Source organism: Camelus ferus, chromosome 6 (assembly GCF_009834535.1).
Source record: "Camelus ferus isolate YT-003-E chromosome 6, BCGSAC_Cfer_1.0, whole genome shotgun sequence".
In the NCBI taxonomy this organism is placed as follows: domain Eukaryota; kingdom Metazoa; phylum Chordata; class Mammalia; order Artiodactyla; family Camelidae; genus Camelus; species Camelus ferus.
The window spans coordinates 80,113,682-80,185,770 of record NC_045701.1 but is presented as its reverse complement, the minus strand read 5'-3'; the positions used below and the strand labels follow the sequence as shown (position 1 = coordinate 80,185,770).

At 45.0% G+C, this 72,089-nt stretch overlaps 1 long non-coding RNA gene across 1 annotated transcript; it reads right to left on the bottom strand.

Annotated features, from left to right (window-relative positions):
* Positions 1–40,413: 40,413 nt before the first annotated feature.
* On the bottom strand, positions 40,414–65,993 carry LOC116664490. Its single transcript, XR_004321020.1, has 3 exons — positions 65,983–65,993; positions 64,324–64,329; positions 40,414–40,645 (listed from the first exon to the last, which is right to left on the bottom strand). It is a non-coding gene; the product is annotated as an uncharacterized LOC116664490 (long non-coding RNA).
* Between the last annotated feature and the right edge of the window lie 6,096 nt (positions 65,994–72,089).

The following is a 72,089-nucleotide window of genomic DNA, read 5'->3' as shown; positions in this document are numbered from 1 at the left end:
GTCTCACAGCAAGGAGCTCCCAGGTCCTGGCATCCTTTCCTCAAGGGAGGAATATGAAGGCAACAGGATTCTTTGCCTCTTTGTTTCCAAAGCCAGGCCCACAGGAGGATTTCATTTAACAGGAAGCACAGGAGCATAGGGACAGGAAAGAGGCTTCCCCCAGTCCAAAGTGATTTCCTTAGAGGAGGAGCTGAGTAGAGAGAAACGTGGGGGCCCACATGGAGGGGATGGGACAGCCTGCTGAGTTTCACCTGAGTCGTCCCCCCCATCCCTTCCTCTGGCCACCGAGCAGGAAGGGCGTAGTACAGGGCCCCAGGATCCCAGCCCAAACCATCCATCAGAGTAGAATTTCCCAGATTCATGGCAGGATGGATCTTGAGGCTGAAATGATGCTGACTTAGAGAAAATTAAGGGTTTCACTATTTTTTGTGCACTCAACTTTTTTTTCTCTCTATCCTAAATGAATCTTCTTGGTTTGAAACATGTCGTTTCTTAAACTGAAACAGAAGATCAATTTTCTTGGTTTGTAAAAGGTTTCTGTTCTAGAAACACTCTATGTGTGCAGTGCCTTGGACCTGGAGGACGGGACAATCTCTTTTTGAGGATGGGATTAGGGAGAGTCCTGTAACTGTTAGAGAGGGGCACCCTCAGCTGAGTTCTATTTTCTGTTCCCTTCCTGCCTTGGCAAGTGGGAGGGTGGGGTGGAGTAGAGTTTGACCCCTCTCTCAGGGAAAGAGGAGAGGGGACCAGGACAGAACTAGGGGTCCCCTGTAGGGAGAGCAGCATCCTATAAGTGAAAACAGGGGAGGCGGAAGTGGAGAGGAGGTGCCTGTGAAGGGTGTCTGGGCGGTGGGACCAGGGGCTCTGCTTCCAGCTGGGGTGTGGGTTGTTCATGGGGCGGGGCAAAGAGCCACATTCCAGAGTGTCACCATCGGGGTGGGCAGATGTGGGAGCATACACTTGGGTTAACAAACTTTGATGTAATGATTGCTTTCACCAAATCACGTTCTCACTGTTATGTAAGCACATAAGAAATGCATAATCAAAACCAATGCTTTCTCTATTTGCCTGTATACTGCTACTTCAAAGCAAAATGTCTAAGAGCATAGAAAACTGAATTCTCAACACCAGTCACCTTACCTACGGAACTTAGCTCAATTGCCTCAAAGCTGCTTTGCTAGCACGAACCTGCTACAATCTGTCCCTCGCCGTAAAAAGCAGAGACGTGCTTTGCTCGCTTTGCTTAGTTCGAGGTCATAGACTCAGGGCTGCTTGTACTTCTGGGAAACCATAGCTCGTCCCCTGCCCCGACCGGCAGGGCATGCTTTGCTCATCAGGGGTCGGCGGACAGTGTGGGCCGCTCCTGCTCACAGAGGACTGTGACTTAGCCCTTAACTGGGGACAGCGGGGCTGCTTCACGTGCTTAGATGACTTCTGATCATTGTATGGAGACTCTCTGGTGGCCTGGTTTTCATTATCCATTATTCGGAGCACTGTAACCTTGCTCATGATTGTTTGAGGCTTGAAATAACCGTTTATACTATCAATATTATAGCCTTCTCTCTAAATATAAATCAAGATGATAATGTTTCTGTTATAGATGAAATGAAACTACTGACCTGCGTCCCTGCACATACGCCATGCCCCTTATTCTTTCCTATGATGCATTTCACTTTGACGCTTTGTTTGACTATTCTCAATAAATACAAGAGCTTTGGAGGAGCTCGGAGAATCCGTCTCCAGCTCCCTTTCACTCTCTTGACCTGATAAAGTCCTGAGTCACTTCGTTCTTCCGTGGTGGGACTTTTGCTGGACAAAACCCACGACGAACAAAACCCACAGGTGGGGGCTGACCAAACGTCCTGGGCAATGGAGATCTTTGGAGATTCGAGGCCAGACACTGAAAATGCTTGACTTCATCTCAGGCCGGCAGAGGGGTGGTTCAGCATTAACATAGATACCAAACCCCAGCCACGTGCCAGGTTCTGCCCCTCTACACACACAGCTTCCGTCTTTTGAAGGGGAAGCCAACAGTTTTGTTGATGGTTATAGAAAAGGGAGACACACCTACGGAAACATCGTGGGACTTTACTAAGCAGGTCTTGTGCTCTGTGCCCCGACGGGGGGCTGGTTTAGTGCAGAGAATCTGCAGCCAAATGCAGCAAGGAAGTGCACAATGTAAAGTCGTAGTCAAATGAAAGCAATGCTCCGTGCTCACTGGAGCCGGGCCCTCCCCCATTCCTGTGTCTTTAAGCCCCGGCTTCTGGGCCTTTTTCTGATATGAGACCCAGAAGATGTCCCAAGGGCGATTAGAACAAAGCAAGAAGTAGCCCCTTCGAAAGAATAAAAGGAAAAAAAATCAAGAGGATAGAATTTTCTGGCTAGAATACCCCAGGGCCACTGTACCAGAAGACTAGAACTATCCAGTGGAAACAATAAGCTGGTGTTTGGCCACAGTGAACGGTCTTTTCCTTCAGGAGCACATTTCCCCTTTCCAGCTTGTCTTTTCCCTTTTGTTTATGTTCCAGCCCTAAGAGAAACTGAAGAACCTTTAGACTTACTGGCTCATCAAGCCCGTTGAGAAGTTCAAGCCTGACAGTCTCCCTTGTGTGTAACAACAACAACAACAACAAAACGTAATTCCTGTTCGCCGCAGGGCGGACTCGCCCAAGGTCACAGCCAACACCTGGTGGGTGACAAGCGGGCATATAAAATCAAGGCATGCTTAGCTCCAGATCCCACATTCCTCTCCTCAGCTCTTCCCTGACGTGAAACTTCTACGTGGAAACCACACCAGAGCGGAGAGAACCTCACCCCGCCTCTCCCCCTGCCCCGCAGGCAGATGGCACCGCTTTTTCATCGGTGGCACCTCATCTCTTCCCACAGCCACTTGGATGGGTTTCCTAAGGCAAGGCTAACCAGCTCCAGGGACTTAGGGGACCAGTCCTCCCCCTCGGCTGGAAGATGAGCAACAAGCCGCTAGGGACGCCAGTTGTAGCTGAGGCCCCCTCCCCAGCCCGCCCCTCCCCGCTCCTGCTCATTTCCCCGCAGCTCAGCTAAAGCCCTGAGTTAGTAAGGCTCCTTGAGCAAGAGTGACAGGTGGGACAGAGCCCTGCCCACCCCCCGGACCTCCCCATCTCAGGGGAGGAAGACGAGTGAGAGCTCAGGCTGGGGGCTGTCTGTAACACTCCCGGGGAGGTCAGAAAACGTGGCAGGCTGTCCAGGATGGGCACAAGCACGTAATGACGTGAGGGAAAAGGCCAGCTGGTGTCTTCACCTTCCTCTTTTTCCGTCTCCCTCTCTTGTTCCCCAAGTCCTACCCTTTTAGAAGCAGCTAAGGGCCAAGGTGTGGTGGAGAAATCGTCACAGGGGCATTTGGAACACTTCCCAAAGGCCACAACCACCCTACCCTGGCCCCTGGGTGGTTTCTCTTCACCCGACAGACCAACTGACCCGCCATGGCCCCTGGAGAGAGAAAATGGACGTGACTGGCCCCCCTCCAGCCAGCCCCCCGCCATGCCTGGTTCTCCTTCCTTGTATATTCTGCTGGAGCCGTGTGGTCAGTCCCCAGCACATGGGTGACCTTCAGCAAGGAGTTCGTCCTGTTCTTGGGGAAGGTTTGGCTGCAGCTGACACGGTTGTATCTATCTATCCACTTCCTCGTTTCATGAGGACTCTTTCCAGCTATGGGATCCTATTCAAAAAGACCTCGTGGCATTGAGGGGTCATTTCTCATTGGAAGACTCCTCTCCCCTTTGGCCTTAGGTGGCCAGAAAGGTTGGTGCAGGGAAGCTTAGGGAGTCGGGGACAGGAATAGTGCTTGTAGGCTTCGGATATGATTTGGAGTTCAGTCTCTCTCTGCTCTGTGGACGGTTCCAGTATTTTTTAGGAAAAGTTCCACCCCCTGAGCAGGGTCGGGTCTAGGGGGTGGGAGGTCATGCTAGTGCAGCAATGGGGCAGATGTGGGATGGGGCTGCAGCCTCCGGCAAGGCTGTGACAAGCAGCAGCATTGCATCCCATTGCTCTGCCCTGTGCAGAATCTGCCTCCCACCCCCGGGCCTCCAGGCCATGCAGAGTAATCAGAGGGCCCACATCCGGGGTTCTCGTGGGCCAGGAAAACCTTCCCTGCCGGTCACCGGATAATTAGGAGAAGAGGTGGTTCTCCTTGTCTTGGCTCCACTGTCATTGCCACCTCTCCCTCCGCTGCTGTCGGGCTGTTGGCAGGTTTCCCCTCCCCCGTCCCAGTCCACCAGGCGGACTCCTGCTCCCTCCCCACTGTTCAGGGAACCTTCCTCTGAGTCTTTGCTCTTTACTCCCAAACTTTCCCTCAGGAGTCATCTGAGTCCAGTGGTTCTGAATGTAACAAAACTCTGGGAAGCCACCCATTCCCCTGGGGGCTAGAAAAGTAGCAACAGCCACAAAACAACATTCCTCTGGCCCTGCTCCCCCACCCCCAGCTGCCCTGGGGACGCCAGCCCCTCAGGTTCCTCTCAAATTGTCTGGAGGCTCCGAGAGTGACTCTCTCACGCAGTACTCATCCTTTTCCTCTTCAGCTGAGGGATCTGGGCTTCTGCCAACGTTCAAGCAGACAGGCAGGCCGTGGAAGATGCCAGAAGGTCCTGGGGCTGGCACTTAACTGTGTCCAAGCAAACGAAGGCCCAGGAGCTGCTTGTGCCCACACTGCAAGTGTGATGGGCATCGAGGCTGCTGCTGCCTGCCCCGCCCAGAGCCACCAGGGAGCTGTGGCGTTTTGGTAACTCTCTCTGTAACTCTGATCTCAACTTTCCTTTTCATAGGTTGGACCTTGCAAGAACCCAGGGGAGGAGAAGGCCCAGCCTTCCCCGCAGCAGGGCCAGGTCCAGGACTCTGTGGGCCTCTGGAGCCTCCCCCCAGGACCCCTACTTGGGTATGAAGAAGGGAAGGGATGAGACAATAGATGGGAGTCTCAGCCCCAATCAAAAATTAGCTGCAGTTTCCCCAAATTGTGCTCAAAGATGCAGACCTGCCAATACAGGGACTGGGAGTGCTGAGGTCGCTTATTCTGACCGTCTGCACAGAGCCTGTGTCCACTCAGTAGTGATCCTGACAGACGGCCCTCCAGCTGCCCTTTGCCCACTTCCAGCAGGAGTGGGGAGGGGTCTCGACGGGAATACAGCATTCCTGAGGTGGCGCCCACACTTGCCTGCGGGGCTTTCCTTGGTTCCCTCGAAATAGAAGGCACTGTCTCTGGGCACGCGCTTTGAGTCCCTGGGAGCAGCTTTCAGGAAGGTCTCTGCCTCCCGCTGCCCGGGGCTGACCCAGGCCATCTCTGGGAGTTGGTACTTTCTGGTTGTGTCACTGATGCCAGGCTTCCCGCCTTGTCGGCCGCTTAGGATCCGGGAGCTGGCATGCCATTAAAGTGACAAAGGGGAATAAAAGAGAAACAAGGGCGAGTGTGAGGGCAAAATGGCATAAGATAGGAACCTACCAAGAGGACGGAGTGGGGGAGCAACAAACAGCGTGGTTTCAAACTGTTTTCATGCTTCTAAAGCACATCTGGGTTTCTAGGGTAGGGAGAGAATGATCATTCACTAATCCATCCCTTCACCCAACAAACATTTATAGAATGCCTACTGTGTACCGGGGGTGGGGTTCCAAGGTGGAGATCCAGTGATGGAGGTGAGACATTGTTTCTGTCCAAAGGACCTCACTGTCCAGTAGGGGTGAAGCCCACGAAGCCAATAAATGTACAGAATGTGCACAGTGCAGTGAAAGAACCATGCCCAGAAGAAGGGGTCCCATGACCTGGCACATGGCAGGCTCCAGGAAGAGGCCTGAGTGAGCAGCGGAAGGCCTAGGGCTGGGGGCAGGTGAGTGCTCCAGGCAGAGCAGAACCATGAGCAAAAGCACAGAGATGTGCAGGTCCGGGTGGGTTCAGAGACGGATGAGCCACAGTGTGCTGTTAGAATGGAAAGACCAAGTCGGGGTGTGGGGGGGAAGCCAGGCCCCTGGCCGCCTCACATACCACGTCGAGGAATGTGCACTTTATCCTCCAGGCCACGTGAGGAAGAGCCAAGCCTAAGAAAAGGGTCCAGTTAAAACTCAGTCTAGGAACACAAACCCCGAACCACAGCAAGGAGTGGTACTGAGGATTTATAGAGGGCTTCCAGTCCTCTGAAATTAGGTAAAGCGAGGGTTCGCACGTAGTACCATCTGGTTAAAGGGACTTCTTCCTCCAGCTAGGAAATAGCATCGCTGAGACCTGAAACCAGTTATTCAGAAATTTGATTCAGTGTCTTCATGCTCAGAAACTAATTCAACAAAAATGTCTGGGTTTTTTAGCTGTGGACTTGAGACAGGGGCTGCTTGGCATTTGTTTTTGTTTCATCTATATCTGTGTTTATGCCCTTCCTTCCTTCCTTCCTTCCCTTCTTCCCCCCTCCTTCTCTCTCTCCACCCTCCTTCCTTCTTTCCTTCTATACGGACTGACCGCCATTCATAAATGCAGGCAAAAACGCACCTGAGTAATTCCTCCCCCCAACGGCTGCGTGCTAAGGCGCAGAGTAGTTTCCCTAACTCACTCGTCCTTAGGAAAGGTCTGCCAGGCCGCGCTTCTTCACTAGTCAGCTCAGAAGGGAACAGAACGATGAGGGAATGTGCCTGCAGTCGGGAGCTAGCCCTCCACTTGATCAGGTCACGGAGGGCCCCAGGGCGGAGAAAATATGGAGCAGAGCTCTGTGGTGTAGACCATCCGTCAAACGGGTCATCAGGAGGTAGTTTCTGAACCTTGGCTCTCCTCCCAACGCAGTGTCTGCTGCCATCAATGGGCAGAATGGTCTTCCCTGGAGAAAACAGTAGTTTGGTCAGCAGCCTGGGGGGCCTCCCCACCGTGGGCCAGTGGGGTCACTTCCCAAGATCAAGCCTTGGCTTCCGCTTCCTTCTCTCCTGCAACGTGCAGCTTATCCTCCTCTGTTTTTGCCAGGCCCAAGCACAGGGGCATCAGAGGAATCTGCCTGAAATAGGGGATCCTAAAAGTCAGAGTCTCATCCTGTCAGAGCTGGAAAGGGCCTTATAAATGGACTTCACACTCATCCAACCTTGTTTTTGGGGAACATCTGTCTGCCTGCTTGCCAGGCTCTGGCCCTGCCCCTCAGGGGAGCAAGTATTAGGGGGCATCGTCTCTGTTCCCATCCTCAGGCTTTCCCTTCTTGTCTTGGCCACTAGGGATGTTTCAGACCTCTTCTTCACTGAGCTAGGCCCACTGAATTTTTCAGAAATTCCACCCAGTTTTCTGGGTCTCTAGCTTTCTGCTTGAGACTGGCCATGCTTCTCATTTTAAGTTCTTGTTTCACTTGTGACTGTATGAAGGCTTTCCAGTTGTTTTACCCTTTCATCTTCCTTCTCTCCACAACCCTCCCCCCCCCAACCACTGCTGCCTCCCGTCCATTCTTCCACATTCATTGGCTCCCTACTCTGTGCCAAACTCAGGCTGGGACACTGAGATAAATTAAGTGGCTTACAATCAAATGGGAGATGAACAAGGAAATGAATAGTGGCTGTGGAAGAAGGGTCATGTGCTCACTTGGAATGTGAGCGTGATCAAAGTCTGAAGACCCCTGAAGACCCTCCCCCAAGACTCGAGGGTGGCCGTGGCACCTTGCCTTCGCCAAGATTCCATTCAGTTAAACTGTCCTGTGGGACGCTCCTCTCCACAATTGCAGCCCTTCAGAGACACAGCACAGTCCTCTCTCTGTGCCTGTCGGATGACACCTTGAATCTCAAGGTTAAGATCTAATTTCTCCAACTCTTATCATTTTTTCCCCCTCTACATATGGTTTTTATGGGGTCAGTTTCATTCTTCAGTATGAGTTTCATGATAACTTGGGGCCACCAAGAAGATGAAGACTTTCCAGGGGAACAGGTAGCCTGTTCTCTAACACAAGCTCAAGGGGAAAGCTCCTTTGAGGAGCTGGCACAAATGTGGATGGATTTTCTAGGCAACCTGTGACTGAAAAGCCCCTGGAAGCCTACAAGGATCATTGTTCTTGCGCTATGTATCACCAAAATCTTGAGTCTAGTTGGATGTGTCTATTGGATCAAAACATTAGAACATCAACACTGTGTCCTTTGAGTTTTGAACTGCTCTGGCACTGCAGAGTTGTTTATGGAACAGCTAATTGAAGCTAAGTTTAGAAAGCAAACTTAAGTAATTGGATTAACACCGGGATTTTGATACTCTCGGTCAAGGTCATTTTCCCTTTCTCACTATAATGTTTAAAGAAAGTACCTGGCTTCTTAGGTTTTAATTCCTCTGGGGGAAGATAACCTTGCAAGAGAAGTGGTTTTCAATGATCACTCCCTCAGAGACAAGGCCCTCAGCCCACCCTCCTGTGTGCACACATGCACACCACACACGCCCACCAACCACCCAATGTAGTCCTTGCTGGTCTTCTCAGTCTATTTCCAAAGCTAAGCAAACAAGGGAGGAATTGTGGTCTTGGCTGATAGGAAATCACAGTCAGCAAATACAAGGATTTCTTACTCCATCTTCTCCTGCCGCCCTTCAATGAGAGCCCCGTCAAATTACAGAAATGGTTAATTTTTTATTATTATTTTAAAAAATCAGTGATGAGGGTGAAAGGCAATGACCAAGATTAATCCTCAGGAAAATACATCCAAGCTCCCCAGGAGTAGCTATTGTGAGTGTTGAATGCCCAGGGTGCCAAGACCTAAAGCCAAGTGGAGTGTACAAAATTCCCTCATCACCGTAAGGTATTAGAGAGAAAAGGTGCAGTCAGAGGAGGAAAGACAGTCAAAAGTCACAGGAGGAGGGCACAGAGAATCTCTGTTCCCTCTGCTTTTCCACTCAAAATTCAATAGAAGAAGAAAAGACCACGAGTGAGATTTAACACATACATTAAAAAAAAATCAGTGGGAAGGGAAATACTATTTGAGCTTAATGACTATTGGACTTTTTTTGGAGAAAGGAAGACTGGGTGATGGGAAGGCATAGACAAATATTCTATGCAGCTTTTGAGTTCATTGCATTTTGTGACGTCCTTTTTTTTCTATTTCTAGTCATATTCAGAAGCTTGTCAGACTTCTCAGTTTTCTTCCTCTCCGGGATCCTTCTCTTGTTTCTCTCATGCTTTATGGGTAATGACTTAAGAGACACTTATCTCATAAGATTATTATGAGTATAAACGGACCCCAAGGCTTAGTACTTGTTGGCATCTACAAATGGCACTCAGTAAATACCAAGTTTTCTTCCTCAGAGGAGCAACTGTTATTTCCAAAGCCAAGCCTTCTACTCGTGCCCTCAATAATCCCTTTCTTTCCTGAGTTTGTGGAGACCTTCCTCCTCTCTCTCGCATCTCCAGCCTTTCTAGCTTTGTGAGACCCTTCCTATATGAAGGCACCCTGATTTAGTGGATCTCTCTTTGTACTTGTAAATTGTAGGAAAGGGAGAATTAGTCAGGAAATGAGAGGTTCCTGGGTCTTTTTAAAAAATTTTTTTTAGAAACCTTGGACCAGGAGATAGTCAGAAAAAGGCTTGGTTACTCTGGGGTCCACTTGTCCACCCATGAGATAAGGCCATGAGAGTCGGTAAGAGCCCTGGCTTAAGCATGGGGGGTGAAAAGACTAGAGCCTTGGGGCATGCCAAAGGAAGAAGAGAAACCCACAGCAGTTAGTAAAGCAGGGGTCAGGGTGGAGAAACAGAAGAGTTGGGACCACAGAACCGGAACCAGAGCCAAGACAGGGCAAGGGCGGAAGGAGGAGCAGAGCAGTCACATAGATAAGGTCTGAAAGGAGCCCACTGAGCCTCGTTTTGTTATTCAGGAGGTGCCTAAAACCGTTGGCAGAATATTTTTGGGGGTGGGGCAGCGGGGAGCTCGGTTGCAGTGAGCTAAAGGGGGCAGTGAAGGCAGGAATGGTAGTCGATTCACTTGACGAACTTGGCAGGGAAGATGGAGCAGTTGCAAGAGAAGAGGGAGGATCAACGGAGACCTTCGCTCCCTCCACAAGCACAGTCCACTTACAGCTGTGCTAAGGGAACCTGACGTGAAAGGTTGAGAAGACAGGGGAGCAAGGAAGCACTGGGGAGGGGCTTGGGCCAGGAAGAGGGGAGAAGGGGTTGCATGCAGGGCACCGGTGGTGGGATTGCCTTGGACATAAGAATAGATAACGTTCTCTGAAGGAGATGGAGTGAGGATGGTTGTATGTTTGGCTCCACCCATAGGTAGAGGGGAGCTTGCCCGATTCTTTGGAGGGCTTTATCTTCCTCAGTGAAGCAAGGGGCAAGCTGATCTGCCAAGGGCAGGAAGTTGGGGGACATGATGGGGATTTGGCAAGAGTGGTAAAGGTTTGGAATAGCTGTGGTGGGATATGGGAGTGGGACACTGAGACGCCATGCAGACTCTGCGGGGTGACTTGCTCATGCAGTGCTCAGCAGCACGGGGGTAGAAGCATGGGAGGGGGAGAATGTTTGGACCGTTCCAAGGTTGGATATAGGGCAGGTGGGGCTGGAAGAGAAGAGGCTCGGACATTGGGGATGTCTGGAGGGGCACGGAAAGGATTCACCGAATCCCACTGTGAGTTCTTTCAGAACAGGAAGAGAAGCCATGAAGAGGGGATTGGCTGGGAGGGAAGGAGGGGGAATACAGGATCAATAAGGCTGAAGGGCTAGTATAAGGCCACTTCCCCAAGAAACCTTTTGATAGTGGAGGCAAGGGCATCTCACACCCTTTAATTCTCCCTAGCATTTAGGGATTCTGAGTATGTATCCCTTTATTTGTCTTTCTTTTCTTCCTTTTAGGACACTGGGCAGCTTTTTAAAAAGGTCATCCTGACAATTACAGGAAGTTATAGGCCTTACATACCTGATTATACTTCCCTCTACCTCAATTCTTAGCTTCCTGCCCAGCTGGGCAGGTCCGAGGTCTTTCTTTAGGCGCTGGTAATCTAGGACACAAGAATTTCCTTCGCGTGAAAGCAAAGCCTTTCACATTGGGGCCAGAGGTCGGCTCCTCACCTGCCGTGGGGACCGGTTCTTTGGTCCTTGGTTCGGTCCCCCATCCTGTCCCAAGGGGCTGTGGTTCTAGCTGGAGCCTCTTTCTGCACGCCTTTCGGGAACCTGCTGTTCACTGCAGCAGACACTGCGCAGGCAGTCTCTGTTCTTGTGAAAATTGCCCCCGTTGGCCTTTTGCTCTTTCCCTAAAGCCTGCAAATAGGCAAAGCAAGGGACGTGTAAATGAGTTCCGAATCTGGGCCAGGCAGAATCCATACATCTGGACTGTATGGAGCTTCCGTGATTCTTCCATAAATGAGTCTCCCTTCCTGGTCTGGTATAGTATTCCTTAAACTGGAAGTTGGACTTGGACAAGTCATTGTGGGCCTCAGAGTCCTCTGTGGGTCGGTGGGTCTGGGTACCCTCTCCCTCTGCACTCGATGTGTGGTGGCATGGAGTACACCTGCACACTCTTCTCCACTTTATGGGAATCATGGGGGAATGGACGTCTCTGATAGACTCACAGGAAGAGCAGGTGCAAATGCTTCATTAAGGAGGGAAGTACACGTAACCTTCCCAGGTGTACTTAATTCACGTGTGTCCTGTAATCACAAAACATTGGAAATTAGGAATGAAGGAGCCTCATCACTGTAACCTATTCAACTAACCTGCCTTGCAGTTCATTTGTTTGTCCAACTGCATTTCTGGTGTTGAATGCAGAAAGAAGTTAGTGGCTCCCGAACGCCTTCAGCAGGCATGAGTCACCCACAGAGGTGACTGCAGTGTGATCTCCTTTTCTTCTCGTCCTGAAAACGCTTCCATTTTGGATTCCAGGACAAAATCAGTAGCTCTGTTTCAGATTTGTACTGGTTCTATTTCTGGAGTTGTTTTGGTGCCATTTTTTTTTTTTTATTCAATAAAGAATGTACTATGACACTTGTTAAAGCCCTTTTAACTTGTGCAGGGACCTTGGGCACGTCCACCACTCTGTCATTTCTGTCTCTTTTGTGCACTCCTGCTCCCTTTTCCTGCCACATTTTGCCAAATGTTCAGGGCACAAAGATACTGGACTTCCTTCATAGTATTTCCTGGTCAGACATGAACTCTTTACCTGACAGATTAAACTTTGCTTATTTTGGGTTACCACTGGGCGAGGTTGGTTTTTATGAATTATCTCAACCAATGGGAACCAGAAGATGCAAAGTCTGGAATGATCAAGGTCCCTGCTGCTCAAAGTGTGGACTGTGGACCAGTCATATCATGAGCATCATGTGAGAGCTCATTAGAAATCCCAGACCCTACGCACCAGCCTGGACCTGAGGCTCTGTGTTTTACCGAGATCTCCAGGTGACACACACACACAGTAAAGTTTGAAAAGCACTGGCTGAGATGGCTGGTTAAGAGAAGCTGATTGGCTCAATTTATTGTTTTTATCCCTCACCTTATCTGATTTAGGGTTAGAGCGTCCCAGAGGCTGCTTGGCTTTTGTTTTTGTTTTTGTTTTTTAATTCAGAGAGGGAGAGAAGTGCAGACCACTGGGAGGCTGTTGATGGACTAAGGGCTATTGGAGGTACCTGTCAGAGGTACTGGCATTCTGGGAACTTGTCCCCTCTGCTTGGCATCCCGGTCTGTCAAGCTGCTGCCAATCTCTTGTGAACTTAGGTGGCACTGCATTATGGAAAAAGAAAACTGTGTAGATGGAAAGCGTGTATAATAGCTCTGGTTTTCGTCCTAAGACTTGCAGATGCAAATGGAGCCCGATAATGGTAATTACCAATGGGTTTTCAGGATAAGTACTAAGGAAGAAGCAGAGACGTACTGGCAGATTCATTTTGGACAGTAGTGTAAGGAAGCCATTAAAAGAAATAATATTAGTGTGTTTTGTGGCATTCTGGCTGCAGGCTGGACATTATCTGTGGTCTCCTACTGAGGGCCTGGGTAGCAATGCCCAGCATGGAAATGGAGCCGCCTTTCACCAAGAAACCCTTCTCTTGCGTTGCGTAGTAGTGTGGTGAGATGCATTAATTGCAACTGCCTATGATTCGGAAGGTGAGGAAACAGACGACTCATCGTTTAAACGAAACCCATGCCACTTTGGCAGCCATGAACTTAGATCGCCCTTGTAGGTGACCATGTGTTTTGGGGGCCTGTGAGAGCACACAAAAACCTTGGGTTAAATGTTTTGAATTATTTATCATTTGCCTTTTTTGAAAAAAAAAAAACAACAAAAAACATGTTCATTTCATGGGCACCCATCACTCTCCCTCCCACCCGAGCTAGGTGGGTTTCATCACTTGTGGAAATGCTTGGATTCTCACTCTTTCAGGGAGACACCCTAAAAAAAAAGCCTGCGTTGGCAAGGAGTGGCGGACGGGTAACAGGTGTATTTAAATCAACCAGGGACTCCTTTTGATCTTTGCTATTGGCAAACTGCTTAGAATGAGAAAGGAAAACAGCTCAAGAACATCCTCTAATCAAAACTATGGTCCTTGGGCCTTGTCTCATCCCAGATTCCTACGCAACTCAAAACAACACAGCTCCCTGGGGGTCCGAGATTTGCAGATGCTGACTGGTATATATAAAACAGATAAACGAGTTTATACGGTATAGTACAGGGAAATGTATTCAATATCTTGTAGTAGCTTATGCTGAAAAAGAATATGAAAATGGATGTGTGTATATTCATGTATGGCTGAAGCATTGTGCTGTACCCCAGAAATAGACACAACATTGTAAACTGACTATACCTCAATAAAATAACACAGTCCCTTATTAGTTAAAAAATACTTGCTAAATATTAAACTTGAGTGGTATTAGGGGGAAGAAAAACAACACAAAATCCTGCAGTCACCTCTGTGCAAAATTATTTAATATTTTGGCTTATAGTTTCTCTCCCTCCTGGATTTACATATAAATATATATATATTAAAATGCATACAGCATTTATATTGCTTTTACAAAAATGTTACCAGACTGTCCGTTTGCATTTAGCAATGCAGTACATTTTCTCACATTAATAAATACTCTTTCCTATATGATTTTTTTAATGGTTGCACCCTATGTAGTTTAGGCCTGCTAAGAAATGGGCATAACTATAGCTATGGGTCTAATTAAAAAGAACAAAAATCCCCCTTCATTCCAGGAGCATTGATGTTCACTAAATAAATTCCATTTCCAGTGGGAAAGTATATGAATGAATGGCAATTTGGCTTCTTGTTTTTGGACGTTGTTATGACGACACACACTTGACTCAATGTTTGTCATTTTTGAAAATGATTTGAAGGTCCAGATGTTTTCCTGTTCCAAGATTCTCAGATGTCTCAACCTCCTGCTCTCCCTCGGCCTTTAGAAGCACCTGGTGAAGGCACACACACGAAGCCAAGTATGTGAGGTGATGTGAGTAGGGAGAGAAGCTAACCAAGGGAAAAAGAATGAGTTCTTTCTTACCTCAGTTTGTAAGAAAGAGTAGCCCTCTCTTGTTGTCTGCATTCGCTTTGGAAACGGGTCGATAGGAGATGCTGAAAGATTGGGATGGTGTGGATGTTAAGATATGCCACAGACTCTTCCAGGAGCACAGTTGCTATCATGAATCTTCCCCCGGGGGAGTGACTGCTCCCTTCTCATTGGAGAAACTTCAAAGCCCTTGGCCCCACCCTACTTGTCTACGTTTACTTCTTGGTCCTTGCTGACATTAATCTTGCATCCAGAAGGGTCCATTCACATCCGGGCACAAGCTCCTCCAACTCTGCCAAAATCCTTGGCAGGCTTCCTCCTCCAGCAGGAGCCTCCTCGTTTTTTCTTCCCCTTGTAAATCCTGTCCATCCTCACTCAAGACTCGGCCCCACTGGGAAGCCTCGCAGCCCTCCAGACTTCCCAGCTCACGAAACTTCCTGACACCGACGGGTGTCTCTCCCCTTCGTATTTCTCACACGCTTTAGTCACTTGGCTCTGTGTCTGTGTGCACATGCCTGGTTATATGTCTATGTGTATGGACATATCCCTGCTTAAAGCAATAACCCTTTCCCAGGTACAAGTCAGATCTCCCGTTAAGCTAACAGAAAAGCGTTAGGATCTCTTTCTTTTGCTTTCACTTTAGAGAAGCCTCACAAGCCACTTTGATGTCATAAAGATGGGAATAGATTGTAGACCTTTGGAGTCAGCCGTGACTGCTCACGGAATGAATTAGGATCTCTGTGTTTTCTTTCTTGTGTCCTCAAAATGGCTTGATTTTCCCCTGAACTGTAATTTCCAATCACAATGAAGGTGCACTAACAGGATGCACGTGGGGAGGTGGAGAGGGCGCAACACATAAAACACAGAAATAAAGTGAGCTGATGTAGGGAGAGTCCAGGTGATTCAGAAACATGGGGCTGAAAGCGAAGGTCTCTCCTGGAGACTCCCTCCCTCCTCCCTCTCTCTCCTTGGCTTGCCTTCTGTGCTCTAAGACTACTTTGTGACTACTTGGCGAAATGCATAATTTTACGCATTTCTGAAATTGCAGTCAGTGCCTTTAGGGACAATTTGTGTAAGGGGAAATTAGCCCGTGGGAATTTCATAACCCAGGGAACACCTGTAGAGCTAAACTGTCAGACCCTAATCCATGGGGCCAGGCTGTTGATTTCCTGTTGTTCCCAATAGTGCCTGGGGCTAAGTCCTTGTGCACAGAAGCCGCCCAATGCCGTGACCTGAAGCATCTGGAACAATAGGATATGAGGGTCTCCGTTTCCAGTAAGCTGCTGCTGGAATCAGAGTAATAATTATATATATCTGTATGTCCTGCCAGACGCAAACTTACACAAGGAGTTTTTGTCTTCTTTGGGGAAGGTGGGTACAGGGGAGACTCACTGGAGACCCTTGCCATAGAGACTCCATTGTAGGAGCAGGAACATAGGGCCAAGCCCCCTGGGCAACTCTGTTGAGCTGAGTATTGGTGGTGGGGCTGGCTGGGGGTCGAGTGGGGGCAACAGCCCTGACAAGGTGGATGGGTTGTCAAGTATGGCTGGATTGCTAGGGCCTCCTTAACTCTGAAAAGGGGGAAAATAGAATTAATGTTGAAAGGACAGAAAACTCACTATAGCTAGTAAAGGAAGGGAGAAACCAGAGGCCCACACAAGAAACCCAGGGGCCCTTTGCATTTAGGGGAGTGGGAAATTCTTTCCCATCTTCCAGGTGCTGACAGCCTGACATCCTCTTCCCCTTGTCGGTATCAATAATCCACTTACAAGTGAAATCAGGGCGGGGTGCAAGGAAATTGACATCTGCCTGTGAGATGCTCCTTACCCCCTCTACCAAGGCCGCTCCCGACAGCCTTCCCCTCTAGCAGAGGACTTGCATTTCTCTCTTTCCAGCTTCCCTCATCACAACCACCCATTCCTTAGCAGATGGCACTTTCTAATAAGAACTAGCTCTGTGAATTTGAAATCACTCTAGCTCCACTTTCCCCTGCAAATGCACATGGATAATAGACTTTGGAAATAAAATGGAGCTTCCTATGTCTCTGGTTCACCCTCCTGATCTCAGTTATGTTCAGTGACTCCTTGGAGGTTGCACCTTGTGACCTCTGCACACCCCAGAGGCCAGGCCAGGCCATGCCTCTCCTCCCACTAAAAGAACATTCTTCACAGCAGGTTTCTTCGGGTTCATATTGAACCGAAGTACAGGTAGATGGGTACCACGTTGACCTGGACAATATGGTCATCACCTGAATTATTCAGATGTTAGTTTAACCAGGTTATTTGGAATACTCCAGGCAAAGCTTTGGACGGAGGGCACATCATAATACCCAGCCTCACATCCTCTCTAGCAATTCTTCCAGATTAATAAGAGTCAACAAAAGAGACCCCACCCCCAGTCCCCCCACCCTTGCTTTCTGAAGGTCACAGTGTCGGAGTTAACAGCACGGAGCACCTCTGGGCATCTGCTTACCAGCGTTCCTTTGGTGAAGTTCCAGCCTCACGGATGGAGCAGTGGTGCCCAGACTTCCCTCAGCTCACTCTTCGCACGGCTGCTAAAGCGGCAAGTGGAGGTGCGGACCCCTCCCTTCCTCTACGGGGCTCCATCACCTACGGGGTCGTCTCTGCTTCTGCCTGGGGACCCCAGTCTCCTGCTGCTCCCCTTGGCTACCTGGTGTCAGCTCTACAAATGTTCTTTCTACGCTTTCCAAACGTGCACTGCTGTTTCACCTGCTGGGACCTCGCACTTGCTTTCCTTTTGCCTGAAATGACGTGCACAACCTTCTGGCCCCTAGGAAACTCCTTTTCCCCTTTTGTGGGTGCAACTCAGACGCTTCTTCATCTGGGAAAACTTTCCCAACCTTATTTCTGTCGCCATCCTTATTGGCTTACGTGCTTGTTTTCCCTAAGAGCCTAGAACCAGGCTGTAGGACAGGAACCTGGTGTGATTCACCTTTATGCCCCCTACTGCCTCCACAATCATGGCCCAAGAAAAAAAAAAGGTGCTCAATAAATACTTGTTGAATTGACAAGCTCCCTGCACAGAGGATTTTCCTTCAGCTGGGTTACTGATAGCGGTCTGCCTCAGAAAAACCGAGTCCGAGGTTTGTCATTGTATGATTGGTTAGTTCCAAGAACAAGTTCACTCTCCCAGTTTTCATGACCTCTTCAATTTTCCAGGGCCTCTCAGAGATCTAGACTTGTATTCTTACTCTGCCCACCTGAAGGTCTACTGTCAGATGACTAACGAAAGGGCTTGGTGTGCTGGCTAACTTGCTCTCCTTCCGGGAGGAGGTAACGAGTCAGCTCAGCTGACGTGGACAAAGTGTCTTGGTGGTTTGAAGCCAGGGAGCTCTGATGACGTTAAAAGCTCATTGGAAACCCGAGCGGTCCAGCAAGTGTTGCTAATGGAGGGCAAGCTTCCATCTGCTGGAAGATAATAAGCTCGTTTGTTGACTGTCAGGCATTTGAAGGTGTAAAGACCTCTCCTTACGTTTGTATCCAAGGATGCAGTTGAATGTGGCATTTTGGAGAATAAAAAAAGGCAGAGCTGATTCCCCACCACTGTCTCCCCCAAGTTAGGAAAGGACCCTCGTGTCAGAGGATAAAGGGGTGCAGTAGTCTGGTCGGCTGAGAAGAGGGAGGGAGGTGGAGGGAAAGGCAGTCATCTTCACGGAGGAGGATCGACTCTTCACTCGACGCTCAGCTCCGTACTTGACACATATAATATCACTTGATTCTTCTAAGAATTTTTCAGGAAGAATGATTATTTCCATTTCACAGATGCAGAAACTGATGCTTAGAGAAAATAGATGGACTTGCCTGAGGTAAACACAGCTAGTGAGTGGCAGAGCCCCAGTCTAACTGACACCAGAATGTTGGGGTGCTCTTGCACACTGCTATGCTGCTTCTGTGTCCCAACTAGGGGAGTAAGAGGGCAGGCCAGGCTGCGGGCGGAGGGAAGCGAACAGGCATTTTCCAGAACCGGATTTTAAGTAGGGCTAAATGGGGCTTTCCAGTTTTTCCTGACACTATCATGTTTTCTACCTTGGCTCCTGTGGGTCTGTTCTGCCTAGATGGATCAGAATATTTAGAAATGGCAGCCTTAGAGGACTAGTTCAGGACATATCTGTAGTTGGCTGGTCAACTCTATGTAACAAGACTTTGGAAATAAAAGTTGTATATACTTCCCGTTAAAAAGTAATAAAAGTTGTCTTGAACTGGGGATTCTTGGCATCAGCCAGGCTGGGGTCATAAGGCAGCCTGACTTTTCAAACATTTAGGGGACAGAGCTTTAGGATGACAAAGATGGATGACTGTTTGGTTAATGCGCCCCTAACAAACTCTGGAAGAAAGTTGGCATTAGACATTTTATGACCAGTCTTCTGCTGTGTTCTCACCACTTTAAGCCTTGAGGGAAGATGTGATGTGATGTGATGTCCATGTCAGTGAAAGCCCTTGTAGCCGAAGTGCACTGACTGGGACAGCTGTGACAGTGCACGGGGTGGGGCTGGGGTCTCTGCTCTGGGGCGAGTTATCAGGAGGGCGCAATGAGGGAAGAAAGGGAAGAAGACGGGGTACTCTCTCAGTGACCCTGAGAGTCAAGCACAGACTCTCGATGGGGCTGCTCCAGAGAAGTATGAATGTCTGGACAAAAAAGGCACAAGGACAGATGCTAGTGATGGCAAGAGAGAGCAGCTCAGCATTAAGAAGATGGAATAAACAGAGCTGGCTTCTGGCTAAGCTTGAAGGGAATGACTCCAAGGAGGCTGACGAGGGGACAGGAGGATGCCTGGGACGACCCGGGGAAAGACAGCAGTGAGAAAGCTGTGAGTCATCCTCCATTCTTCTGCAACACACGCCCCCTGTCTTCCCGCTTTCCCAGGTTGGGGCTCTCTCCTTTAGTGACCGAATCTCCGGATTGGAGTTCCCATTCTGAGAGATCCAGTGTTCTCCCAAGTACACCCAAGGATTTTCTGTGAGCCTTGAATTTCTTTGGTTCTTTCCTTTCTCCATTCTGCTGATCCTACCGAACTTTCCCTTTCACTCTTCCTGGCCTCTTATAACTCTTCTTTTTTTTTGCCCACGTGACCCTGGGATGAAGCAGAGCTACTTCTCTGATTGAGGTTTTAGCACTGCTTGTCACAGGAAACAAAATTCACTGGCTGTCCCAGTCTGGGCGGCTTTTCTGCAGGCCACTCCCTCCCTTGGTGCCCCCCATTGCTGCAAACTACACTACTTCCCCATTTCCTGCCACCCCGCCGTGGCATCTGCAGACAGCTCCAACATTCTGGCTGCTTTATTAAACAAAGCAATTTAGTTCTCTTTGGCTTAATCTGCACACATCTAGCCCAGCTCAGTGGCCTCACTCCTCATATCCCAAGAGGCCCATCAAGTTGATGTCTCAACGGGAAAATCATCTCCAGGGAGATGGACCGTGCCCCTTCCCTACAAGGAAGAAGTTGCCACTCCTGACATTTTTTAAATAGAAACTTTCCCTTCCTCCGGTGCTGAGGGAAGGTGTGTAGGGACTGGAGGCATGTGCAGACCCCGCTCCCAACTCTGCCAATAGTGCAGGGGCTGTGAATTGCTTGCGTTGGATTTTTTTTTTTTTTTTTTTTACTGGATTTACTTCCTATATTTGTCTGGGGAGAGGCGAGTGGCTTGGCGGTGGGGTGCTACTTATTGAATAGAAAACTTGGGAAATTTCTTGAAATTGGTGATTCAAAGCTTCACTCCAACATGATCTCGGGTGAGTCCTGGACAAATAGAAAAACGGACTTTGAAGCACAGCCGCCTCCCCTTTATAGTCAGAAGCCCCTCTCCTGGAGGCACCCCTCATCCTTCAGGCCTCAGATTACAACCCCGACTGCCTCTTCTCCGCCTCCTGCGTCCCTCGCTACACTCTATCGTTAGGATAAAGTGTCTTCTCATGGAGATCGTGTGCCCTGTGGGGACAGGGCCCCAGTGACAATCTCTTCCTAAGGAAACAGAGGCTAGAATGAAGGGCTGCTTCAGAGTTTTGGCTTTGCTTTTCCTCTGTGTGTCCTGGTCTGCCTCGGCGTCTCTAGCCAGACTTTGTCTGGAATAGCCTTGCTTTTTTCTCACTATTTCATAACTTACTACTCGATGCCAGGTCCTCCCACCCTGCCCAGGGTGAACAGGCTGCTTAATTTGCTGCCCAAAGAGAATTCAGTTTAGTTCATAGTAAGAGGTCCAGTTCTTAGAGCCAATGGTAACTTCTGCTGGAAACTGCCATGTATTGGCCAGGAAGAACCAAAATCAAAGAGTGGCTACAACGTCCTTTCATGGGGTGTCATTCATGATCAGAGCCTCAGAGAGGGGACAGAATTTTTGTCAGCCCAATTCCATCTGTGGTACAAATGGCTAAACATCAAAACCAGGGCTAAGTTAGAGATTTCCCTCCATTCTTTGTGGCAAACATTGCATATGCTCTTTGTTTAATATCAATTCATTGAACCCTCTATATAAAAATCTCCTTTCCTGAGAAACAAATACAAGGATTCAGCTGCTGCCTGCTTGCCGATGAGATGGTTTGTTTTAAGGATATCAGCATACTGCCTCTTTATTCTTTTCCAGGCCCCTTTAAAAGCCGCAGTTCTTATCAAAAGCCCCTATGTCGGTCATTCGCGCTGCACAGATGGTCCCCCAGTGTTCTTACTCAGGAGGTGTTTAGTCATTGTTTGCTGAGTTTTACTGGGACAAACACAGCTATTTAAGTTTATAAAGAACAAAGAAGATCACTGAATATTAAAGCCTGCTTGGATTTCTAATAGTCTCTGGGTGAAGGGCTCTGTCATCTCTGAGAGGACTCTTGGCTTTGCGGGGTCCCCAACTTCCCCAATCAGAACATGCTAGAACACCAAGGCATAGGCTCCAACTGCATCAGCTCAAATTTGCAGAAGTTTGGATTCAGGTGAAGTTTTCAGAATTCATGCTTTGACACACTTGGATGCCCACCAGGGTTGTGGCAGGTCTGGCGGGCATGGGGTTGTGGCTGTCCTCGTTGGCACAAGCTGACACTGAGGACCTGAGCTTCAGGGACTCAGGGTTGCGCAGCCACATCCCAGCTCGGGTCCTCTGGGTCTCGATGCTCTCTCCGTTCTTCCTTTCTGTCTTCCTGACAAGACAACAAGCAGATTGTGCGTGACTCTCCTGCTGAGTGAAACGTGAGCAGTGTCAGCCTCATGGTCTAAAGGCGAAGACATAACCAGCTCCACTGTCTTGGTTTACATAGATCTTTGCCACCTTCATTCTAGAAAATTCCAGGGTGCCAGTGTTTCCAGCAGTGGAGGAAAGAGTTAGGATATGTAACCTCTTATCTCTCCCTTCCCTTACCCAGCACTTCCCCCTTCTCCTTCTCAAACTTATCTGGATCTTCCCTTGGATTTTGACTGAAGGGGAGGGGAGGGAGGGGCAGGAAAATGAGAAGAGTTGAGCCAAAGGGGCTAGAAAGAGGAGGGGAAGGCGGGTGGCAGATTTTTATATAGAGGGTTCAATGAATTGATATTAAACAAAGAGCATATGCAATGTTTGCCACAAAGAATGGAGGGAAATCTCTAAGATTTCCAAAAGAAGAGCCGCAGAGTTAGAGGTGCTGGGAGGAGCTGTGAGTGACCCGTGCTGCCCTCCCCTTCTCAGGTGTCTGCCTCCCTGGGGAAACAGGGCAACCTGGCTCAACCTTATCACTCCATGGTGTGGGTGAACCCTAAAACAGAGGGTCAAAAGGCACCAGCCAAAAAGATCATTTTTCTGTCCAATTACCAACAATATTCTCCAGTTTATCTAGGAACTCACATCCAGATGGATCTGGTTTCGCATGGTTCCAAAGAAGGAAAGTAAGACTGTGAGGTGCCTCCAGGAAATGAGACTATTCAGATCAGGACCAGGGACAGTGCTCTGGGGGCCACAGCATCCTCGTTGCTTTGTGGGATGAGGCAGGCAGTAATCACCAAAGGTAACACTGCCAGAAAACATCTCATAAAAAGCATCCTGCCAGCCGCCCTGAACCACCAAGGCCATATGGGAAAGGAGTAACTGTCAAGATGAGGTCTGGCTGGCTGGACAGGTCTGGAGAATGCAAGGAGGAGGAAGGCCTTCCCTGGTTATTGCTTCACTCAAGATGGCAAGGCAGCACCTGACCATATGCCCCATGTGGGCCAGGACCCCACCTTCTATCAGGGAAAAGGAAAAAATAATGGTTCAACACAGAATTCAGTTTCTTTGCTTTTAGAAATTTCAAATAGCAAAATGTGGGCAAATTTACTACCTGGAGCCATGGTTGAAATGCCCTTCTTTCTTCTGAAATAATTCAGCATCTGAATAACTAGTAAGTATGAGAACTCTTCTAGGCACCTTCATAGGCAGATCTGAAGAAGTGAGAAGTGCAAAGTGAGGGGGTGTAGCTGGGCTGTACAGGGGAAGCTCTGTATGGCCAAAGTGTTAGAGTATTCTTTCTTGACAAGGGCCAGAACTGAGGCAACGCATCAACCAAGAGCTGAATAAGTCATTGAGCCAAAGAAGATGAATGAACTGTGTCCCTGTAGAAATCAAGAGCCACGGAAAGAAGTAGGGAAATGCATAGTCAGGTAGTTCCTGGCAGGACCAAGCAAGAGGGTGGTCTTGGATGAGCCACTTGTGGGGTGCTCTTGCTTGCAACGACCTTCTACCTGTACTCTAAAGAGGAATGCATAGGTGTGCTTTGTTACATTTAGTTGCATTTAAATGTGCACGGACAAGGCAGATACTCCCTCCTCAACCTTTGGGTGCCCTTCTGGTAGATGACAACAGAGCATTCCTGGGTCCCCTGATGGAAAGGTGTGCTGGAGGTGGGGAAGAGGGACACCCAGAAACTACTTTTCTGATCTGTGCTCTTCCTGGTGGACATAGGCACCAAAGTGGGCCATGGTCTCCATGGGGACAGATGCTCCCCTAGTGATGAACTCTGGGACCCTAAGCTGGGTCACCAGAATGTGTGGGCAGTGAGCAGAGACTTGGTGAGTCAGGCATGGCAGTTTCCAGGGAGAGAGGGGCACATGCCTGGGAAGGGAGGTTGACAGAACTAGAAGGCTATGGGATTATGGCTTTGTTTACCTCAAAAGGCTCCTGCCAGTGGTTCTCCAGTTTTGGCACAGGAAAATGGTGTATTTTCCATTTTGCACCAGAGGGCGACTCCTACTTGGAATATACCTTACAACAGTGGAGTTTAACATTACTTGGGTCATGGATTCCTATGAGAGGTGATGAGAGACATATTTGCAGAAAGAAAAACATTACGTATAAAGTCAGGGTTTTGATGACAACCCATGGATCCTGTCTTGAAAGCCACTGCTTTTTAATTTTCTTTCTTTCTTTTTTTTTCCTGCATACCTCACCAAACCTTACAGTAAGGGGTTGGTCAGGTGCCAAAGTGAAGATAAGGATATTGGATGTGACTGAGCTTATGTCAAAATGGTTGTTCTGGGTAGAGGAATGCAGTGAGCTATGTGAGCTGCTCATTCATGAAGACTGAGTTTGTCATCTGTAGGCCGTGAAGCAAGATGCTACTTCCCCACCCCCTCACCCCAGAGTACGTGCTGTAAGTCCACTGTGCTGTGGCTGGAGGACAGTGGGTGCATAGTTGCCTTTAATAGCTACTCAAAAGCTGTGATACCTATTGGATGCTAGGGTTGGAGAAGTGCTAGTTGTGTGGCGAATGCAGATTGCAGAAATTCTAAGTGGTAGCAGCTGGTCCAAACCTACCAGCAAGGTGAGCTCCTGACAAAAACGATGGAAGGAGGGTTGCCTCTCACCTGGTCCTGAGGCAGCTGCACAAATTAGGGAAGATGACAAAGTGAGACGAGCACTTCCAAAAATAAAGATTTACATTCATAACAAGGCAAGATGGACTGTGATAACACAGATAATGCCAAGATCAAGGACTTGATAAGTGGTCTATTAAGGAAGGAGCCAGTGGGGAGGGAGGTCTCACCCTTCAGCAAGGTGCTCTTAGAATCCTGGGTGCCCGGGGGGCCCCGTTTGGAAACTTTGTGGATCCGTCTTATTGGACAGTCTAGTTCTTCACGTTCACAGTGACTTGATCCCAACTGATCAAAAAGAGGCTCTTAGTGGCCCTAGAAGGCAGCCCCATGACAGTTGTCAGTGACTGCAAGTTTCCAATGTCCAGGGTCTCTCCCAGCTCCCTGCCTCATTGGATAAGCCTTGTCCCATGACATAATTCTTTGCTGACCTTCTGCTGGTGTGGGCGCTTTCTAGAACCTTCTGCTTTAATACTCTCCTTATCTCTGCCAGAGGGTGGGTGCTGTCTACAGACTGAGGATTCTTTGAAAAGATTAAGAAGCTCCTTTCTGATCTATGTAGTGAAGGGGCTACATGCCGAGTAGCCCCTTCAGGAGATGCCATTTGGATGAGGAAGTGTTGAAATATTGTTTGATTGTACAACTGGACTGCATATTTGAAATCAGGACTGTTTCGGAAAGCCTAGCATGGTGGGGTACCTTACCCCTCCAAATCTCCTGAGCAAGTCCCCTGATCATTTATCTGTTTACTGTCATGAGGCGCTAGGACACTTTTTTTACACAGGACACTCCAATGACTGTCTATAGTCATGATTAAATGCAAGTTCTTTATGGGCTGATGTTCAGTGATTAAGAATTTTGAAAGGTTTTTGGCACTTATTATTTGGATAAATTATAAAATTCCCCTACTTGCTCTTTCTCTCTTCTCTTTGTGAACGAAAAATACCGCAAACCATATCAATAAACAAAGAATGCTGAAACCCTCAAGTCACCAATGGCTGCCCCCACCCCCCAGTGAAGACAAGCCTGCAGCCCGGCCTCTGCAGCCACTCACAGTGGTGCGCCCTGAGGGGACTCAGAACAAGAAAGGACAGGACACTGGCCCTAGATAGCTAGGTGCTTGTCAAAGGAATGAAGTCAGTGAGCCCAAGTGTTTGCTTCCTCCCATACATAGAAAAGCACTAAATTCTTTAACTTTAGATGCCTAGTTTTTTTTAGACAACAAGTAATCTTTTGTTGTTCCCATTACCTGGTCTTTGTTGTAAAGCTCCTATATATCCTGGCTCCTCCCTTGCCTCTTCGGAGAAGTCCCTCAGAGCCATCTGAGAGGCTGGAGTCCTCCCGCCAAATAAAACATAACTCTTAACTTTTAGGCTGCACATTGATTTCAGTTGACATCTTCCATAGCCTGTGAGCTTTGTTGTTTCTGAAACATAAGTCAGTTGCTATTGGAATATTAAAGGAGGCACATGTCAATGCCATTCTAAAAATGGTAACAGTTTAAACCATCACTTAAAAGGGGACTAAGTTACAGAACAGAATTTTAGTGTGTTCAGACAGTTCACTTTCTGGGAGCCACGGGCCAAAGGAGGGAGTGGTCATGCTGCTGAAAGATCGGCCCCTGTCCCTGATGAGACAAATAACCCAGAGACGGGGTCTTGGAGCGTAGAAGAAAAGAGGCATCTTTATTACTTTGCCGGGCAAAGGGGACTCACAGCAGGCTAGTGCCTTCAAAACTGTGAACCCACCTTGGAGATGGGGTGGGGTGATTATATAGCCATAGCTCAAACAATAAAGAATCGGTAACAAGCCACAGAATTATTTTCTTGTCAGAAGACTTTGACGACATGACGCCTCCAGGTGACCAACTCTATAGAGGCCAGCGGTTAGATCTCTTTATGCCGTAAACACTCAAGGCATGGTCTTCTTGGTAATTCAGGCTATTTTGTAAGGTTACAGTCCTTGACCTTCTCCTGGGAGAAGGACTCAGATGCCAAGCTTGATTATTACTTTCAGTGACTGGAATAAAGTAGAAGCAGTAAGATCAATAGCTTTAGTTTTGACAATGGGCCTGGAGCTGTTAAGTAGCAGCCAGTCAGTCAGGTCAGTTGACCGTTTTAAGGGCAAGCATAAGAATAAACACTCTGTTAGCCTCAGTGTGACCAGTTTATTACTCCTCCTTCTGTCGGGAGGGCTGGGGTGGCGCTAGACATGCTACCACCACCATCACCACTAGGGTGGGGTAGACTCTGGGGCACCGAGTCCAGCAGCAGGTCCCCGCAGCGGAGGTGCAGCTAGGCGGGCAGAGCTGTTCAGCTTTCTGGGAGGCCCAGAGAGCTCTCGTCATGAAGCTAGACCTTGAAGCTAGCTAGTCATGGAAATTCAGGCGATATAGAAAAGAGCAGGTGGGCTGGCTAATATTGATAAGAAAGCTCATTTTCTCATTCATCCATCCAAAATTCTTTCAGTTGGCATGCATTTTGTTTCTTCTCTGTGCTAGGCACCATATTTGCACTCAGCTTATATACAAATGGTCAAAACTTTATCCCTGCTTTCAAGGTCACAGCTGCTAGTCTGGGAAAGGGGCTGGGATTCCCAGGAAGCTGGCCAATTCCCACTCTTTAACCTTTTGTGACTAGCTTTGGGACTGTCATGGAGCCCGTGGCCATGTCATTCACCATGTTAATATATTACAATGGGCGTATAATGAAGCTCAAGGTTTGCTAGAAGTCAAATCTCCCGCCATCCTGACCCTCAAGGCCTCCTGGGGGTTGAATTGTCTACCGTTTTGATGTTAATTGCTCTATCATTCCTTGAATGGCTGTGCCCTGCCCCCTTCCTGTCTCAGGGGGAGTGCAGGAGGATGGAGTGGAGATGAACTTTCCAGCAGAGAGTGCCCGCTGCTGGGTTGTACAGCTCTGACGTGGTTGCGATTAAGACTAGAGCTTTTATTTGTTGGGAAACTGGAAAATTAGAACAGCAGATCTGGAGAATCAGGTTGGAGTATCAAGAAAGGACATTGGAATACGAGGTACAAGACATAAAAACCCAGTTCTATGGCCTGGGGCACGTAGAAATTATCTGGGTTTGGGAACTCCAGCGTGCAGGAACCCTGATTGCCCTATTGCTAGAAGGGAGGTGTAGTGAACTGTCCCTGAGGATGTGTGGAGCTCAGGGATCAGTCCGGGGGCTCAGAGGTCAGGATGACAGCCAGGGTGGTTCTGGGCACAAGGCTGTAGCCTGGCTACCGAGTCATGATGGGTGGACGCCATTCCCCTTCCAGTCTACAGGTAGGAGACCCAAAGCTAAGCTCTTGCAGATAGACAGTGGAGCCGGAAGGGACGGGGGAGAACAGAAGCCACCTCACCATTTCCTTCTTTGCACCAGGCTTTGTTTCAACCTAGACTGGGGTGAGGTACTGGCCTTGGATAGGTCGGGCTGTGGCAGGGAAACAGCTGGGGTGGGAGTATGGACACACTGATGTTCTGTAAAGCTGAAATCTCTTCTGTTTGAGAGTTGCACTGCATGAAAACTGTCAGGGACAAATGGATGCTGAATATTGTGGAGACTGACGGTAGAGTTGACTTTTCAGGGGTTGTCCATTTAAACTTGGGCCCATGGCAAACCCTCTGTCCATTGGACACCAACATGTCCCTGACCTTCACTGCACGCCTCTGCTCAGGACGCCTCCTGGGAGGTGATGGAAGCTGATTGGCTGTCTTTGGATCCACAATTGTCTGCCCCTTTATCTTGATTTCCTCCAACTCACCCCATTCAGGGAGTACACGTCTGCCTTGCGCATTTTGCATTCTGGCCCTGGCCTGAGACCTGAGCTTTAAGCGAGCTAAGCCTTTGAATCCCAGTTTCTGACTTTGACTGCTCTTGATCTGCCTCTAAGTTCCTGCCCCTACAAGGCACTTGGAGCCCAGCTTGGCCAGATCTGTCTCTGATCCAAATGGTGCTCTTGCTTATAGCTTCATCAGTGGCATATTTCAAAGCCAAAGTTAAATCTCTGCCAGAGAAAAGTGACTATTCAAAGCACAGTCTTGTATACCTGGTCTGCATGAGTAACTTACGAGGAACAGAAAGTCTTAAGAATAATAATTGCCTTTTGGGTGAGATGCAAAATTCAGGGCCAGAACATTTTCTTGTAAAACCATGGACATGTTTCCTACGCATCACACGACAAACAGCTGCTAAGAGCTGTGTCAGGTTCTTAAAGTCTGCCTAAAATCTGGCCCACTGGGTCAAGGAAAAGTGGTATGAAGCGGCATGTCTCTTCATGTTCTGAGACTCCGGAGGTGGTCGGCTTCCTTCTTGTTTGTTGCCTTGTGTGGCCACTTCCCGGCCAGCCTCAGACGATGTACTTAGGTGCTTTCAAAAAAATAATCAAAACCACGCCCAACACTCTTGTCCTGTGATTGTTCCTTCACTCTTATTCTTTGGCTGATGCAGCACCTTTCCTCGCAGACCAGATTGGCCTTATTATACCGCAGAGGTTCACAAAATGCTAAGTGAAATGAGAAAGGCCCTCAGTCTCTGATAAGGCCGTTTCATCCTAGGGCCCAAGCAATACATTTCTTCTCCTTTGGCAGTCATTGACCTTTGGGTTATTTGACTACTTTAACTAAATATATATATATATATATATAGTTTTCAACCTGAACCTTCAAAAGTGGTAAAATGCTTCGGCAAAGACGGGGTGGGGGGGGTTATAACTGCAGTTTTGCAACTAGTTTCAGTGCCCTGGTTTAAACATACTTTGCTATGCCAATTCAATAGTGAAAAAAAAAATAATTCAAGAGATTCATGAAATCTTTTTTTTCAGGAGGGAAGAGAAATGAGTGTTTTTTAAATATGCCAAATCCAGACCAGTTGGGCGGATGTGAGATGCTGCTGAGCGAACAGAGTTAGGGCCCTTTCTCAGTGACTACCCCGCAACGCCGAGGGCTGTTGGGACGATCCTTGTCTTACGCTGGCAGCCCCAGGGAACGTGAGGAATAGACAGCGCATCTATACTTAAATTATATTGGGGGTATATTTAGCCTGTAACAGAGACACTTGAAAAAGAGCTTTCCCTGGAGATTAATTGCCAGCTGGCTGTTGATGATACTTTAGGCTCCCGAACACCTCCGGCTGGGCTTTTATTTCCAGGAAATGGCTGGTGTCTTAATCATGACTTCTTACTTTACCTGCTAAAATAGAACTTTCTATTTGGGAATCTTTATTTGATGTGGTTTCTCCCTTGGATGCCAATCGGTCTATGTCATTTGGAGAGGAGTGAGTCAGCGGGACAATCCCCTCGGCGCGGTAGAGGAGGGCAGCTTGTGGGAGCTGGATGCCTTCTTCCTGACCCCCCGGTTGTAGAGAAGCCGTACTTCAGAGTGACGGGTCCCATGGGACCTCCTACTGGTTCACAGTGTGATGGCAATGCAGAAAGCACTTGCCCTTTGGAAGGAAAGTTATTAATACACTTGAAATTTCTAGGTGTGGAGATGCTTGTTTATGGGGAGATATTACCTAAATGTAAAAGAAACCTCGACACCCCCCAACCCCCCAAAACCCCAATGTAGGCAAGACACCTCTTGCCCCCACATAGACAGGCTTCCCCTCCGTGAGTGATGTGCTCGGTCAGGCTAGCTCTAGTTGCAGACAGCCCTGACTCTTTAAAAACCCGAGGGCTAACAATGGAACAGAAGCCACTGGTCTTAAACACAGGTGTACGTTCTCCATCCTCACAGTGGGATCCTTATTCAGGAGGTTCCCATCAGCCCTTCCGTGCTGATTGTTCACTGTGGGAATCCATTCTGATTGGTTGATGCCCATATCGTACACCGGTTGTTAAATATTTTGAACATCAGCTCCACCTATCGTCGAATAGAACTGGGAAAGGAATAGCGTTTTAAAGGATGTGAATGGGTCAGAGGTGACACTCTCAGATGGGAACGGTCCCAATAGTGACTGCACTCACTGGGAGGAGCATAGGATGGTGAGGGCGGAATTGACTGGACCACCTCAGAGGAGGCGTCAGTAAATTTGAGCCTTTAAAAGCCTTTCTTAAGAGGTCTGCAGGTGGAAGACACATTGACTCATGAAACCCAGGGAACAAGAGTGGGCTGGGTTCCAGGAGGAACCAGGGAGGCGAGGCCAGGGTTCCAGAGCTCACGGGGATGGTGAGGCCGGGAGGCCGCCTGGGTGAACACGAGGGACACAGCTGGGGTGCGAACACCTCGACAGGTCACTAGGCTGATGGCCGGTGGCACTGGCTGCCCTGGGGGCACTGGGTGAGGGCTGGCGAAGCCCACGTGTCCTGTCCTCTGCTGTCTCAGCTGCTGCCTCTCTTCCTTTCTAGCACCAATACTGGGGAGCTGATCCATGCTGGGATGTGTCCTGGGAGGGGGAGCTCTGGCTGGTGCTCAGATCTGCCCCCTCCACCTGCTCACCATGCCCTTTCCATGGCCCCCATTACTCTTCTGAGTATTCAGAGTGGACCACAGGAAGTAATTCATATGCGCACCTGTTTTGTCAGTGCTGGGAGCTCTAAAAGTGGAAAGGTCGAACCTGTCTTATACTGTGGTCAGGGTACATCCACATCACTCTAACTTTCAATAGCTTTGATGTGTAAAAAAATTCAAGCCTGTGTATACTGTTTTTTTTTCCTATCAGATTCACTATGTTACCCGTGGAGAGTTTAATGTAGCAGAATTCCTGAAAACAATCTGCATTTGGCTTTAGGATGTACTATGTGGCTTTTTCCCTAAGCAAAATTAACTGTCTACTTCTCTTTCTGGGAGTGGAATTAAGGTACATTATACTCCTTGATGTCATGGCGACACAAGGTGTAGGTGAGCTGGGCATAAACTGAGCCTGGATAAGATGAACATTTTCCTCTCAATAAACCATAAGGGGGTAACTGAGAGTGCATGGTATTCATAAAGTACCCTGTTATCGCTTATCTTTGAGTGTACCTTAGTGTTGACTATTTCTGATGATAGTCTTTGGGGTTGGGAGAAACACTTCATGTTTAATGAGCTAACATATGCTGCTGGTTATGGGTTTTCAATTTTTCACGTGTATGTAGCCAGTTTTCACAATATTACACTTCAGTGCCTTATGGAAGCAAAGGCTGAAGGCTCATCCAGGTGTCCAAAGGCCCCTTGAAACTGGTTAGTGTACCTTTGGGGGAAAGATAGCCAACCTCCTATAGAGGGATCAAAGTGTGTATCACTGGGGCTAGACGTGTGATTTGGAGTAGAGGGTCAGTGCTAAGGACTCCTTGGTGTTGCCAAGCAGAGGTCCAGCAGAGATGGGGAGATGACTGAAGTGGACGCCTCATCCCGTCACATCATCTTGTGATTCCTTTTTTTAATCCTGGTGGATGTAGACCTCTTGCACAAAGAGGCAGAATCCGCTGAAATGGGCTATGAAAAGAGACTTTTCTCTCTGTACTGGAATCTCAGCTAAAGCCTTAAAGTTGCGGGTAATGGGCTAAACAAACAACTCCACATTCATTCAGAATTTAAAGCGGAACCAGAGTTGTCCTTTTTTTTTTTTTAAACTTTTTTTATTAAGTTATAATCATTTTACAATGTTGTGTCAAATTCCAGTGTAGAGCACAATTTTTCAGTTATATATGAACATACATCTAGTCCTTTGAACGCCTGCACCCATCAACCAGGTCTGCCTTATTGGAAGACTGACATTTATTGGGTATATTATTTTGAAGGGTATTTGTAGGAGTAAAGCCAGCTATGGGTCTTCTCCTCAGGGAAGGGAGAAGAGAGGGTGTTGCTTCTTTTTGTTCTCATTCATTAGCCAAATGAAGAGGACCCAGTAAAACCACCGGAACTTCTCATAGACTTTGGTGTTGTCTGCCGGAAGAGGTAACCATGTCACATTTCCTGGCTGAATGCCAGTGAGGGTTCAGAAACACATGAGCTTACCTATTCGAGCACAGAGTTCTCTGTAAATGTTGACAGGTGTCCCCTGGAGAAGTCTAGAGGTGGGAGGTTGGCCGGCGAGGCTCACAGTAGTAGACTCAGCAGTGGCTGAGCCAGCTGTACTTCTGCTTTGAGGGGCAAGACATTGGGCAAACGTGTAAATGGATCTGGGTTCAAGTTTGTCTTGAAAGGATCCTGTCTAAGAAGGTGATCTTCTTGGGTAAGCGGACCCCAGAGATGCACTGCCAGGGCAGGAGCTGATGGAGCTGGGTTCAGCCAGGGGAAGAACTGTTTGGGTTCGGAGATGGTGCCACAAGGAGGAGCCCTAAATGGTCTTCAACACACCCTTGACTGCTGGCCACAAAATAAAGCCAGCACTTAAATGACAGAGGCACTTCAAGAACCCAGAGAGCACTGAAAACAGCACCAATTAATTAAAAATACCTTTGATCTTTTCCCGCTCATCACTTTTGTCCCTGGAGAACCAGGAAACAGGCACTGGGTGGAGTGAGGTGGGGCAGGAGGTGCTTCCAAGAGAGAAAGCCAGACAACGACCCCTCCAACGATGCTGCTTCCCAAACCTGAAGCTGACCCTGAGCGGGGTGGAGAAAGAAGTTTTAATTGAATGCAAGTTTCAAGTTTTGATTTAAAAGAGTCTGGACTGGATTTTTTAATTCCTGAAGATGGGACTGTTTTTGAATGACTGAAATTGACTTGAAAATGATGGAATCTGCCCCAGGGATGGGTGGGAGAAAAGAAAACAGTTTCCCGATTCTATCATACCCAGTTAAACCCTGTATAAACCTGGTAAAACTCTGCATTCCAGATGTGCTAATGCAGCTTGTTTACTTTTATTAGCTACGTTGGCTTTATTCTGAAGACCTACCAAGATAGAGGTAGTTTCAGGCACAAAATGTCTATCTGCACTCTGGGTAGTTAAGGGCAGGCAAGAATTCACCCAAGGGGAACAGAGCATAATGCTTTCCAAGGCAAGGGCATCACAGGGAAGACCCATTCCAGATCATCCTAACCTCTCTAGAGCCAGGAGAAGACTCTTCGGGCTCTGGCTGGATTTTTTTTTCCAAGATAGTTTTTAGACCTTCTTTTCAGCCCCTGGGACCCACATGGCTTCCTTCCTCCTCATTTGGATGAAAAACCCAATTCTTGCAGCGCCTGTTTTCTCCACGGGCAGCACTCATTTTGAAGGGTCAAAAGGATCAAACTGAGCTCCTGTGGACCACTGAAAGCTAATGATGTCTTTGGAAACTTTTCTGACACCTTCCACTTAAAGTCCCCCAAAAGAATCCAGGAATCCTTTCATTTATCTGTATTCAGACTAAGAATCAAAAGCAGGCAGGGTGTCATCTCATCTGCTCCAAGAGCACTTTCTTCTCAGAGTTCACTTTAGAAGCCTCACAATTAAGCACACACAAACAAGAAATAAGGAAGCCTCAACAGCTTCCTTTGCGAATCACAGATCAACAAGCATTTATGCTAATCGTTCCCGTATATTGCTTTCTTTGACCATATCTCAAATTGAAGACCGTTTTCTTTGATTGTGTGCTGGCAGCTCCATGGTAAAGACTCAAGAGAATATTTTCCAAAGAACAGTAAGGTGTTGCTAAGGTCCCCAGGGACTGATTGGAGCTACTCTTTGAGAGTCCTTTTTCCTGTAGGTGACAAAACATTGCTTGAATCGCACTTCTTCTTTGCAGAGGCAGAGGCGGAGGTAGGAGAAGCAGATGAGTAGTGTTTCAGAAGTGAGAGATCTCGGGCTTTCCTTCCAATGCTGCCACGGACTTCCAGCAAAACCCGAGGTTTAAAGCCAAATATTTTGTTAAGTACTTTAAAGCCAGAGTTGTTACACAAAGGGCAGCAGAGACTTTTTTGGAAGCTATGCTTATGTTGCCTTTTGTTTTGGAAGAAATCAGCTCCTAACATCCAAATTCTAGTCAATAAGATCTTTTCCTTAATTTCAAACCCAACCAATAAATCTGGCTTTTGTTCATTTTATTTTTTTTCTTCTTGAGCTGGTCAGATTTCCCATTATTGGCACAATATTTTAAATTACTTCTAGATTGAGTTGAACTCTTTTTTGATGGTATGAGAAAAGCATCGAAGATTTGCTCCTGGCTCCCAAGAACAGAAAAAGTTAGCAATTGGAGCAACCACAGCAATGTGTGCCCAGTAAAGACAGTGGATGAGGGTCAGTGGGTATCTTGGTTGGAAGTCTCTGGTTTTGTAGGAACTGTAGGACAAAACTTGTAAAATCTTTTCATTTTTTTGAAACTAGAATTTCTTACTGAGGACTCAGCTCTGTTCTTCTCTCATCTTGAAGAAAACTCAACTTTGGTTCTTAGAGGCTAGGTTGGCCAACTCATACCTAGCTTTGACTTCAGTTCATACTGAAAATTTTTACAGCAAATGTCTCCTGTTTGGCTCAAATTAATAAATCTCCTTTACTTTTAAAGGCAGGGATTCAGGACCATTAATTTTGTTTCAAGCAACTGAGAATGAAAGGGAAGTCAGAACACATGGCTTTAGTGTGGTCTTTTGAACAGAAATCTCTCAAATGGCCAAGAAACCAGGGCAAGGGTCATTGAAGACAGACATCAACCTGGATTCATGATGAGCTCCCTCAGTCTCCCTTCTGGGATCAGAATCTTGCCCTGACTCCAAAAAGTTCCTTGGCCAGATGACAGTTTTCTTAGATATTTTTATTCTTTCAGGAGGGTAGACACTGGTCATCGTGTCCTCAGATGCTCACTGGAGTATTCTACCTCAAACAATAGGACTACCTACATTCACTGCTCTGCTGGCTTTTTGAATTTCAATTGCCACGCTTTCTAGAAACTTCTTCCCAGCAGGTCTGACAGCTTTGAGTATTTAATGCTGGTTGAACTCTTTCCTGGATTCATCTTGTCTCTCTAAGGGCTGTGTCTTAGCTGCTGGCTGCAGTTTCTCTTCTCTTGTTAGGAGTCTCCTGACTCCTACAACCAAAGGAGGTAGGAGAACACTTTTGGTTCAAGGTGGTGCACTGCACGTCTAACCTTCCTCCCTCCTGAAACACCTCTAAAAACTTAAAGTCAAATAATTTTTTAAAAGGCATAAAGCAATAAAGGTGGGGAGCAGGCCACCCCTAGTATCTGAGGAGCCCCTGAGCTTGGAGGGCCATGCCGTATGTCTAAATATTTTAAAGTTATACATCAAGCAAACAGAATATTGTAGTTTATCCTCCTTCTTTGACAAATATACCCTCATAATGACAAAACTGAAATATATGTGTATATTTCATACTAAATAACCACAGAGTGCAACTTCAAAATTCATTTCACTTTTTTCAAAGCCGTGATTCACTTTGGGAAGAGACAGTAGTGCACAAACATGAGCACCGTAGCACACGTGTGGATCTAATTTCAGCTCTTGCAAAGAGCTGTTTTTGGCAATCCCTCAGGTCCAGAGGCACAAGTTGGTGATGCGGCCTTCTGGATTGACCCAAAAGGAAACTCACACAAGCCCTAGACATGTTCTGGGGATGACCTGGAAAGGATATCTGGGGATCCTGTATACCCAGAATGTGATCCCAAAAAGGATGATAAAGACCCTGGGTGAGCGTACTCCTTGCTTCAAAGAATCTTTGCCTCTTCAGGATGGGAGCAGCTCAGAGCCAGGCCCCCTCTTGACCAGATCTGAGGCAGTACTGATGGGATGAACCAGAGAGGAGCCCAGAGCAACACGATTCTTTCTGGAACTGGGAAAAAATTAATAAGCAGAAACAGTTTTAGCAGACACAGGAAGGCTCAATTTCCCATCAACAGTGAGGGAAAGGAAGAACCAACTGAGTTTAACTACAAAATCCTCAAAAGATTTGAAATTGGGAGGCTCAGGGACATCCAAAAGTGAGGATCTCCTTTAAGAAAGAAGAGTTGGAAGCTATTTAAGAAGCAATGAGATCCCTAGATTCTTGCTTCTGCTCCATACTTCTAGGGCAACCACCCTTCGTCTTATGCAAGAAAGAAAGTACCCTTATTATCTGGAAGGGGTAAAAGAAAGACTATGGGCCAGGAGCAGTCAGGCATTATTGAAGGCAGGATGCCAAACTGAAAAACTGGAGCTTTTACTGAAATATATCTATGGCATGGGGAGACCCAACACCTACCTCCAGCTCTCTCCCCTCATTCCTATTTAGGAATCCTGGAAGAAAACTGGAAGATCTCTGTGAAAAATATGATTGGATCTTCACAGTGAACAGTGCCCCTCATCTGATCACAGCTTCTAAGTCTTTTAGTTCTTCATGGGGGTGGACAACCAACAATTAGCAGAGGCCTGAAAAAAGACTTCTAATAATAAAAGCAATAAGAAAAAAGCATTCTAGAAGAAACCAATTGTGCATGAAAAAAGAGTTCAATCAAGTAATATACTCACAGTTATTTTAGAAAAGATATAGCACTTATGGATGAAGAACAGGCTGCCATAAAATATTCTAAGAATATAAAATAGATTTGAAAATAAAAACTTGATGGTAAAGAAGAAAATTCAATCAAAGGTTGGAAAATGACACTGAAGAAATCTCTTCAGAGTAGTACAAAATGGTAAAAATAAATAAACCATAGGAGAGAAAAAATTATAAAGCTAGCCCAGGTAGTCTAATAGCTGAATATCAGGTATTCAGAAAGGATAATAACAAAGAAAATGATAGAATATAATCCACTAAATAATTTCAAGAAAAATTCCCTGAATGGAAAGACATGAGTTCCCAGACTGAAAAGCTTACAGTGTCTAGAAAATTGAGAATAGATCCACACTGAGACAATCCATGTGAAATTTATCTCAAATCACTGGAGCACCAAGGAGAAAATTCTACAAGCTTCCAGGGTGAGAGAGAAAAGAGAGAGAGAAAATGAATGAGTAATAACAAAATTCCCCAAATGAAAAGCACATCCCATGCCAAAGAATCAGAATGATGAGATACTTCTCAAAGACCCAGAAACAGGAAATTGGAACATATTGGAGCAATGGCTACAAAATTCTGGAGGAAACCAAAATTTCCAATCAAGAATTTTATACCCAAGTATGCTATTAATGAATGTGAGGCTAGAATAAAGAAATTTTCAGATGTGTGAGGTCCCCCCAATTTTAACCTCTCTTTAATGCTCCTCAAGAAGTTATTGGTGGATGTGTTCCCTTAAAAACAAAAGCAAAGATGACACCAAATAATCAGAAGACACGGTGTGTCGGAGTCAGTGCTATGTGTTCACCATATAATTTACTCTTCCCAGAACAAGGAAGACTACATATCCCAGCATCCCTTGCAGTTATATTGAGGCCACGGACCACGAATGAATGAATCATGGACCATGGAATGTAGGAAGAAGTGATGTAACCCTTCCTCAAGTCTGGATATAAAAATATCCAGAATGATCATCTGGTCCCTTTGCTTTCCATGCTCACTTTTGAGGACTTTCTATGAGCTGCAGAGCCACCTGATCTGAGCTGAACTGTGATATGAGTGAGAAATTAAAAAGTTTTAAGTTGAGCCATTGGGATTTGGGGTTTGCCTACTGTAGCAACTAATGTTGCTTTCTCTCACTCATAGGAAGTGGGTGCTGATGTGACAGAAACTTAAACTCTGTGGCATTTGCTTAGTTGCTCAGTGGTGCGCAGTGAAGGAACTGATATCAGAAATTGAGAAAATGGGGACCTAAGTCATGCAGTGGCGCACATTTGATAAAAGTATTGCTTGCTGTGACGTGGGAGCCAGCAGCCCAAGGAGAACTGGTTACAGAGAATTAGAGTGTTGATGGGTGTTGGTCACTCTGGGATTCATTTGGCAAGTTGCCTTAGGAAATAATTGGCTGGTCTACAAGGAGAAAATCAAGTGAATAAAAAGCATATGGAAATTTGGGCCCCAAAAACCATCTTCTTGTAAAGAACAAAAGGTAAGAGATGTAAAGTAAAACTTTGCAGTTAGAGAAAGTGACCTGAGTGTGACAGTCCCATTCAAGCTTCATAGCCTCCATGTGGTTGTCATTAAATTGGGAGAGAGATGTAGGGGGAAGAGGAGGCAATGAAATAAGTCTGTATTTAGAAGGCAGGACTATGTTTAGAGGAGAACTTTGTGTATGGTTTGTGCATATGATTTAAATTGATCAAATAATGTGTGTTATTTCAAATAATTTAATTTGGTTGGTGAACTTTTGAGTTCTGTGACCTTTGAGATAGCTTGCCCAAGAGCATAGTTGGAAGCTACCATTGCATTAAAGTAATTTTCTCTATGACATCCCCCAAAGCCAAACGTCTGTTTTGGTGCGCGCACACACACACAAACACAAGCAGCTGACAGAACTAACGTTCTGCCTTTCATCCTAGGCCTCTCTTCATAAAGAACGTATAATTTTAACTATGCTTTAAATTTTGTACTATGATGAGTTAATGAAAAACAGCAAGTAGATTTATGGTTGGTTTTGTAACTTACCAAAATCCATAATTTTGTGATATCAGATCTGTGTCATTTTAATGTCGACAACTTTTTGTAATTTATCTTACAGTGTTGTACACTTACCACTGTGATTCCCGTCTGTTTTTAGTGGATTTTATAATTAATGCATTTCTTTGGATAAAAAATTAAGTCGGAGGGTTTTTTTTCCCTGATGATGAGCCAGATTTAATTGATTGATCTGATAAGGAGGACTAGCTTTGCACAACTAGGTTGTGTCCTAGATATTTTTCATAAATTGAATGAGCTAAATATGGAACTCTAAGGATTTGACTATGTATATATAATGTATTTATAATATTTATCATATATTTATAGTTATATATATAATTATATATTTACAATACAGAATATATAGCATATATAATATAAATATTTATATATTATATGTAATGTATATTTATAATTATAATTTTAATAATAATCACATAAAATATGTATATAATAATTTATAATATAATATGTATAATATTATAAATATAATTTATAAAAAGTATACTGAAATCAACAAATTTATTTCCATAGCATTTTCTGAGTGAATCGGATTAGACAAAATAACTACAACAACAACAAATCCCACATGAAAGTGGCATCAGTCTTGGTCTAAAATGCCTCCTTCTCTGCACTTGGCCACAACCCAGCTTCAGTGTCTTCTGTGGTTGGCAGATTGTCCCCCAAAGTGTCTATGCCTTAATCCCTGGGATCTGTGACTGTTACATCACATGATAAAAGGGACTTTGTAGATGTAAGTAAGGTAACGGACCTCAAAATAGATTATCCTAGATTATTCAGGTGAGGTGGATCTATTACATCAGTCTTTAAAAGCAGTGAACTTTCTCCAGCTGGAGGCAGGAGAACGTGGCAGAAGGAGAAGCCAGAGGGATTTGAAGCACAAGAAGCATTTTAATACATATTGTTGGCTTTAAAGATGAAGAGAACCATGATCAAGTCTCTAGAAGCTGAGACAACCTCTGGCTGACAGCTACCAAGGATACAGGGAGCTCAGTTCTACAATGAAAAGGAACTGAATTCTGCCAACAACCCGAGTGGGCCCAGAAGCACATTCTTTCCAAAGCTTCCACAGAAGAGCTGAAGCTGGCCAACACTTTGATTTTGGCCTTGAGACCGAGTTGAAGAGAAACCAGGTGAACCCATCCTACCTACAGAACTGTGACAGAATAAATTTTTGCTGCTTTAAGTCACTAAATCGTTGATCTTTTGTCATGGCAACAGTAAAATGAATATATACCCTCCTAGCTCTCAGGACAGTGACATACTTGCAGCTGCTTGTTTGCTTGTTAATTTTATTTTCTTTCCTATGGAAGAGTAGTCATTACTGCAAAAAATGTGACTACTGTGTGTTTTGGTCACAATGTCTTATACATGCATGCTTCGGGGATACTGCAGGTTTAGTTCCAGACCACTGCAATAAAGTGTCTATTGCAATAAAGTGACTCACATGAATTTTTGGTTTCCTGGTGCATATAAAAGTTATGTTTACACTATGTTGTAGTCTATTAAGAGTGCAATAGCATTATGTCTAAAAACAAGGTACATACCTTAATTTAAACATTTTATTGCTAAGAAATACTACCATCTGAGCTTTCAGCAAGTCCTGATCATTTTGCTGGTGAAAGGTCTTGCCTCCATGTTGATGACTGCTGGCTGATCAGGGATGTTGCTGAAGTGTGGGGTGGCTATGGCAATTATTTAAAATAAGACAATGTGATTTGCCGCATTGACTGACTCTTCTCTCCACAAACGATTTCTCTGTAGTGTGCGATGCTGTTTGATAGCATTTTACCCACAGTAGAACTTCTTTCAAAATTGGAGTCAGTCAGATGTGAGGGCAATCTGGCTGCAACATCTGTCACCCCATTGATTGTCAGGGTTGATTCGGCTGATCTGGCTGGCTAGGCGGGTGTCCCCTTCCTCCCTCACCCTTCCACATGCTTCCCTCCCGAAGCTATGTGCTCGGTGGAAGAAGACGACCATCCCTGACAGAGGAAGACTGTTCTTCTTGCAAGGGTATACGAGTAGCTGTGCTCCCCTGCTAGACCCTCCACACAAGCTCTCAAGTCCAAAATTAGAGTCAGTCCTCTCAAATGCTGGGGCTGCTTTTTCAGCTAAGTTTATGTGATATTCTAAATCCTTTGTTGTCATTCCAACAATCTTCACAGCATCTTCACTAGAAGTAGAGTCCATCTTAGGAAACTGCTTTCTGTGCTCATCCACAAGAAGTAAATCATTAAAGTTTTATCATGAGATTTCAGAAATTCAGTCACATCTTCAGGTTTCACTTCTATTCCATTTTGAATTTAGTTTTCCAGTTGATTTGGTATTTCTTCTTTGTTCCTTCCTTTTCCTTTTTGTTTTTCTTTTTGTGGTTTGATAATTTTCTTTTGTATTAGCTTGGTTTCTTTTTGGTTTTTGTGACTCTATTTTATGCTTTGATTTGCGGTTACCCTGTTTTTCAAATACGTTAAGCCCTTACTATGTCTGTTTGCTTTAGACTGGTAGTCATGTAGGTTCAAACACATCAAAGAATGAAGGGGGAAAAAAAAGAAACTAAAAAAGAAAAAAAGAGAGAAAAAAAATCTATATTTTCTTGCTCCCCTCTCCCACCTTTTATGATTTTGTTGTCTTTTTTTTTTTTTAATCTTTGTTTATTCTCTTGCAACTCATTGTAGTTATTGCTTTCCAGTTATGGTTTTCTCATTTCCATAGCTTCCTAGTTCTTTTCTATTTAGAGTAGACCTTTCAATATTTCTTTTAGGTTAGTTTTAGTATTGCTGAACTCTTAGTTTTTGCTTGTCTGTGAAATTCTTTATCTCTCCTACTCTAAAGAACAGTCTTGCTGGATAGAGCATCCTAGATTGCAGCTTTTTTTTTTTTTCACATTCAGGACTTTGAATCTTGCCATTCCCTTCTGGCCAGCAGTGTTTGTGTAGAGAAATCAGCGGAAAGCCTTATGGGGGTCCCCTTGTAACTAACTCTTTGTTTTTCTCTTGCTGCCTTTAGAATCATTTCTTTATCTTTAACTTTGGCCATCTTAATTATAATATGTCTTGGTGTAAGTCTGTTTGGGTTCCTCTTGCTTGGGACCCTCTGTGCTTCCTGTACTTGGCTATGTTTCCTTCTTTAGGTTTGGAAAGTTTTCAGTCATGATTTCTTCATATAACTTTTCAATCCCCTTTTCTTTCTTCTGGGACCCCTATGATGCATAGGTTGGCATGCTTTATATTATCCCATAGGTCTCTTATATTGCTTTCATTGGTTTTTACTTGCTTTTCTGTCTACTGTTCTGATTGGGTGACTTCCATTTTCCTGTCTTCTAAGTCACTTGTTCATTCCTCTGCATTATCTAGTCTTCTTTTGACTACCTTTAGCTTGGCTTTTATCTCAGCCACTGAGTTTTTTGTTTTTAATTGGCTCCTCTTTATAGTTTCTATTTCCTTTTCATATTATTCTCTGCCTCTATTAAGTCTCTCTTATTTCCTTCAGTGCTTTTATCACCCACTTTTTGAAGTCATGATCTAGTAGACTGTTGAGTCTATCTCATTGTTTGTTCTTTCAGGGGACTTCTCTTGTTTTTTTGATTGGGAGTGGTTCCTCTGCTTCTTCATTTTACTTATATTTCTCTGGCTCTATGGATTTAGGAGTATCAGTTATCTACTGTGGTTTTGAAGGGCTGTTTTCTGTTTGCTTTTATTTAAAGTGGGAGCGTTCCTGTGTAGACTGTGTGCATATAATAGTTTTGTTGTGAGGGCTGTTCTTAGTATGGATGGCTGCCCTATCTTTCTTCTGTGTGTGTTGGCTGGTATCCTTTGACTGGGTGTGTGGTTGGTGTTGTGGTGATCAGAGCCTGCTTCTGATTGTTTTTGTTGAGCAGGGCATCCTTTTTTGTTCTGTGGTTGTCACAGCCTTGACAAGGGCCAGGTCTGATCTCCTGTTGCTGAAACAGAGGCTTCTATATCCGTTTCTGAGCTGTGGTGTGTGGTAGGCAGGGTGGGAGTGCTTCAGCTGGGAAGAAGAGTCACTGAGCGCACCTTCGCAGGAGATGTCCTCTGGTAAGTGCCCTCTGTGGTGTTGTCTGTCACTCGTTATGCAGGCTTACAAAGTACTCTTTGTTGACACTGCCTTTGTCCCCTCAGCTGTGGGAATGTCATCCACCTGCTCTGGTGTCTCCCAGGTTCTAGGCCTCAGCAACCACCAGTGTAGATCCACCGATGTCGGGCACTAGGACTTGTTGTAGCAAGTGTACAGTCACACACCTGAATCCATTGTGTGCCACAGAGTCAGCGCACACCCCAGCCCTGCCTCTGCATACAGTACAGGGCGGTACCCGGCCTGTTGTAAATACCTGTACTTTCCCCTGTGGTGTGCTAGAACTCTGCTCACTGCCTGTTCCTTCCAGAGGCATGGGTCCACAAAGGAACCAGAGAGAGCAAATCCACCCTCTCTGCCTGGGGCTGTAAACAAATCTCAGTGTGGAGTCACAGGGCCCCTGGGTATGGGTTCTGCTTTCAGCCCTGCCTCTGTGCAGCAGAGATGGCTATGCCTGAGCCCCACCTCTCTTCTCACGAGGACACACCAACGATGGCGACAGTGCGGCTCCACAGTGCTCCTCCCCCACATGCACACTAGCAGTGGTGCTTTTTTATGGGGGTCCCAGGCTGTTTCGTTCTGCACACACCGCCTAGCCTGTGCTCACACTGCCCTCCAGTCCCCTGAGGCTGCCTCTGGGCAGTGGGCCCCAGCCCTCAGCCCAGGCTCCTCACCAGTCTCCAGCAGCCACTCCCCACTTGTTCCTGCTGGCTCGTGTCTAGGGCTGGGGATTGCAGGGGCCCTCTGGGCCAGTTTCCCTTAGTTCTGTCTGCCAAGCAGCTGCCACTTTCTCCTTGGAGCCTCGGAAGCTCTTCTTCTATACCCGCTGACCTCCTGGCTGGAGAGGGGGCATCCTAGCATGAGGATACCTTTCTTCCTATGCTGCTCCCTCCCTGCAGGACTGGTTCTGCACTGATTTTTCCTTTTTTCTCTTACTGGATTTTATGAGAATCCTGTATTTCAAAGCAAGAGACACTCTGCCAGAGTTCAGTAGGTGTTCTGTGGAATTCAGTGGGTTTGTAGATGTAATTCTTGGTGTATTTGTGGGAGAGGGTGAGCTGTGAGTCTCTTTACTTCTCCATCTTGGCACCTCTCCTCCTGAAATGTGTCTCTTAATAAGACTTGAAAGTTGCAGACCCATGGGTTGCAGATCACATAGTGTGTTAGCAGGTATGATGATATTAATCTTGTACATCTCCCTTGCAGCTCTGGGGTGACCAGATGCATTGTCAGTGAGTAGTAATATTTTGAAAGGGATATTTTTTTTTCTGGGTTCTCAACAGTGGGCTCAAAATATTCAATAAACCATGTTGTAAACAGATGTGCTGTCATCTAGGCTTTGTTGTTCCATCTATAGAGCACAGACAGAGTAGGTTGAGCCTTATTCTTAAGGGCCCTAGGATTTTCAGAATGGCACATGTGCACTGGCTTTAATATAAAGTCACCAGCTACATTAGCCCCTAATGAGAATCAGTCTGTCCTCTGGAGCTTTGAAGTCAGGCACTGACTTCTCCTCTCCAGCTGTGACAGTTGTAGATGGACTCTCCTTCCAGTATAAGGCTGTTTTGCCTGAGATGTGTGTGTGTGTGTGTGTGTGAGAGAGAGAGAGAGAGAGAGGAGTTGGGGGGAGAGAGAGAGAGGGAGAGAGAGAGAGATCCTTAGGATGCTGCCCACCACAACCCTGTGGCTCTTTTTGGGGTGAGCATGACTATGACCCTCATTTAGTTCAAGTTTCCATGTCCCTGAGATTCTGTCCAGTATTTTGACTCCTCCAACTGGGCTTCGGCACCATCTCTTAGGAACAGTTTACATGAACATTTAGGATTGTTTTGCTCCAACCTGGGCCTCAAAGTGTCAATGGAGCACCTTACATGAGTTGAAATGCCCCCTTAAGACGGTTCCTATGGGGGCTACTGGTGGTGGCATTTCAGGCCCCTTGGCCTGCGGTGATTGTGGTTCTGCTGGAGTTTCTCCACTGGTGAAGGGAAAGTTGGGGAGAAGTAGTGTCCAGCCCTGTCAGTGTGGCCTTGATCTGGTGTCTCGTGAGTGACATTCCAGGTGGCTCTGAAATCAGCCCTCCCTATTCTCCTTATAGGCATTGCTCCCATTTCAGGCTGGTGAAAACCCCATGCTCGACCTTTACGGCACTAAGTGTTCACTGTGCTGTGGTGGTGGCGGCAGGGGGGCCCTGGAGGGGTGGTAATGACTTACGATAGGAAGCACCATGTGGAAATAGAATAAAAGAGAAGCCCTATTTTCCAGTCCAGAACCGAATGAGAGTGAACCAGGAGCTGACGTTCTCTGATTTGCTTCTTTTAAATCATTCGCTAACAGGACGCCTGCCAGCGATGTGCGACAAGTAGCAGCAGATGGAAGGGCCTGACGGAGGCTACTCTGGATGCTCTAATGCACCTGGTCCATGAATGCATCAAAGGCCTATTTCCTTTTAAATTGTTTTCTTAGAGTCAAAACGCAGACCATCTCCCCCAGTTTATGACTAATAGTGGATTTCATTATTCATGGACTAGCAAACTCCCTATTCCTGAAAAAGGTGACAGAATCACGTACACCTCAATTCTGCTCCATCTGGAGCCCAAGAAAGGTGATTGACAGGTGGGCCGGCTGCTCTGGGCTGTCACTCCTGAAGCCTGTATAGGAACAGGCCTTGCACAATCCGACGGAGGCTCCCAAGGAATGTCTTCTTAGTCAAAATAATCACATTTTAAGAACGTGCTATAGGGAAGAGCTGTCACATTGATTAGGTTAGCACTGTGACTTACACGGAAACTGTCAGGCAACTCGATTGCCGTGGTCCAATCATTTGCAGGCATAATTTAGTTCACTTAGAGTTGAGGGAATGAATGCTTAATAAAATGTCCTATTTGGAATTGTTGAAAGCAAGCAAAAACCTGTGGTCCATCCAAGGTTTCACAGAAGCTGTGGGGACTGACTGCTAGGGTTAGACTGGGCATCCAAAGACTACAGTAACAGAGGGGTGTTTGTGATTAATTTAAATGACAAATGCTCTATAGTCCATAAGGCACTCTCACTTTCTTGATTCTTAGGGCTATTTCAGAAGGTAGTTTTGCTTACCTCTATTTATAAATGAAGATACAAATGATCAGAGGCAATGCCTCATTCGAGGTCACTTGGCTGGTTTGTGACAGAACGGGATGAGACGCTGAAGGTCGGTACCCATTATGGGTTGAGTTGTGTCCTCCTCCCTCCAAAAGATGTGTTCAAGTCTTCACCCCCAGTATCTCAGAATGCCACCTTTTTTGGAAAGAGGTTTGCTACAGATGTAATTTGTTAAGATGAAGTCCTATTGGAGTAGGGTGTGTCCTTAATCCAGTAGACAGAGAATATACAGAGACACAGAGGGCAGATGGCCGTGTGAAGACACAGAGCCACAGGGAGAAGGCCGCGTGAAGGTGGAGGCAGGGACTGCAGGGATGCCGCGGACTGCCGGCCACCACCAGAAGCCACGAGAGGCATGGACACTCTCACAGCCCGCAGAGGGAGCCAACCCTGCCAGCATCTTGATTTTGGACTGCCAAGCCTCCAGAACAGTGAGAAATACATCTCTGTTGTTTTGAGCCACCTATTTGCGGTGTTTTGTTACAGCAGTCCTGAGAAACCAATATATCTCCTAAGAATAACAAAAGTTTCCATTTACAGTGTCCTGACACAGTCTGGGTACGTTACACACACTCTCAGGAAATCTTTAGGAACTGGTAATGTTATTACCAACGACTTTTCTGTGATTTAACTAGGTCAAATGACTGAAAGATGGTGGAGCTTGGCTTCCAGCCTGGGACCTGAATTTAAACTCACACCCTGTCTACTAAGCCCCTGAGCCATCATTGGTGTCCAAAATATTTATGGCAAGGTTAGAACCTCAACTCTTTCAAGTTGCTCCTTTATTCTAGGTCTCCCTGGGTACTACTGACTCAGTTTGAGCTCCACCATGCTAACGAACATGCATTTATTATGAATAACCACAAAACGGTGCCTGACATATGGGAAAAAGCTCAGTATTTGTTCAATGAACAGTAATAAGCTCCTTAACCTGTTACCATGCTTCAAAATGTACAAAAATTTACCAAATTTACACATTTTCACATAGATTCTTATTAGATTGTTTAAAAAAATGACTTGACATCTTTTTTCTTTCTAATTTTTAGAAAGATTTTATCACGTTATCGTCAACCAGATAGTAAGATCCTAGAAAATAAGGGGTATTTCCTTCCTCCTTGAATGATTTCGGTTCTTCAGTGGGTGTCACTGGATGTAGCCATATGGTCTTGAAATGATTGCCCATATCACTGAGAAAAATGGTTATAAAGAATGAATTGGATAACCTCTATACAAAAAGCAAGAATAGAACTCCTGATTTTTATCTTGCAAATCATAGGGTTCATTGCTAACGTTTCCTAAGTGTTGCTGTGAGCCATTCTTCCCTTCTTCTCGTAGACTGTGAGGCAAACACTAGCACCGTCATCGCTTTTGCTCTCTCAGATCCAGGGGTGGGGACGGATCAGTCACCTGTTCAGCTCTTCATACGTCTTGGGATCCAGGGAGATGCAAAAGTCCTCCCCCCCAGATACTCACGTAGGCCAGGACCTTCTCTTCAGGCTCCATGATGGGCCACAGCCATGTCCTCATCTATTATGGTGTTTGGCTTTCTTGGGTGATCACTAAATTCCTTACCAGTTTTAACAGGTCATGATTCATTTCTGTTTTTTCCAATACAGTTTTCAAGATGTTTTTGTCTTACGTAGATTCCCTCAGCAACTTATTCAGAGTTGAGTGAAATAGGCAAACCTAAATGGACATGTCCAGATTTTTAGTGATATGAAGAATGTCCAGGATGGTACCACTAAGTAAAAATAAGCAAATAAAAATATGTGCAGTGTGATTCCAATTCTATGCCTATTTTTTCCTGCCACTTGTAGATGTGTGACCAGGGGCATCACTTATCCTCCATGAGTCTGTTTCCTTAAATGTGCACAACAATGTGTGCCTTGCAAGGGTGATGTGAGGACGAGGAGTGGTGGTCTTCTACAAATTTCGATGAGTTACACTTTGTATTAGTTTGCTAGCATTGCCATCACAAAGTACCTCAGACAGAGTGGCTTAAACCACAGAAATTTATCTCCTCACAGTTCTCGAGGCTGGAAAGCTGCGATCAAGGAGTCGGCAGGGCTGGTTTCTTCTGAAGCCTCTCTCCTTGGCTCGCAGATGGCTATGTTCTCCCCATGTCTCCTGTGGTCTTCTCTCTGTGTGTGTCTGTGTCCAAATTTCGTCTTAAAAGGACACCAGTCAAATACTGGATTAGAGCCCACTCTCATGACCTCATTTTAGCTTAATTACCTCTTGAAAGATCCGGTCTTTTAATACAGCCCATTCTGAAGTACTGGGAGTTAGGACTTCAACATAGGAATTTGGGGAGACACAACTCAGCCCATACACATGCCTCCTGCACAGCCTACAGACACTCCCACTGGGCTCCGCACCGTCCATCCAACATCCAGCTAGTTCTGGGATCTCTGATCCGCCTTCTTGGCCGGCCCAGCTCTTCCACCTTTCCGGAAGTCCAGCTCAAATGTAGGAGTCTTGAGGAAGCGTTTGGATTCCCGCTGCAAGGAATTCATCTCTCCCTCTGGGCCCCTGGGCTCTTTGCTTGCATCGGTAACAAAGCAACAACTTTATTTAATTCCTCATCCCCAGGGGCCTACGGCAGGATCTGGCACATACTAGGTGTTCAAGAAATAACCTGGAGAACTTCATCAAATGCTAGTTAATTAAACCAAAGCTTTACTTTGTCTGACTTAGTTGAGAAATACCTTCATCTGAGCATCAGCGGGGCATTCTGAGGGCAACAGAGATGGGAGGAATGAACATGGTCCCATCAGGCCATTAAAACAGAATAAATACATTTATTTATCTTCCTTCCTGTCTATTTTATGTCTAAGAAGCCTATTTTAGGATATGTCTGAGGCAGCCTAACATTTATGGATGTTAACACGAACGTGAAGTGACTTTCCTGATTTATAGATATCCTTTGGGTTTTTAATCAGTCTGAGAAAAGCTATTCTACTCAGGAAGTCTGGAATATCGTGTGGGTGGTTATTTAAACTGCTTGTGTAGGTGGATAAACAGTATGAAAAGAAAGTCGGCTGTGAAAATGTGCAGAGATTATTTAAACAGGACTACGTTTTAAAATGTATGAAATATACATACACTTTTTGGGGGGGTTACAATTTTATTTAAAATGGATTGCCTAAGGATGAATGTAAGGATCACGGCACAACTCAATATGTGGAATGTGGATATGTGGAATCATCCTCACTTTAGGGACTTCCTCTTTCTCACAGCACCTCAATTCCTAAGAAGCGGGCTTTGGTGAGATCTTCCAGCCCAAAGACAGCCTCACACACTTCTCTCTTCCAGGCTCGCTGCCTGTGCAAACCTGGAGTAACACCACGCCAGGTGAGAGATGCCCTTCTGGTAATAGTTCAAGCCGTGGAGGGTCCAACACATCTAGCATGGTCTAGAGAGTTCTGTACTTTACTATCCTTACAGTTGAGATACCCATCTTTTTTTTTTTTTTAATTGACTCTGTTGCTAATGAATAACTCTAAAAATAAAATCATTTCTTATACATAGCGCAAGCACAGTAAAGACTTTTTGAATGGACGAACAAATGAACCGAAAACCAAGATCTTTTCTTAGCGAACTTCCAAGTCCTTTAAAAGGTTTGGAAGCAATTTAACTTCTCCTGTATTCTCTTTCTTCTTTGATGGCTTCGCCGTCTACCTAGCCTTCAAGCGGAGGCAGCGGGGGATGCACTTGACACCCCCTCTCTCGCGTCTCCTTCCTCCTGTGAGTAAGTCCAATAGCTTCCCTCAAATCTGTTGTCTCTGTTCCATTTCCTCTGCCCCTGCCTCAGGCCGTCTCCTTTCATCTAGGCAGCAGCATCTCATGGCTTTGTAACAATATAGGTTTGACTGCATTGGCAGAGACCCAAAGTAACAGTGGCTTAAAGCACAGGATAGAAGGCTTTTTTCCCCATCACGTAACAATCCAGGCTGATCTGGAGCCCCTTCCTCTGCAGGGGCTGAGATCCCTTCTATCTTGGTGCCCACCCATCTTCAGGTGCTGCTCTCATCTGCATGGTCCAGATGACTCGCCACTGTCTCCGAATTCCAGGAAGAAAGAAGGGAGATATGGGAAATGAGAGGGTGTTTTACCTCGCCTTTAAGGCAGAATCCAGAGATTTCACACATAATTTAAACTTACATCTCATTGGGCAGGATTAGGCACATGGTCTCACCTCACTGGCAGAGACAGCTGGGAAACGTAATCTTCATTCTGGGCAGTCTTGTGTTCAGGTAAAAATTCTATCCCTATGTAAGATGGGAGAATGGATAGTGGATGGATGTTGATGGACAGCTTGCAGCCTTGACCTCATCTCCTAACTGGCTTTCCTGCTTCCTGCCTCATCAAATTGCTCCTTTTCCTCAACTCATACCACAGGCAATCTGGCCATACCTCTCTCTGCTCAAAAGCATTTAACAAACTCCTCACTGCCTGCACAGAAACTCTTAGTTCTTAACATGGGCTGAATAGGTTTCACATTCTGGTTCCTGTCCACCTCACCTCCTATTTCTGTCCTCTTTTTACCGTATTCTCTAATACTGAACTCTGTTATTTTTCCATGAATAACATGGTGTTTCATGCCTCAGTGCCTTTGCACATGCTATTTCTGTCTTTTTTTTTTTTAGGGATGTTCTTTTACCTGACAAATTTCTAATTGACTTTGAAAACCAAGCTCAGGAGTCACTTCCATCAGGAAATATTTTTTATTAATCTCTCTTCTCCCATCCTTAATGAAGAGAATTAACTGGGCAGTCTTTACACCTCATACCTGTACTTACCTTTCCATTTTTGACCTTAATATATTATGTACTCATTTATCTCTTCTACACTATGACCATCATCAGATTCACCTTTATATCCTCAGAATTTAGCATGATGCTTGCCAGAGAGAAGATCAATAACTGCTTACTTACTCTTGATTGAGTGAATAAGTGAATGGATAAGTGACAAAGTGATTACATGATATCAGTCCTTGCTTAGCACTTTTAACCTTTGACACAGTGTCTTCTTTAAATAACAGTGTGAGCCCTTACTCCATTGGAGGTACATTAATTTTTTGTGTTAGAGTATTAACATAGTTCTCTAATTTAATCTTTATAGGTAGCCCTGTGAAACAGGCATTATTATTCTCATTATACAGAGGGGAAAGTGGAGGGTGAAAGAGAGTGGGAAAAAGTTTTACTTAGTATGGTATTCTGGAAAGTATATTGGGCTGATAGTTATTGGGCTCTCATCCAACCCTGCAATTTATCAGCTTGTGTGACCAGCTTTCCTTTCCTTCTCTGGGCTTCATTGTTCTCATCTGTAATAGGAGGGGTTGGCTCAAAGACCTCTAAATTTCCTTCCAGATCTAAAAGTCAGTGATTTTCTTACTTTTCTAATATAGCAAGTTGAAATGCACCCTCCTCCACACCAATATGCTACATTCGCACAGCTGTGATTTTGCTAAAAATGGACACTTTCTAAATGTTAAAACAGTACATGGTAGAGAATAGTCAGTCTAGAGCCAGAAAAAACCCCACTCTGCTGAAGAATTAACACGAAAGCCCTGGCTCCCACTCGATATAAAATCTTCCCAGAATGGAGGCTGTATAATAGCATTGCTTTCACTGGAGCTTGTTAAAAAATTACATCCAGACAAATTTAGCCACCAAACATATTTTGGGTCTAGGAATAGTGCAGCTGAAATGTAGCCAGAAATGCACCTTGGATTCCATGACATGAGCCCACAATGAATGAATGGAATTCTATACAACTCCTCTGTGTGTTGACAAATTCTGTGCAGATCTTTTCCTCATTGACTTTTACCAGAAATCTGAAGTGTCTATAAAACTATCACCCTTCTTCCCCACCAGGGTTCTGAAACAATTGAAAATAAAACAAAGTTGTTCAGCAGGTGGAGATATATATATTACCTTTGTGGTGGTGATGGTGATATCAGAGAATATGGCTTCTACTGGTGGCCAAGGCATCTTTCTACTACTGAACCCCAGAATCAGGCAGACGTCCATCCAGCCCTGCTAGGTTAAGATGAACCTTTTCCCCAACAAGGGTATGAATCAAGCATTCTCAGTTTCTCTGTACAAACTCACTATGGTCGAGAATGCTGGTTATCCCCTAACTCTCTTCTTCCCTTCCTCCACAGTCATACAACCCCCATTGTTTTAGTGGGGCATGGAGGCTCCTCAGAGTAAAGACGACATTCCCCAGTCTGTCTTACAACTAGGTGTGGCCATGTGACTTTGTTCAAAGAGGTGGGAGGAAAAGGAAGTGTTGTGCTCAGTTTCTAGGATGAGTGAGGATCTGCATTTCTCTGCCTGCTTTTCATCTTCCCTTCTGACAAGAATAAGGAGCTTGGAGTGTCCCCTTGGACCTGAAATGGAGACTGAATTTTGAGGATGGCAAACAAACTAGGAGGAGCCTGGGGCCCTGGACACATCATACTAATCCTGGACCGCTTACCTCAGACTTTATTTATGAGAGAGAGATGACCTTTATCTTATTTAAGCCATTATTATGTTGAGTTTCCCATCACTTGGGACTGAGCAGAATTCTAACTGATATATACTGTCCAATCGGAGAAGTCATTCCATCTCCTCGGGCACTGGGTGAGGAAAGGAGTGATTAAGAGGTGGGGACAGCCCAGAGTGTCACACTAACTGTTGTCCCTCCACACAGAGGAGAGTGCTGGGGAGTAGGGAAGAGGAGTTTCCCTTCTGACAAGCTACTCATTCAACAAGTGATTAGGCACCACTTGCTATGTGCCAAGTCCTGCTTTAAGAACTTCACAACTGTGAATTTATTTAATCTTCATAACAATCCTACAAGGTAAGTATTAATAATATTCCGGTAATAAAAACCCCTTCTCCCACCTAGATGAGGAAACGGAGGCACAGAGATGTCAGGTAACGTGGGTCACATTCTTGGAAGTGATGGAGCTTGGGTGCAAACCCAGGCAGCATAGCTCTACAGCTCATGTTTTCCATCACTGTAGTAGGTGGTTTCTTATGAGGACAAGAGCAGAGACATAATTATGTCTTCTCAAGTAAGGGGTATTTGTATTTAGGCTAGGTGGAGAGGTCGGGAAAATAAAGGGTATCTCAGTGGTCACCTGAGATGCCCTGATGTCTGGTTGTCCCTTCAGCAGGACTCAGTCTATTGCTTCTGGACTATTGTTCCATCATTGTGGAGACTCAGTTACTCTCTGTCACTACTTCTCATGCTTCTGCCCTCCTGCTGCGCTGACCCATCAGCTGTTTCCACTCAGTTTCTTTCTATCAAATGATAACTCATACATGTCCTCTAGTGCCTATGGGTTCTGTGTTTTGTCCTCTCTACATGTACACATTTCTGCCTACACTATTGTCCACTAACAATCCTGCCTTCTCCATACAAAAGATCAGTGGAATCAGCCAGTTACCCTCCAGGACTGAATACCCAATTAGGTAAGGCTTTTGCACCAATCACTGTCTTTGGATGGCCTGTCCAGTGCCTTCGACCCACTTCCCCATTCCTCCTCTCCTGCTCAGGGCACAAGAGTGCCACAGACTCTGCCACACCCATCAGGAACTCTCTGCCATACAGTTTCTCATTCAGTTTCTTCAAGCAGGAGACGTGCCCAGGAAGGAACTTTGGGCACGCTAACATTGTTATTTTCTCTTTGTTATTCTTTCTCTTTATATCCAGGAAATGGAGCCAAAGACATAAACAGAATATTCAACTTTTGCTCTTCCTTTTCCTATGTCTTACCAAAATAAAATGGAATGAGCTTTGGACATGCACCAAAGATATCTTCCAACTCTCACTGCTCCTACTAGTCCAACTGCCTACTCCATCCAGCCCGGCTGTTGCATCCAGTTTCTTTACAGGCTGTTGGCCAGACTATCGTGGTGGTCTTTGGATCAGTGACCACCATGGTTCAATCAGATGTGATTAGAGTGGCTGGTTCTGAAGAGCCATGGGGACTGTAGTCCCGGCTGTCTCTCCAGGCACCATAGACTCCTCTTTAAGAACAGTAGCAGAAGACAAGTCATAACTAGGAAGGTCTGGTGTGAGGAAAGATGCACAGATCCATTCAAGCTTTCATAGGTTGAATAGAATTAATAACTACTTACTTCTGAACTCTTCATAGAGACTCTAGGTGTTCAGGATTTGAATTAGGAGCGGACACAAGCGCTGGACTGGAAGGTCTAATCTGGGCTCCCTGCCCGAGGAAGAGCAGGTCCCAGGCTTCCTGTCCTTTCTTTCCTCCTCCTCCTTCATTTTTATTGCAGGTTTACAGAAATAGGTTAATTATAATTCTTGGTTCATGACATATTCTTATTATTAATTTGAAAATGGCTTGCTTTTACTTATTTAGTTACTTAGTAACTTACAATATTGGTGAACTACATTTTAAAACAAAAGCTAAGATTTTGACAATAATCTTTATCTACTTTAGTTTTCTATGGCTGCTTAAAAAATTTCTGCAAGTTTAGCAGCTTAAAACACCATCAAAAATTAATTCACAAATTCTGTAGATCAGGAGTCTGGGCCATAACTTAGCTGTGTCCTCTGCTCTGGGTCTTACAAGGCTTAAATCACAGAGTCGGACAGACTGTGATCTCATCTAGAGCTTTCCTTCAGGTTGTTGGCTGAATCAGTTTCATGGAAGCTTACTTCTTAAAGTCAGCAATGGAAAGAATCTCTGCTGCTTTGAATCTCGGACCTCTAAATCCTCCTTGAAGGGCTCACCTAATTAGGCCAGGTCCACCCAGGATACCCCTTTTGATTATTTAAAATCGTCTATTACAGACTTTAATTACATCTACAAAATCTTTCACCTTTGCCATGTAACATAACTGGATCACAGCTGTGACATCCCATTACCTTTGCCGTGCCGTACTGAATAAAAGCAAGTGACAGGTCTCACTCATACTTACAGGGAGGGGACCAGACAAGGGTGTGGGTCATTGCGGGTCATTTAAAAATTTTGTCAACCACGCTACTTATTTGGAAACCTTTCCTATATCCTGTGTTCTGGCACCCTCCCTCTCAAATCTACTTGTCTTTCCCTTCTTTTCCTTTTCTTTGGTTTATTTAGCTTTTGAGACTTGCATCTGTTGTCACTTAGTATTAAATTCCTAGGATTTATACATGTTGGTGTGTATTTTTATAATGTATTCATTTTAACTGCTATATACTGTTCCATTAAATGAATTTTTTTACATAATATATTCATTCACTGTCATGCTAATGAGTATTTGGGTTGTTTTTACATTTTTTGTTATTGTAAACAATTCCTATGTAAACATTTGTATACATGTCTCCAGTTGTAGATGTATAAGAATATCTTTTTAAAAATATTTAAGCCATCATATAATTTTTTTGTATATATATATATTTTATTGAAGTATATAGTAAGTTTACAGTGTTGTGTCAATAGAATATCTTTTGAGAATATACATAGGAGTGGAATTTCTGGGTCACAAGACGTATGAATGTTCAACTTCAGTAGATAATGTCTAACATTTTCAAATTCACATTTCCATCAGACTGTGTCAGAGATCCTATGGCTCTATTTGTCTCCAACATTTGTCAAAGGTAGATTTTTACATTTGTGCCCATTGAAGGCTTAGATGTTGGTAACCCGTTTTGGCTTTAACTTGCATTTCCCTGCCCCTAGTCAAGTCCACCATCTCCTCATATGTGTACTAGCTGTGTGTTTCCTCTTCTGTGAAGTATCTGTTCATGTTTTGGCCATTTTTTTATCAAGGTAGTTTGTATATTTTAATATTTGATTGTAGACATTCTGTATATATGCACACTAAATGCATACTAAAAATGAGATAATAACTTGTTTTAGGGTAAAATGAGCCTGATAATTGATAAATAGGGAAACATTCAACTTTGAATTGAAAAGGAGTATAATGTGATGAAACACCCAGACTTTTGCACAAGATTTCCTGTGTTCAAAACTTGACTCTGGTAGTTAATAACAACGTGGCCACAGGTGATTTATTTAACTTCAATGCCTCAGTTTCCTTATGTATCAAATGGAATAGTATTAGTGTCTACCTCATAAGGATTTTTTAAGGATTAAATGAATTAAATACAGATAACATGAGAATAGTGTCCAGCAAGTAGTAAGCACTCTGTTAATATTTGCTCAGAATGACCATTTGCTCAGAGTGTTATTTGACCTGGATTTCCAGGTCCTGCTTGATGCTAGGGTAGTGTTCAGCTGATCAACTTTGAGAGTGTTACTTTTACCCACTCCCATAATGTGTATATTCTTGAATCTTGACTCATTTCTGACAAATCAGAATGGGTTATTTTTTTTTTTCCTCACAGATAACTTTTTCTTGAGTAGTGAATTAGTGGTTGATGGAAAAATATTAACTCAGGCCACTGAAATAGACCTATAATAATATAACACAAGTAATAACATCTAATATTTCATATAACAATAATATATCATACAATGCATAATTCTGTCTCTAAGCGCTCTTCCAGCTTTAATAGCCTGTGATTCTATAAGGGATGTTGAATTACTTATTGCGGGCTGCCTGAAGCTTGACAATAGGGCATGAGGGAACTTAAATTACACTGCTTTGTTGAGTCTGAAATCACATTTTGAGGCAATAGTCATCGTTTAAACAAAATGGACTGCCAATTATTTGAATAAAGAGAAGTCATATTGTCCTGCATTAGCTATCTCCTCCCCACCCCCTTAATAAAGTTCATGTGTTCCCATTTGTCCACCTCTCCTTTGTTCTGCAGGACTTTCTTAAAGACCGCTAGATCTATAGATGCTTTTATACACACCAGACAGACTGAAGTTTGATTCTTCTAGCGAATGTATTTTTAGCCACAATTAAAGCTTATGTCTCCTGCTTTTCTGAAAAACTGGCATCCTGCAGCATTCGGAACCACCTGCATTCAGCCTTCAGGGAACTGGACTGCTTTGCTGATGGTTCAGCTATCAAATGGAGGCATAAACACTGCAGACTGTGTGTAAGCCAGAGAAGGTAGCTAATTATGCTAAATAGGAATATTAATAAAGCAAGCTGTGCAAACAAAACACTCTAACTAAATTCAAGTCATGATTCCCCCTTTCCCTTGCTCCCCCTCCCAGATTCACCTGAAGGACATGACAGTAGCAGAAAGTAGGTCTCCTCCAGTAGATACTGGATCCTGAGAAGCAAGAGATGAAACTGACAGGGAAATTACCTGTTGCAAGAAAGGGAAACACTATTTTTGCCTTGGAGCTGGTTTAGGAAAGGTTTGGAAACCACAGCAGTGTAGTTAGCTGGAAGAAACTGATAGAGTGTCTCAAAGAGATTCAAGTCAAATGTCAGCATAGAGCCTTGTCAAAGGCCACTCCCTTCCAGCTCGGAGAAAGGAAATGCTTGACATGTGAGCAGGTGAGTGCTGGAGCCATTGGAAGGACCACATTCTTGTTTCTTGCCTTCCAAGTAAGAACACCTGTATTCAGGTCTTTCTCAGGCAGCTCTGTCAGCTTAAATAAACTTAGTTCTGTTTGTTAAGCCCCCAAATGAGCTTAACATGGTCATTGGAAGACATTCTGGTTGTCTACTGCTGTGTAACTAACCACTCCAAAACTTACTGGCTTAAAACAACAATTTAAAATTATCTGTCATGGTTCTGTGAGTTGACGAGGCTCAGACTGATAACCCTCACTTGGGATGTCTCATGAAGTTGCAGCTGGGAAGCTGCTGGGGCAGAGTCATCAGAAGGCTCGTATGGGCGGGACGTCCATTGCGGCCTCCTCCCCCAGGTCTGGGGCCTCAGTGCTCTTCCACCTGGCCTCTCTCCCCAGCTGAGCAGACTGGACCTAGCAGCTCAGAGCTCCAAGAAAAAGGATGGTGCCCTAGCATAGCATCAGTTCTACCATGTTCTGCTGGTCAGAGCAGCTTAAGGCCAACTCAAATTCAAGGGAAGGGAATGCTGTCTGGGTACAAAGAGGGGAGAAACTGATGATGTCATATTTGGAGACAAGCCACTGCAGCAGGTCCCACCTCTTGGGAAGTCTCCCAGGACACTTATACTTTGAGGCGCGGAGACCTTCAGTGCTGGGCCTGGCAGAGATCCCTTATTAGCTATTTACTTTTCATCCTTTAGTTCTCAGCTGAAACATCACTCTCCCATGATGCCTTTCTAAGGCCCTGTCATTAATCTAGATTCTCCTATGCTTTTCCTTCACAGCATTATCATAGTTTGTAAATGCATATTTCTATGATTGTTGATTTGATGTATGTCTTCAGTGCGGGACTGAAAACTGCATGAGACAGGCATGCCTGTCTGAATTCCCTGTGCTCAGTGAAAGCTCAGGAAACAGTTGTCAAGGATGAAGGAATGGATGAGTGGTGACCACATCTGAGTTTCCCTTTTGGCTCCAGTGGTTCATGCGGAGGTTTCCATAAAGGGGGGTTGCAGTACTCTCTCATCATTTTATGATGTGTTAAAACTGTTTACTGAGCACCAAGCAGGTGCTCGACACCACACTAGACCACAGGGTAGACCCCAGGACAAGAGGGCAGCTGTGAGCTCTGCCTTCGCAGAGTCTACAGTCTGTGTGGGAAGGCAGACAAGTAAACACACTACCACAATCTAAGAGCAAAGCACTAGAATGAGGTCGTGCAGGTTGCCAAGGTGCAGTGTGTGTATTACGTTTCCTCTCATCCTTCTCTCTCTCTCTCTCTCTCTCTCTCACACACACACACACACACACACACACACACACGGAATTTCATATATAATTTTAGGGGTCCAAGGATACTACATTAATTATTTCTGGTTTAGATGCCATAACATAAGACACACTGCACTCATATTTGCAGTTATATTATTTTGAGTTTATTTAGAATGACTGGGGAGTGAACTTCTTTAATGAGAACATTAAAAGTAAGTTAGCTACATTTTAGAGGCTCATAACAATGGAAAGCTGGAGTTCACGGCAGAGGAGCTTGGATCTGCAAGGGGTTGAAAAGTTCATAAAACAGTTCCAAGGTCAGAACCAGAGGTTAAGGTTTTTCACTTTTGGACCTGCTTGCATGTCAGATCATCTAAATCAAACTTATCTTTGAATCTGCTCTGTACGCATTCTACACAAGTATGTATCTAAATGTGAATAAAATACAGAGCAGTTGCAAAGTCACCCAGCAATGCTGAAGTTTTATAATTTCAGGTCAGCTCTTCACACTCTGAGAACCGAAGACGGAACTTCTAAGTCAGTGATGTAAGGAGTATGGATTTTGTTCTAAACATGAATTGATTGGAAGGTTTTGGGTGGGAGAAAGACATGATCATTTTTACATTTTAAAGAAACATCCCAGCTTCTGAGTGGAGTTTGTTTAGACTACAGAAGTTGAGGGATGAAGCAGGGAGACCAGTCAAGAAGCTTCTGTAATTGGCCAGGCTCAGAGCAAAGGGTAACAACGGAGACTGGAGGTGAGTGACTAGAATAATGAAGAGATTTAAAAGCATGTCGTATTTGTGTTTTAAAAAGCTAGGAGAGGCTTAGAGGTTTCAGTAGGGAATATAAGAGATGTCTTTACATATGCAATGGGATGTCATGTAAAAATGAGTTAAAATTATTCTGAGTCCCAGAAGGAAGACCCATGGATGAAAACCCCAGGGCATGAGACTCGTGCTCAGAATAAGGAAGCGTTTTGTCTCAGAGCTGAGCAAAGATGGAAGGGGCTGCCAGGGGGAGGGGGGGGGGGGGAGGTCAGTGAGCTCTTATCTTTGACTAAGGATGAACAGGGGCTGGAGGATCTGTGGGAGGAGATGTGGACAGTCTAGGGAGGAGTTGTGGGACCAGGGGATGCATAAACCTCACTCTGAGATTCACTAATTTTGGAAACTCAACCATGTAGCAGGTCAAAGAGCTGTGGATATTCTCATTTTGGTGTTAACAGCACTAAGATAAAGGAAATTCATAATTATCCATGTTGGGGATTTTTATAGAACTTCCAAGTACTTGGCACACAGCACATCCAAGGTGGGTGTAGCTGCTGCTGACCTATTTAGTAGAAGTGTGTGAGATTTTCTTCCCACTTCTTGGCTATATTTCGCAGAATATTTTTCTTTAATCTTGTTTGGAGAGACAGTGTAAGCTCTGGGATAGAAAAACCGAGCTTGAAGTTCTTTGCCACACTTGCTAATTGCATGAATGTAGGCAAATTACTGAATGTCTCTGAGCCTCATTTATTCATCTATTAAATGGGGATAACCTACCTATTTTCTATGCTCATTTTTAGAGATAATCTGTACAAAGTTCCCAGCACCCAGTAGGATTTTAATACATGGGAGCTACATCCAGAAAAAAAAAAGAAAACGAAACACTTTCTTGTGCAGCAAACAGAGCCTCATTATTATGCATGGGAATTGAGTAGTCACGGGGATTGAAGAGTTAAGCAGCAAAAGGAAATGCTCACTGATTGAACTGATGGAGTCCTAACTCCAGGATATTATTCATTTTTCCCCTCTAATTTGATGCATCTTTACGGATAACCATTTACATGAGTTCTTAAAACACTGAGAAATTAGCGACAGTTCAGAGGCAACGATGTATGAAGCTTGGAGCTTTCTTGAGACTGGTGCTGGGAAACTGGAGGGAGTAACTGAGTCTCTTTGACGAGTGCACTTCTTCCTGTGAATACTGGGCGGCGGGGAGATTGGTCTTCAAATAAGTATGATTCATGCTCTAGTGGAAAAATTGCAAACTCCCCTGTGAACACTGAATAGCAAGTCAGTTCATTATACTGTGGTTATTGATACTGCAATCTGCTCCCAATGAATGCAATTATAAATCCATTTAGGAAGGAGTGTGATTAGGGCTTTTATTTGCTTTCATTTACCCTTTAGGTGCCTGAATGATGTTTTGCAAATGAGACCTGGTACCCCTGGGTCCTGATCACTTCTATACCTCCAGTACCCGTGTGAGTGCCCTGGCACACTGATGGTTCTTGCTAATATCTGCTGGCTGATTGAAGTGTCCTCGTCACATGTCTCTGGTGTGTTTCTGCTCACTCAACACAGGGATGATTAGAATCTGGTTATAAATTTGCCTTTTAGTGTGCATTCACTGTGCATGCCCTTGACCCTAGCTAGCAGCTTGAGTTCTCAACCAGCACACACAGCCTCCAAATCTCTTTGTATTTATAGTGAACGGCCCATGCACACCAGTCCAATAGGTGTGCAAAACCTGCTTACACATGAGATTTTCTCTGTTTTCTCATAAAGCCCCAAAGCTGAGGAGAGCACACCATTCCCCTGTGGTTTTAAGAGAGTGACCGGGAGCTGGCAGACATGCCCTTTACAGCCTTCAAAGATAATCTATTGATCCGTCACCATCACCACCTGCTCCCCCCTCCACACTCCAACCATCCTGTATAAAATAAAGATGCCACTTTTGAAGGGAGCTCGCCCAGTGGTTCATTGATGTAGGGAGTTCAGGCCGTTTGGGGAATGCTGTGGCATTTTCATCTCCAGATTCAAGTAACAAGGTTCCAATAAAACTGTCACAGAGTCGAGGGGTGGATGCTTCAAGAAAGGAAGGCTGGCATCTCACTCCCTGGTGGGAGGCTGCCTGAGCCCAGAAGCATGGCAGCCATCCCTGCCTGCTACTAGGGAGCAAGGGAGAGAGCTCTTGGAGGGCTTGACTCCTTGATGCTGGAGTTTAGGGGTCTTCCTGAATACAGAGAATGGAGCTTAATTACAATCTGGACAATTCTGGAAGTGTAGGGGTCGGAGGGACAGCCTGCAATGGCTGAAAGGAGAAAAAGGAAGAGAAGAGCAGTGTTTGACTTGCGTTTCCTTCACCACAAAAGGTGGTCAGATTTAAGCCATCGTCAGCTTGGGCTGACTGCAACAGAACACCATACATGGGGTGGCTCACACAGCACAGATTTATTTCCCACAGTTCTGAAGGCTAGAGTCCTGAGATCAGGGTGCCACCATGGTCAGGTTCCAGTGAGGTCTCTCTTTTAGGCTTACAAAGGGCCACCTTCTTGCCTTGTCTTCATATGGCACAGACCAGAGAGGGGAAGCAAGCTCTCTCCTGTCTCTTCTTACAAGGGCACTAACCCTATCATGAGGGCTCCACCCTCATGACCTAATCACCCCTAAAGGCTCCATCTTTAAATGCTATCACATGGGGATTAGGGCTTCAATGTGTGAATTTTAGAGGAAGACAAACATTCAGTCTGTGACAGACATCTAGAAAGAATCTTCCCAAGAGGGCAGCATGCATGATGACGGGGACTCAATTGTGGGGGTCCCACGGGAGGCAGGAGCTTAGAAGTGGTCCAAAGAGAGCACTAGAGAGCACATTACCCTCTCAGGGACAGAGTGTTACAGTGGTCCCCAGCATGACTCTGAAGAACCCACACGTGTGCCCCACATAAAGCCAGCTTTTGAAAGGGGTCAACATGGAAGTGGCTGCCTAGTGTCAGCCGAGGGAGAACATACCAGTGACCAGAAGTAGGGGGAGACTTTTGCTCCTTCCTCTAATCTATCTTCTCCAGGCACTGACTCTGAATGTGCAGAAGAGATGGAAGAAGAGGGAGGCAGAGGTCATGTTCAGTTTCCACCGCAAGTCCCTAAGCCAAGGTCAGCCTGACTGGGAAGGAGTGGGCAGGGGAGGCGGGTAGTGGGTGGAAAAGAACGGGACGGCTCTCAGAATTAGGTAGGAGGTTCACGCTTTGTTTTAGATTGGACAGGACTTTATAGTGCCTGAAAATGAATCTTTACAACTGGAGAGAGATTGTTCATGACACCAAAGAAGGTCCCGGGATCCGCCTGGGATGCCATTAAAAGGTGGAGAAGATGCTGGAAGCAGCGGAAGGAGAAAAACAAACCTGTTCCTGTTTGTCTCCTTGCTGAGTTCAGACTATTCATTAAACTGCTCGCATGTGCAGTGTAGACATGACCGAGGAATTCACAGGTGAGACGGAGAGAGAACTTACACCGCACACAGCTGACTGCCCCAAGCATCCTCATGAGATGTGATTTTCCTTTCTGGGTCTCCTCCAGTTCTGCTGCTCTAGCGGTCCTGCTCTCCCACGTGGAGCTCATTCTCTTTTCCCTGGATGCAACTTGCGTTCCCTTCCCCAAAGGCAGTTGAGCAATCCCCCAGGGGAAGGGCCTGACGTCAAGGTCGGTGTGCACGGGAAGGAGCAGACACTCCTGCACACTCACCCTGGACTTCCTTTTTCCAAGAATGAGGTCTGAAGAAAGGTTTGTAGGTAGATCTCAATCTATTAGAATGAGCTTTCATTTACGTTAATAAAAGCAGGTATTGTGCCCAGAAAGGAAATCAAACACAATTTTTTAAAAGTAATCCTGGATTCTCATTGAAAACTTCAGTGGGGTGTCTTGGCTGTTAGACATGAAAGGCTCACAATGACATTTCATATGTGCTTTTTATAACTTCTTTCCAACCTTCAGGCAAATTTCCGATTTTGAGATATTGTCTCCACTTAATTGAAAATTGCTGAGCTCTGACATTATTATCCAGATGGTTTTATGAAGCGATTTTTGAGTTCTCATTTGCTTTTAGTAGATGAGTTCATTTGGAAAAGAAAATTAAAAAAACAATATTAACCATCAAAAATGACAGTGATAGGCCTTCCTGTGGAAATCACAACAGGATAGTACATGACTGGATGGAGGTAAAATCATCCTTTGAGCTGGCCTCTCCATGGGAGGATTGTGGTAGAAGCTAAACGGTGATAGCATGTAGTATTTTACGATTGTGATGGCCTTTTGACAGTCTCTGCTTCTGAAATCTGTCCAACTGTGCAATAGCTGAAGGCAGGGACATTTCATCTATTGGTTATATCACCAAACTGTATTTTCAATCAATTCTCTTCTCTCCACTTCCATCATGACTACTTTCATCTGGGCACTAAGTGGTCCCTTTGCTTCTAATTTGCCTTTCTTGATCCATTCCCCACACAGTAGTTGATGTGATTGTGGAAAAAAAAAAAAAAAAAGGATTAAGATGTGAATTGAAAGCAATTCACAGAATTTCTCTTCTCCAGTTTGGTAAATGAGAGTGAGGCTGTACAAACCAGCCAAGAATATATCAACAACCTAGTTGAATAAACTTAACAAGGTATTCTCTCATTCTGTTTGGATCTCTCCATATTTGGGAGTATTGGTGAGCAAATCCAGGCTTTTGCTGGCTCACCAGAATGGCTACTGGGGCATGGGGAGTGTGTCAGGAGCAGGCTGGGCTACAGTCCTCCCCTCCTGTCTACACTACAACCTCTTTTCCCTTTTTTGGTGGGTAGAAAATTTCCTGTTTGTACAGCCATGAGAATGCACCCTTCAGGTTTCCAATTGTAGGAACGGAAGCCTTCAGTTGCTTGGCTCTGAAATCCATCATTGTGTGTGCACCACAGCCATGTTTGCTGTGGGATGCTCCCAGGCACTGGCTATGCATGGCGGAGATACTCAACAGGCCCACGCCGGAGAGATGTAGGACGCCTCTGATGGGCAACTTTGGCTTGAGGACTGCCCTGACCTTGCCCAACTTTTCTTAAATTGCATAGCTATCAGTCCACCCAAACTTGCGTCCTTCCTTCTGTCCCTCTGAGTCAGACCTCCGTCACAGTCTGAGGGCCCTCTCAATCTTTCTTGGCATCTTCCTGATTTTCTCTCATAGAGGTTTCCCCTTATAAATTTCTTGCACATTTAATCTTGTCTTGGTGTCTGCTTCTTGCGGGATCCAGAATAACACACTGGCACATAAGAGATGCTTGACAAATTTATTCAGGAAATGAATAAAAAAAAGTTTAAAAAGAGTTTTCTTTTGACTCTTCAGGAAATAATCTCCAATATTCTTGGGGGGAACCAAGGGAAGAAAAATCAGCTTTTTTTCCCTCCCTCCTCTGTTTCTGGCTGTTTATTCTCTATGCCTGATTCTTTGTTATAAAATAGTTTCAACCAAGGAGAAGCTTTGAGTCATCTTGCTCTTAAGACAGATGGCTTTGGTACCTGGAACAGTTTGTAAAATGGTGGAATTATAAAATCATATGTGAATTCAGTGAAAAATACTTTTCATGGTGTTCTGGTGAGGACTAAATGAGATAAATCCAAGTAAAGAGTTTAGCATAGATTCTGACACCTAAATAGATAAAATGTGGTGGACACACACCATGGGGTCCCATGCATCCTTCTGAAGCAACACAGTAAATACACATACATCAACAAAGATGAATCATAATTTATATGTGTTGATTAAATGGACAGCCTCTGGTCAGATCTAATGTTTATATTTGCTTGGAGAATTGTGAGTGCTTATGGTAAGCCCAGAAGCCTCGTGGTCTAAGGGCTCTGAATAAGGACTCATGACGTTTAACTGTGGAAAGAATTTGGGGTTGCAGTCAGGATCATAGTAACAGCTGACACCTTTTAAGCACTTCTTCGTTCCAGAATTTTCAGTAACTTGCCTAAGATCACACAGCTAGTATAGGAAAAGACAGATGGGCTTGTCCAGGGTGATGGGGCTGGCATGGATGTGAAGATGAGAAAAGAGGCAGAGAGGATGCTGGAACCAGCTGGCACCCTCAGCATACCATGTTGCCTGGGACCCCAGTGGGGAGCCAGGGCTGCCACGACAAGATGAGATTTCCCCTTTTCAGCACCTAGAGGCAGCATCAAGTGGGCTGAGTCCAGAAACTGAGCTGTAAAATGGTTTTGCCACTGAGTAGCGTGGAATCTTGGGAAAGTTACTTTAATAGGCTGTGAATTCCTTGTCTGGAAAATGGAAGAATGCAGCCTTCTTCAGAGGGTTGCACGAGGATCATGTGAGCCCATATATGTGCTCCAGTCTGTGTGGTAACAAAGCTTCCCCACCAGTAGTGGCTTAAAACAACTCGCAGTCCATGGGTCAGGAATTTGGGTTGGGCTGTGTTTGGTGTCATTCTGCTCCATCTGGCGTTGACTGAGATCACACTGGTATTCAGCTGGTGGTCTGCTTTCTCTGGAGTGTTCAAGAAAGCTTCACTCACACGTCTGCGGCCTCGGTGAGGACGAGTGGAAGGCTGGACTCATCTGGGCCATTCTCCTTCCCTATGCAGGCTTGAGCTCTGCACGTGGTCTCTCCATCAGGGTAGTTTGATTTGTCACAGGCAGACTCAGCTCTAGGGATGATTAAGTACAGAAATAGGAAATGGGAGCCACCAGTCTCTTAAGACCCTAGCCGGGAAACCGGTAGAGCCTCAGAAACTCCATGTTCTATCAGATAACCCACAGCCAATCCAGATTTAAGGGGAGGGACCATAGACTCCACCTCCTGTCAGAAGGAGTGAGTGTCAATGCATTTACAACCACCTTAACCGGCCACGGTAGGTAGTGCAGACTGCAGCATAATTGTTAGGAGCTTGAGCTCCCAAGACAGAGAGTGTTTTGGTTTCACCACTTACTGCCTGCATAGCAGATATGTTACTTATACTAATCCTACAGCTCAGTTTTCTTGTCTGAAAAATGGGATGAAAATTGACTGTACCTCCTAATGCTGAAAGAAACGCTCTCTGCTTCTCACTTTCGAATTACATTACAAAAACCTCGAAGACATCAGACTCCGGAAATGGGAGAACAGAGAAGAAAACCAACTCGCCTTTTGATCCAATGTATTGAGAGTCTGTTGTGTTCTTCACACCAGGCTAATTCCTATAAGCCTTTGTCCTCGTTAACCCTCACAATAGCTCTAAAAGGCACTGATTATCTTCATTTTTTTTTTAAAAACGAGAGACCTCTGAGGCTCTGTGACATTAAAGCCAGTCTAGCATCGCACAGCTGGCAAGAGGCAGAACGGGAACTGAGCTAACCAAAACGTCTTCCTGACTTCAGGTTCCATGTGTTCAACAGCTACAACCTCACATGAGGAACAAACGCTTTCCTTTCACGGCCCTACCTTCCCTTTTCAGATCAGACAATTAGCTATTGGCTTATAGAGGTGATGACCCTTGAAATCCTTCATTATGCACAGCAGGGAAAATAAGTCTTGGGGAGAAGTTGTAGCTGTGTTAAAGGCTGCTCAGTTATCTGGATGAGTACTTTCATCTCAGGCCCGTGATTCCTGATCTTTTAAGAATTTTAATTTTCTTTTATTCCGTAGGCCAGGCAGCCTGGGAGAGTTTCACAAAGTTTGGAAAGTTTGGTAAGGAAACACCTGCTGGCGTGCAGACGCAAAAGAATGACTCTTGCCACCATTTGTGGCAAGTGATACTGGTTTTCCATTTACGCTAGTGATATGGATCTTACTTTGAAACAAATTTGAATAAAAATATGAGTTGATTTAAAGAAAACAAATAATAGTAAGTTGTTGGGTGCATATGGCACAGAATGAGAATCATGAACCACTGAAATCTGAGACATATTGGTGCGGTGGGTAGCGATATTTGCTAGGTATTGGGTGTTGGGGTAGATATTAAGGTCTAGCTCTAGGCAGACATAGATATAAGTATAGAGATAGAGTCATCATACATGGAGAGTCATGTGTTTTAGTCCTGACAGCTACTGATCAGCTGCCCGACTTTGAACAACTTACATCACATCCATTACGGACCTCAGTCTTCTTATTTGCAAAATTAAAGAATTGATTTCATTTATTCTGAGAATTCTTTTTTTTTAATTTTACTCTAAGAATTTGTGACGTCACTCCTCTTTCCAACAAGCCCTCATTTATTCAGGAATGAAAAAAAAAACAAATTTGGTTTATATTTCATATGTATCTGAAAGAAGTAAAGATGACCAGGCTTGTAACCCCACCCTTTCTCTTTAGAAAAACTACTTTAATAATATCTAGAGTGGAGCTAGTGTCTGTGGACTGCATTTTTCTTCACTGACTCTCAAATACATTTCTGTCAGCATCATTAATTCCTCATTATAATTATATCTCCAGCCAAGATCATAAAACATGAACACTATTATTATCTGTCATCATTATTCGTTGAAATACATCATCCAAGTCTGTCCCCATCCTCCCTAATTACACTGCCAGTAATATTCCTGTGTGTATCACATTCAGAAAAATTATGAAAATTCAAAAAAGATACATATTCTGTATATCGACTTCAGAAAATTCATGCAGAAGGATCTGAAGGAAACATCCCAAATGCAGAGACATTACATGTTGCAGCCAGGCAGTCAGTGAGGTGCCCAATCAGTGCTAAAGTAGCCCCTCCCACCAGTCAATGACCTTGAAGTTGAGGTTTTCCAAAGTGAATAGGCTCCGAATTGTCCGAGGCTTTCACTCAACCCGTTCCACAAGTCCCTTAAAAGAGGCTGAGGGGTGAGATAAGAGGCTAGAAGAAAGGAACGCCACGATGCTCAGGCATAGGATGGTCTCCCGGCCATAGCACTTCGTCTTGGAGACTGCAGCTAAATTTCAGTCTTGACACTCAGAGGCCATTCAGTTGTGGGCTTGAGCTCTGAAAAGGGCCATATCGTTTCTCAGACTGAGGACACTGAGGACTGGAGAAGTTAAGTGACTTGCTCAAGATCACAGGGTGAGGTAGTAACAGTCAGGACCAAGGCCCGAGTTACATGACTCCTGTTAGCCCAGTGCTTTTCAGCACTTACTCCAAGCCTGAAGTAGGGATAAGGTCCCAGGAAGATACACGTCATCTCAGGTCCCTTTTGTGTCCCAGCTTGACTGGAGCACAGCCTGGGTTGTACGGGCAGTAGTCAGTCCCAGAGATTCCCTCACCCCTGAGGTCTATCCAGCTGCTCGTTCATGTCACTCCTATACTGATTTGAAAGTTCTTAGGGGAGCAACTGTACCCATGCTTAGAACGGCTGATGGACATGAATATGGGTGCCAGTCATCATGTCTGCAGAAACGACACAGCTCAACTCAGTACTGTTGGCTGGTGTCCCCCAGGCTTGGCATTCCAGACATCCTTCCTTGTGCTGCACAATGGACCCACCATTCTAGCAGCTGCTACAGAATGGGGATTCTTGGGCAGAGCTGGGACACTTTTTATGAGTTTCTACAACAGCCGTTTACTTAATAAATAGTAGCTGAATACTCAGTCACTTATTGACCTATCACCCATTCATGTATTTATCCACACATTCGAGAAATGTTTATTGAGCACCTAACTGCTGCCAGCATTACGACAACTGCTAGAAATAAGTCCATGCCTCAGACATAGTTGCTGCCTTCAAGGAGCTCATGGTCACCATCTATGTAATGAAGGGCCACAGGTGTTGCACCAGAGGAAGAATTTTGATTAGCTCAACTTGAACTGATTTCTGGACAAATCACTGTAATCCAAGAAGTATGGTACTATGATTGGCCAGGCCTGGATCACATGTCCAAAAATTGCCTAGGAGATTCACAGCTCTTATCAGAACCACATGTTTAATGCAGGAAAGAAAAAACTCTCCACAGATATGAGGGACGGATGGAGGGGTGAATGTTGCCATCAGAAGAAGGGGACAACTGGTCATGAGTAGGCAAAAAGAAAGAATATGCTTTAATCCCATTCCATAAACATTTCCTACCCTACTTCTCTAACAGCAGATATGATTTTATTAGGGAAAAAATACTTGCAAATTTAGAAATAAGGTTTACAAAACATACTTCCAAATAGCAATACCAGTGAGAATAAAAAAATGCCTGTAAACTTAAGAAAAGATGGATTTTTCTGTAGCCCCAGTAACAAGTAACTACTAGGATCGGTTTTAAACCTGTTCCCACAGATCCAGGCAACTCCCCTCAGTGAACCTGCGGTCAGTGCTTGGCGAACAAATCAGTCAATGTTAGTCTCTCACTTCTAAAGGTCAGTTGATCAGTGATGGACTCACACTGGTAAATACACCAGGACTGCTGACCAATCAGCAAGAGTCTCATCTAAGTAACTGTGCTTCTATAGATGATGTCAACCCCTCATGTCTCTGAACGTCTCCCAAACCCTTGAACTTTGTGCTGCACAAAACCCCAATAAAACATCAATATTCTGTTCTGCTCGGAGACACTGTGTCTAACCAGCATCTCTCTCCCTTACTGTAGTGAGCAATAAATTCAACTTTTTTTTTTCTGTATTCATGTGGGTTACTTGCACATTTTTGGAATTCTGTTTTTGTTGATAGTGTTTTTGAATGTATATCTTTGTGCAGCTTTCTTTGTGGTTACTCTAGGTTTTATGTACATAACTTACTGAAGTCTACTGGTGTCAGCATTTTGCCAGTTCGAGTGAAATTTAAAAACCTTACTTCCTTTTACATCCCTTTACCTCCTCCCCTCCATTAATAATAGAAGTGTCTTAAATTTTTTTTCTACATACATTGAGAATTACATTAGACAGTGTTAAAATTCTTGCTTCAAATATCAAACATAATTTGGAAAACTCAAGAGGAGAAAGAAATTGTATTCTTTTCATCATATTTTCCCTTTTATTGTCATCTTTCTTACTCCCTGATGTCCTGTGACACCTTTTGTAGTTTGCTATGTGTTTAGAGACCTTCACTTAGCCATTCTTTTAGGATAGGTCTGCTGGGGATGAATTATCTCAATTTTCCTTCATCTGGGAATATCTTGATTTTCCCCTTCATTCTTGAAGAATATTTTCTCCAGATCTAGAATTCTGGATTGGCAATTCTTTTCTTTCAGCACTTGAAATATGTTGTGCCTTTTTTTTCTGGCCTCCATGTTTCTGATGAGAAATTCACTATTGTTTCAATTGTGTTTTATTTTTCTCCCCATATTAATAACACATTATTTCGCTTTGACTGCTTTCAAGATTTCCTCTTTGTCTTTAGCTTTCAGAAGTTTGATTCTGATGTATCTTGGTGCAGATTTCTTTGAGTTAATCCTATGTGAGATTTACTCAACTTCTTAAATCTGTAATTTTATAGCTTTTTTTTTTTTTTTTTTGACAAATTTGGAAAAGTTTTAGCCATTATTTCTTTGAATATTTTTTTCAGCCTCCATTTTCTTTTCCTCTCCCTCTGGGACTTGTTATAATCCTATATATCTTTGAGGTTTTGTTCATTTTTTTCAATATATTTTCTCTCTTTTTTTCAAATTAGGTATCTTCAAGTTCATGACTCTTTCTTCTGTCCCCTCCATTCTTCTGTTGAGCCCATTCATTGACTTTTTAACTTTGGATTTTGTATTATTTAGTTCCAAAATCTCCAATCTGCATCTGGTTCTTCTTTGTATTTTCTTTCTTTGCTGAGATTTTCTTTTTTTTTCACTTGTCTGAAGTGTTTTCATAATTGCTTATTAGAGCATTTTTGTGATAACTGATTTATAATCCTTGTCAGATAATTCTAACATCTGTATCGTCACGGTGTTGGCATCTGCTGATTGTCTTTTCTCATTCAGTTTGAGATCTTCCTAGTTCTTGGTGTGAGTGATTTTTTAAAAAACTGAAATCTGGAAAGCTTAGGGTTTTATGTTATAGAAATCGGAGTCCTATTTGAATCTTGTGTTTCAGCTTCTGTAGACCCGGCAGTGCTGCTCCATCACTGCCAGATGGAAGTGGGAGTTCAAGTTTTCGGCTTCTCTTTTGACACCAAGGAGGAAGGGATCTTTGTTACTTTGTTACTGCAGAAGTGACAGTGAGGGACTTCCAAGGTTGGGTTAGAAAGGCCATCCAACTTCTACCAATCTCTGATGGCACTCACTCTGGGAGCCTTCAGCAACCAGGTAAGAAGCCCAGTTATTCTAAGGCTGCCCTGTGGAGAAACTATATGACATATAACTACAGAGACAGAGAGAGCGAGCAACTGGAGGAGCCCCAGCTCTTCTGTCCTCAGCTGTTTGAGGCCCCCAGCCCAGGCACCAGATATGCAAATGAAGAAGCCCTCAAGATGACTCCAGCCTCATCACCATCTAATTGCAACTGTATGAGAGACGTCAAATGAGAACTGCCTACTTGGTGTTTCTCAACCTTGAGCTGGATAGTTCCTTTTTGTGGGGGCTGTCCTGTGTATTATAGCACATTTGGCAGAATCCCTGGCCTGTACCCAGCAGGTGCCAGTAGCACCTTCCCAGTTGTGATGACTAAAAATGTCTCCAGACATTTATGAACGTCCCCTGGAGAAAAACCACCCCTAGTTGGCTAGCTGATCCCAGTCAACCCCAGATGCATAAGCGAG